Source organism: Nothoprocta perdicaria, unplaced genomic scaffold (genome assembly GCF_003342845.1).
Source record: "Nothoprocta perdicaria isolate Ctin4 unplaced genomic scaffold, notPer1 scaffold_65, whole genome shotgun sequence".
In the NCBI taxonomy this organism is placed as follows: Eukaryota; Metazoa; Chordata; class Aves; order Tinamiformes; family Tinamidae; genus Nothoprocta; species Nothoprocta perdicaria.
In genome coordinates, this window is record NW_020455921.1 from 52,321 (window position 1) to 124,409 (window position 72,089).

Below are 72,089 nucleotides of genomic sequence, written 5' to 3' on the forward strand. Positions count from 1 at the left end.
CCTGCCCTGCATTTCCAAGACTTTCCGTTATAAAAGTCTCGGTTCCTCTCCAGGCCTCATCAAATAGTAAAGTATTTTAGAGATACTGTTCCTAACTGTTTAAAATATTTATTATTTATTTTAGATATCTTTAGAAATACAGTGCATTGTATTGGGCATAGATGGCAGGGCTTCAGATGCAGGGAGCTGACAGGGTGATCTGTGTGGAAGGAGGCCATGAAATGCCCTGTGCCAGTCACAGACAGTTCCAGATGGCTCTGGAGCAGATGGAAATAGCACACCATGTGCCAACGCTTCAATCAATCAGAGGAACACATAGTGCTGCTACTTGAACATTAAAGAAATGGCAATAGCCACAAGGGACAGGAAACAAAGGAGGTGATGCAGGAGGGGACATTGAGGATATATGTTAGAGTAGACACAGGAGAAAATATAAATGGGATCATGTAAGAAATAAAGGAGAGAATGTGAGTAGAAAGGACAATTGCTGGGGACATGGCTGGAGGTGTATTTTTGGAAAGGAGACCCTCCATACTGGAGGAGATTACCCCTCTGAGGACCTCAGCCCATGGGGTACCCATGCTGAGCCAGGAGCTTCCTTGAGAGGCTGCAGGGTGGGAGGGAAAACATGCTGGAATGGAGGAGAAATAAAAGAAATTGACAGTGTAGAAAAAGAGTACGAAGAAAAGAGCAACAGAAAGAAACTCCTAGGCACTGACCCATGGCTTCMGCAAAGGAACTGGTGCCCGAGTGCAACATGCAGCAAAAGCAAGAGTGGAGACACAGAGGCGAGGAGGACAGGTATTGGGCTGAAGCTGAGCCTGAGGAAGAGAATATGTTTAATTGTTAACTACTACTTTTATTTTTCTTGATACCCCATCAATAATTAAAAGTTTATGTTAATTGACAATTAAATTAGGTGAAATTGCCCAAGTTGAGACTGTTTTGCCTGTGCAGATACCTGCTGCACACTCATAATCTTTCAGCAGATTGCTGAGAGTGGAGGCTACATATAGCAGCCTACGACATTACAATGTATGAATAGGTCTGGCGTACTGGGTCCACGCTGGAAGCCTGAACTGGGTAGAGAGGGCRAAACAGTCCATCACACCTACCAGAAGTGTCTTTGACGGATCTGAGCATCAAGCCATTCATGGGTTTTGTTTGAGGAGATACCCAGTTGTTCCACTCCAGAACAGACCTCAGGAAAAAATCCAGCCGTCATGCTGTGTTGATGGTCAGGGAAACAGGGCCCTGAAGTGAAACAACGAGTAATCCAAGCTGACGGCCTACTGACCTGCTGACCCTTAGATAAAGAGCTCATTGTTGATGCTGTTAACACAGGGAAAAGAGTGATCCAAAGCTTCTTAAGTATTTCCAGTAAATGGATGGTCTGTCAGTGTGCAAGAAGTTTTGATTGACGTCTCTCMGTCAGTAAAGAGAAAAGACTGCGCCAGCCAAGTGTCACTTGTATTCCTGTCATAGGACACTTAAGGCATAGTTTGCCAATTTGTCTTTGCTGTATTTTGTTCAATGCTCCATTAAGTGTTAAGTATGAGAAATAATATAATGCTGTTTATTCTTCTGGGGACAAACAGAGTCAGGGAACTGAGGAGTTTGCTTGTGATGAGGGTTCACAGCCATCTGGAATGGCTGAGTTTTTAAGCATGGTAAAAACAGTAAAAGATAAAGAAGAAGAAACTCTTTCCACACATTGTTTCTCATATAAAAAATCTCTCTAATTAGAACCCACCATGCTACTTTCTTTCTGAAAACTTTGTGATAGATTTCAGAAATGCAGAGATGGCTTTTGCTGAAGCTCTAGGGTCTCATCAATAGAGCTGGAGAACTTTTGGCACGGTCTCCTGAGTCAGCATTCAGATCTGTAACTGCTCTTTCATGTATAGATGTCAGAGCCTTTAGAGAAAAACAGGCAAAACACTCTGAGGTGCTAGTGACAGTCCTGCTTAGACTGGGTTCCTGCCAGCACTGAATCCCAAACCCACACTTARTATAAAACAATGAGGATTGTAGCCCTGGAAGGAAGAGAGAAAAAGTGCTACTGTAAAAATGTGGTGCCTTACTGGTCATGTATGACAGTCAGACTGTTGCTAGGAGTGAGAAACTGCTATTATGTAATAGACATTTACACCTAATATTATCATTGAATTTCCCATGTAGGCTGTGTTCTTTTCAGTGGAGAGTGCTCAGTTTCTCATTTTTCTTGTACTCAATAAATCATAAATATTGATTCAGAGGAAGGTAAAATGCTTGATAGCTGTTTCTCTTCTACATTTGGAATAAAGCATGAGCACGGTTATATCTCATAAGATAAAGGACAAGTTCATTGTCTGCAACAAAAGAAGGATGTGAAAAGTGCTAAGAAAGCCCAAATAATGTAAATTAAAGAGGATGTATAGCAATTTTTCTCAGCGCACTAAGGGCTAAGCAACTGGAAGAATGCAGCATTACAAAAGATGGAGGGATTATTACTGCAATCCCATTAAGGAAAAGTAGGACTTAAAAAAGAAAAAGGAAACACTGAAACGATTTTTTTTCTGTCTTTCTTTCTTTTCCTTTTTAACTAAAATTACAGCGTGATTGATAAACTCTCCATTGAGTAGGCATTGATTTAATGCCACACTATATCTTGCTATATATAAAGCTTTGCATTATACCTGGTGTGATGTTTTGCTCATATCTCTATGCGACATCTCCTCAGGTGGATTTCCACTTCTTTTTTTTTTTTTTTTTTTTTTTGAGGAAAAGTATAGTGAAGACTAAAAATAGCTTTTACAATAACTTCCTGTTCTACTTGTGAAATGAGAGGAAGAGTTATGGGGGAGGTGTGCCGTTTATCACAGAAGATTACTCAGCTGATCAGTGTCTTTGTCCATGACAAAAGTCTACTTGCACTTACGTCTATTTGAATCTCACACCTCAATTGACCAAACATACCTTTTGTTTACATATCAATAGCACTGGAATCTTGCTTCAGCATTATTTTATCCATTTGATCAGCACCTGCTATATCATCTAAGTATAACTATAGCTAGGTCTGATTCAGTTCCTCCTGTGTATTTAGCTATCAGAGAGAACTGAAAAATTTTCAGAATAAACTTGTGGTACTGTAGTTTAGGATTAAAAACACATTTAGAAACCACTTTTTTTTTTTKWAAAATAGTGACTAAATCCTACGTTTCTCAAATGTCTGAGGAGTGATTTGATTAAAACATACCCTTCAATGTCTCTAATATTCTGTGTAGATAAAGACATGTAAAGATGTGCTGATATAGCCTCCAGATCTATTCCTGGAAGAACATAACTCCATATACATTTTTTTCTTAAGAGCAGAGAAAAATATGTGAGGAAAAATTGACAGTGTATTCACAAAGGGAACAGCAGGTTCTTAAATTAAACTAGGTGATTAGCTTTCAGCTTAGCAGATCAAAAATCTCCTATGAGGTACCATTAAAACCCTCTACAGCACCAGTTAATATAGTGCCATCTGATCAAATGAGGTACAAGAAAGGAACATAACAAAAATTGGATCTGGTAACTAGTCTGCCCTGGACCGCTTCTCACTGTTATAAAAATACAAGCTTTATCCCTCTACTTTTCTGATATTGCTATGGTGCAGTACAAGAATGGACTGGACAAAGAAGAAATGCTTTGTTCTGTTCCTGTCTTCCACAAAGCATACTGTTTTGTTAAGGAGGAAACACCRTATGTGAATACGCCATCTCTCATTTGATGCCTGTCCAATTTTCTTATTCACTGCAGTTAAAGAGSTCCTGTATCTGCAGTATATCTTTTCTGAATGGGTTTCAGTTAACTGTGTTTGTAAATACTAGATTGACCAAATCTAGCTGTCAGTATGAGCTAATAATTGCTGCATAATTCAGAATATTAACTATAGTTASCATGGCAAAAGATGTGAAGGTGAAGAATGCACACTAGTTACAGAAATGATCAGCTGGAATGATTAGATAAAACACATTTGTGAAAACTTGGGMACTTCTACCCCTGACTTTAAGAGATGGAAATCTAACTCATGACAGCATTTACAACTAAGTTGGAGGAAAAGCAAACTAAAATTTCCATCTCATATTACCCTTACCAGCATGATAACACTCTAGTAACTGCTTCAGGCCTATTCTTCTCTGCTTTCTTCCATGTTAAACATTGGCAATAACTTCCAATATAAGCAGATTGCTGCCACATCCAATTAACCAGAAGAAATAACCAGTCAGCCAGTACGGCTTGTATTATACSAAGGTGCTTCTACCTTAACGTGTTATAAACTTGCATCATCTCCCAAACAACTCTGATCACTGATGCATGCAAAACCATGCATCAACTAAGACATTTAAACTATATACATATTTAGGCTGGATAAACAGCATTGCTCTGAATGTTGCTTATCCTACTCTCAGACACCATGAATAATAACTGAAGAGAACACACCATCATTCTTTCAACTGCTATAATAAGAGACATTCTGAGGTATTATACTGAAATATTGTTGTGCCATGCTGTTTTCAACTTAGTATGTTATTACTGTTGTCCTCACAGCCAGAGTCAGATGAGAAAGTAAATGATTTATCATAGACTGATACTACTACTACTTTGTAGCAGTGACCTCCACTCCCTGGGTCTTGGAGTGGCTGTTGTGAATAYTGAGACTGTCCCAGGACTGGGCATAAACTCTGAGGTTGAAATATCAGCAGACTATCTATGAGGTGCTTAAGAGACAATTCTACTTTGTAGGCTTATGCTGAATCTGGTTATTAGGTCTGGATATCTCAAGAACAATAAATCAGGTAATTAAATCAATAAACATTATGCTAACTTTTGGGGGTAATATATAAAATAACAAGAAAAATAAGAAATCTGAAYACTTCATGTTGAATCTTTGTTGTGACTGATTTGATCACAAATTTGTGTGTAACTCAGAGAGAAGATGCTGCTCCATTTTCTCATATTGAGTCCTTTACATAACCTATATGTTAAAAGCAACCTAAACAGAGAAAGGAGACATATTTCTTTATGTTACCAGATCAACATTTATCTCTCATTATAAAATATGAGTTTAATTTTCCTGTGCCACGTGCTTTGGGTGGGTCGGACTAGATGACCTCTAGAGGTCCCTTCCAAACTCAATCATTCTGTGATTCTGTAATTTTAATGGAGGTATCACTTTTATGAGGAAGTTATTAGAACCACAGTTCTTGTAGTGTACTTTATGCCATAAATTTGGTATAACTTAAATGAGTTTAAAAGAACCATTGTTATTGAGCAGCAATAGAAGAGGTACAATGCAGGTTCAGCAAACTGAAGGATTGGGAAAAGGTGACACCTTAAAGGAAAGGCCACTTCTTTCAGTCAGTCACTAATCACCAGGAAACACCCTGAACCAAAGTTATTAATATAATCATCAAACTTTAAAAGACATGGAAATTAATTCAACGTTCAGGCAAGTAGATCTTGCATCTGGAACTTCTTAAGGAATAGATTCATGATCTCAAATAAAGAAACTGACATTTTTTCTTTTTCTAACACAATGCTCAATACTGCTAGATGGAGCAGACTGAATAAAAGTTGATGTTTAAAGCACCTTAGATCAAATATTTTCATCATTTGGGAAAGTTAAAAGATATATTTGTTTAAAGGATGCAAAGCATTTAACTAAAAATAAATTATCAGTTGATCCAGAGATAATTCATGATACTCTCCTTGTTAGTTCTGAGATTTCTTTTTGAAATACTTGGAAAATGAGGATCAATAAACATAGAAGGAGCAATTTAGCAAATATTAGTCATTATTTAATTAACACACTAGCTAAAAACTAACAAAGATAATATGGAGGGTCATAGAAATTCAGAGTAMATAATCAGATAACATGCAAGCAGAAAATTTCATTTCCAACAAATAGTTACATATATTAAAGGCCAGTTGAAGCTGATGGCAATTTTTAGAAGGATATTGGATAAATATGGTAAATATCAATATCCTTGTTGATTACTGATTCAGAAAAGGCTTTGCATATGCTGAAAAATTCCGTGGCATGATAATGTAAAGATTAAAACTATGAGGAGGAACAGACATTTTAAAAGGAAAAGCAAAGGCAGTAACTTAAAGGAGTAACATTAGAAGTCGTGAATGACATAATGAAAAGCAAAAGTTTGATTATGACTTATCCTTCAGATTACTGTGAGGACAAAAAAATATMCATATTGAAAGAGAACATACATAAAACAGTGCAATATACCATTTTATATGGTGAATAATTAATCTGAGCAGTTCATTGTCACAGGATACTATTGAAGGAAGTACCTTAGTAAATGCTAGAAGAGAACAATATGCACAGCCTGCCTGGCCTGAGATGACAACATGATAAGCATTACCAATCCTCATGCTTCAGGGTATCAAGTCAGGGCTCGCTGGGTCTCTGGAAAAGTTTTTTTCTCTGTGGCCTAATACACAAGAGAGCAGAAGAATGAGCTACTGCCGAAGGCCAGATGTTACAGCAGAAGAACTACTTCTTTGTAATAGAATCACGGCTTTCGTCTCTCTTTTTACAAATCTAGAGAAAATCACAGATGTTTACTGTGAACTGTTGTATTAAAATGTCTACATGTATTACATGCCTGCTTAGTCCTTGTATGATACATATTCCTATGAATCACTGCAAAGACAGGAGTATTTTTAGCAATATTTTTTTCAGTCAGTTGAACAATTGAATAACACTGAGGATGCTGCATCAAAACCAATTTATCTATGTATCAGAAGCTAAACTAAATTTGTATCTCTTAATCCAAAACTAGAAAAAAAAAATTAAAAATGATTATAGCTTAATAGTTAAAAAGATGATGTTTTGGTCATTCTAAATCACCTTCTCAGCTCTCAGTCAGGACTCTTGTGTCAATTCAGACAAGCTCTGAATTGACAAGCTCAGACAAGTCATTTCTTCCGCCATCACCTCATATCAAATAAATCTAATTGTATAGCTATATCATAGCTAGGGACATTTATCTGAGTGAAATTGCCCTAGAGATATGTCACCTGGTATCCTAGATGCAGTTTGACATACCTGCCTAAGTTCATAGTGGCATCTGGGTAGGCTGTTCCCAGAAGTTCTCCATTTTTTTCTTCTGTCTCTTCCTCAGGTCATCTACAAACACTTCTCACAGATCACTGGGCAGTCACAAGGTGCTGTTTTCACATTGCCCAAAGCTGCACCACTGACACCTGCTGAGCTCAAGTCATTAGCTGCATTTCTGCACTGTCTTTCCCATCAACAGCCAGTGCGTCTCTGTAATAGTTAGAGATATTTTGTAAAAGTGCTGCATGCTTTTACTTGCATGCTTGAAGCTAAGGTGTTCTGTGATGCATCAGTTCCCAACCATAAAAAAGGAGAATTGAAATAATAATCTGTTTTGCTGCTTGGCAAATTTGATTATGTCGTACGGTCATGGCCTTTGAATCCATGAAGTTTATTTATATTCTTAAAGAGAACTCTTTGGCTATCACCTTTGCAGAAGCCAGATGATGCTGAAGTGGTGCTCAGCCTAGGCAGCTGAGGGAGGCTCACATGCCTTTCCACTACAGCTGGAAGCCAGCTTATTTCTATCTGCCCAGGCTTGCTGAAGGGTGAAGGTCAGAATGAGGACTGCTTGCAAGAGATAATAATAGTAAGTGCTCCCTGCAACAGTACCATGAGGAACAGACCTGTGCAGAAAGTGCAAGTACAGGAACACTGCAGGTGATTTCTGTGGTGACCCCGTGCTTGCAGCTGCAGAGCAGTGTGATATTCTCCCTGAGCAATGCCACTTCCTTGTGTCCTGCATTAGGCCCAGAGGCAAGATCTCTCTTAGAACAGAGGAAAACAAAAACAAAATGAACTGAAGACAATCAGGCATAAGAACTGCTTCCTGTTTGTGATGACCGCTGTGATTCAAGGAATTATGGTTTTTTATTTCAAGGTTCCTCTTTTTACTTCTATCAAGATAAACTAAAGAATCCTCTTGATAAAATGTCTTTAAATGCAAAGGTTTGAAGATAAGGTACCACTTAAGTCTTCATTCAGACCTACTGGGWATGAAAAATTTGAGTAGAAATTAACAGGATCATTAGCATTATCCTAACCTCTGCTGATATAGAAATTTTCCTTTTTTTAAGGAAGTAGAATCTATTAAAGTCCATAGAAGGTTGGTGGGATTTAGAATAAATATCATATTTGTGATAATCAGATCCATAAACACACCTTTTTAATCATAACAGCAAAAATGGCATAACTCTCAATACAGTCTAGTGAACTTAACAGAAGTCACAGGTGCCCTACACTGTTTTCTCAGACAGAGACCAAGTGTGAGTATTAGTTTTGAAGTTTTGGTTTTCCACCACTTGATGCAAACTGCTGTGTTGACAGCCATAGATACACACATTTTCTCTTTGGCCACAACAAAGAAGACATGAGAGAGGAACTCCAGCCCAATSTCCCTGTTTAACATGTTTCATCTGAATAGTGCTGCTATTGGAGAGAAGTAGTTCAGATTTTCATAAATCATCCTCTCAGATGCTAAGAGAGCCAGCAATGTTGCTGGTGTTATAAAGTGGACCACAGAACAGATTCCCTCATAAATTTAATGTAGCTGACAAACAGTAATGCCCTTCAAGTCTTCCCCCAGCTGTTTCCCCTATCAGATTCAGATGACCAACATAGTAATGAAAGTCTCCATATCCTATTAGCAGCTCTCAGGCCATGCATAGTTCATTGAAGAAATGTCTACTCTGAGCTGAGATGGATGGCTTACTCTGTAATGAAAATAAAGTGAGAAGCAAGATGTGTGAGATGGACCTGTTTTTATTTTATCCTTATGCAAGGGGGGTTGTGTTTAAAGGAAAAAAAAAAAAGAAAAAAAAGGTCAGGGGGATGTTGGTAAGTATCTGGTACCTTTGTTTCATTTAATAAAGGAAAGAGATACGATAACACATTCATAATTCTAGCACCAGCTTTGACATAATAGGACAAAACGGTGCCTGAGGATTCCTGTGTACCAAGCAGATGGGCCATCCATTATTTTCCTTCAGGTCAGGGGTCATCCTAAAACAAGAGTCAGCAATCATTTTGCAGGGTATAACAAAACCATTTTTTTGCCCATTCCTTAATCCCAGAAAGCACTACTGTCCTCTACTTTTGTCCACATACATTATCATTTTTGTCTATTATCTGCATCCCCAGAGACCTAATAGTCTTTTCTTCAGTGTGGCTTGATCTGGAGCAGCTGTAAGCTTTGCTGCAGGCAGTGTCTGACAACCGCTTGCCTCTTGGTCAGTGTCAGTTCCCTGGGGGAGGGCAGGCATTCACTTCATTATTAGAAGCGTGGAAAAAATCCTATATTCATTTAGATCCAGAATAAATATGCAATATTTGGAACAAAGGACCCATGTTCCAGTCCAGCTGGCAGTGCTTTCACTATTGCCGTTCTTCAAGGCCAGCTCCTGCTTAACGCATGCATTAAGGTCATTTATTTAAAAATAATGGAATGTGCCACTAAAGCCCCTTTTCCCTCTGTCAGTCTAAATTTCACCTTCCAGCATCTCTCATTGATCCTGGGGCTCTAAGAGCTTGTGTGAAACAGTACTTTTGTAAAAATAAAGATTGTTCAATTACAGTACCCCAGAGAAGAGAGAAATAGCAGAGAGCAAGCCTAGTGTTCAAAAAATAAAATAGGCCTGAGTCTTATTTTGTCCCCTAACATTGTGCTTTTACTCAGGTGAATGTGAATTTTGTCTATAAATTACCTCCTCCGTTACTGTGATAAAAATAAATGTCAATAAAAAGCTTTAATGTTAGGTTACTATAGGACATCCTAGTACTTTACATGATTATCCACGACAATAAGGTGCCCTTGAAAGCTGTTCCCATGCTTTTGCTGCAGTTGTCCAGCATGGCTGTTTACGTTCTCTTCTACTCGAGATACACAAGAAATAGGATCTGAACCAGATGGCTACTCTTTGTTTTGAGAAGGAGCTAACCCTGAAAAGGTGCAGCATTGCACAGATTTAAGATGATGTTAATGGACATGATCATTTACTTCAACAAGACAAGGAACTGTAATACATAGCTGTCATTTAAGTCAGATTTGTGTTTTTGGGGGGCTCCAAAGTGAAAGAGCATATGGGGCACCTTCCATCCAAAAAAACTCACAGAAAGGTTTAACAAGTTTACAGTGAAATGCATTTCAAGGGCTTGTGAATGATTTCAATGTGAAGCAATCGTAGCATCCAAAATCTATGTATGAATTACGAGTTATCATGACCAGAGGGTGGTCATCCTTCCAATCTTACCTTAGGTTGCTTTATCCTTATAATAACTTAGGTGGAGATATAACCACATCTGTGACATTTTTATGGCTGTTTACCATTAAGCTGACTTGTGAATCTGCCCTCTGTAGCCGAGTAGCTTTTTAGAGAGACTTTGCTCTCCAGGATCCAGGATCTCAGCTGATCCTGCTGTGGGAAGGTAGTAAGTACTACTATTTGCAATGGGATTGTTTTGGTAACAAAAGAAATAATTTGGGAAGACAAATAGAAATATTTACTGRCATCATCTTCAAAATTTGTACCTTTAAAGAGGGGGGCTGCAGATATCATGGGCCTCATATAAAGAATACATTTCCCCTACTATCAAATTCACAAAATAACACTGTGATAAATAGGATCAACTGTAAAGATAATGTAAAAAGACAGTAAAAGACAGAACTTTTTTATTAATGTTTTCTATTTATTTTTATTCAGATGTGTTTCCTATTTATTAACTGTTCTTATTATGTAGATTTTCTCTTTTAACTATTTCATTATAAGTCATTTTGCTTAAATTTGCTTGGAAATGTCTCTCATTAACACAAAATAAAATCATTAGAATCTCTGTTTCTAGCTAATTGTGACACCATTGGCCTTGACTAGAAATTTTTATGAGACAAGTTTGGAGTGATGGTATAAGCCATTTTTAGTGCCCTAAAAAATAAAAAGGAAACTATCCCGTTATCTGTCATAACATGTGTCATAACTGTCAAAAAGTTAGTAAAGGTTACTCAAACTTTTTATTATTTGACTGACATCAGCTAATCTTAGTGATGACAACAGAAATGTTATTAGAGTATTGTGGGAGCTGTCTTTAAAAAATAGCTGCTCAGAGCTTTCTCAGAACTGCATCCACAGTTGCCAGAAATTAAACATATTTTGTAATTTATCTCATTTTTCCTTGTGGAATTTTGTAGGCTGGGCTGATTCCAAATCACAAACAGGCAATGTATTCCATCCAGAGAACAACAAATTGCCAATCACTGAACACCACTGACCTGTTAGCAAATTCTAACAGAAGTTCTTAAGTGAAAATTTCAAAGATGCCTCATTTTTGAAATTTTCCTGAGGAAACAAATACTCATTACTCTTCACTGAAATTTGATTGCTAAGTATGTACACTGTATTTCTAGAGGTGATCAGGCAGAAAAAAAAAACACAACTACTTTATCGAATTTTAGAAGTCCCTAAAAAAAAAAAAAAGTAAATTCTTTTTGACCACTTTTCAAGTCATGCAGTCTAAATACTTCAATAGACTTCATTATCGTACTTGGTGGCTTTCAAAAAAAAAGGCTTTTCTGCTACTTGGAAGTTGTTAACTTTTTAACTTTTTTTTTTTTTTTTTTTAATATACAATCAAATATTCCCAAGCTTCTGTTATATCTATTATCAGTTTTATCATTTGGAATGTCCTGCATAACAAAGGACAATAGGAAATATATCACTTCTTTTAAGCCTTTCCCTCTTATCACCCTGTGCTGTGTAGTCAGAAGTAGGAGCTATAGCGAGATCCAAACTCTCCTGAAGAAATTTCACAGACAGATACTCCAAGCTGTAAGGAGTGGATAACTATTTAGGAGAGACTGAGACCAGGCTTGCCAGCGCTTCATCATTTACAGCTGTTTTCCCTCAATGCACATACTTCACTCTAATTACTGTTAATAGGAGTCGGTTGTGCAGTCTGAGAAGGTCTGGAATAGTTGCTGTTCATTCAGCATAGATGAGGTTGTTTGTGACTACCTAAAACCCTGCTATTCTGTATGCCTAGCACTGAACACTAATTGGGATGCCACCTTGACAATATTGAAAGGTCATAGGGGCGGGTATTTTTTTCTTTCTTTTGTACAGTCCATATGAAGGTCAAGAAGAATTGCAGCTGCTTCATTCTGGGAAACACAAGAGTGGCTTCCTTCCATCTTCCTGCTTCTACTCTTCCTTTCAGCTTCCACTTTCAACAGCATGACATCCAAAAATAGGAGGGGAAAGGTGGAAAGGAAACCTTTCAGTGGCTTTAGCTTTTATGCCTACAGGTGAAGTAAGTCTTTCCCTAGACAGCTCCAGCCCTGAGCATAGGTGGCCTTATTCAAGGGGCTTTTCTTTTTTGCCAAATTGATTTTCAGAATTCAGACACAAAATTGAACTACAGCAATTCAGTAAGCGTATATCAGCAGCRCTCTAATGACCATTGAGAAGGACTCCTGCAGCAAATTTAGCTAAGCTGAATTACCTCACTACTGAGGCAGGTAAGAGCCTGTACGCAGACCATTTGTATGTCCTGCAGCTGAGAGGCAGTAAATTGTTATGCCACCGTAAGACAATCATATGTCTAAATCCTAATTTAAAGCAGCATTTAAATCTTGATTGGATATTTGTTTCAATCTTACCTTGGCTTTTTTTTTTTCATTTTATCTTGAATGCCTTCTATATCAGCTTAGCCTTTCTCTACAAAAACCCTTGATACATGGAACAAAAGTTGCTTATACAAACCTTAGCTCTGGTTTACCTAAAGTAATGCACAGCCTTGCCTGAAATTGTATCAGCAACTTGCTCAAAAAGATGAAATGAAACAATGTGACTGTGCTTAACTTGGAAATAGAGGATCACTCTGTTAAYGCAAAACTATGAAGAACGCCAAATCATCTTTTTCCAGCCAAACGGAATTGCTCCTATGCAATACATTGTCAGTATTGTATAGGAGCCCTCAAGAATAAGAACACACATATACAACACATCTATCTACCTTTSTTATTCTTAATGCAAGAGAACAATTCTCAAGAGATTTGTTTATTCTCATTTTATTCCTTATATTTTTTTCCCTCAGACTACTTTTCTCATAATTCCAATGGAAGAAAGTTTTTCTGTCATCTGTCCTATTTCTTTTTGATAAAAAGTTGCTTACTCTTAATGCCATGACTGATTTCTTAAAGAAAAAGTAGAAACAAATTTTGCTAAAAAGTGAGAAGAAATAGTAAAGACATCATATTATGATTGGTTCCTCTGTAAATTGTTAGCTTTCCTATTACATGAAATACTCCAAGTTCATTTCCCCAAAATGCCCCTCTTTAGAATAAATAGCCAGAGTAGTAAAGCACCCCAAGCATTATGGAGCATATGGCCAAACAGAACCAACTTATTTCTTCACTCTTCATAGCTCTTCACCACATACTTGCCTAAACTCCAAAGCAAAGTCAATCATCACCCAGGAACACCTAGACTATCTTCACCTCTATGCAGAGCCTTCTAAAGAGAGAGCCCCTATCTCACCTCCCAGTCCAAGGATTACTCTAAGGGTGACTCTAAGGGATTACAGAATCCCCGCTGAGCACAATACTCCATGCCCATGGGCTTCCCTGGTTATAGCTGGAATCATCTTTTTAATTTGGCCAGAGATAGAAGGTTATATGTGAGTTGGGAAACTCAAAAGTACCAGGGTACAAGTTCAGGCAATGGCCATGAGTATCTGCCTGTTTTGACCACCACAGAAAACAGTTTTGTTAAGAGGATGGGGCCAGACTATTGACAGTGGTGGCCAGTGACAGGACAATGGGCAACAGCCACAAACTGAAGCATATGAAGTTCCACCTATATTTGAGGGAAAACATGTTCACTGTGAGGGTGACAGAGCACTGACACAAGTTACTCTGACAGACTTGGAGTGTCCTTCTCTGGAAATACTCAAAAGTTGTTTAGACGAGATCCTGTACAGCATGGAGGTGAGCCTCCTTGCACAGTGCAGTTGAACTAAATGATCTTTAAAAGTCCCTTCACCATAATCATTCTGTGACAGCTTCCTCCATGCCTTTCTATATCTCTAGTCCATTAAAATTAACAATGAAATACTGAGAGAGTTTGCAAGGTGACATAGATCTTTTTTTCCATATGTATGTATGGATGAAGATTCTCTGGAGTTTTCTTGTTTTGGGGATGGAAGAATGAAGGACAGCTACACAGATGGGCACCAGAATACAGGCCCTGGCCCTGTCTGGTTTAATCTGGGTTTTGTCTAGAGRCAGGAATGGGAAAATACAGTGGACACAGCACTCTCCAGTTAGCTGTGTACAAGAGGAAATAAGAGATTATTTATTCTTCCTCCTCCTCACACACCTTTGAGCAYCCTAAATCTAAACTCCTGTAACATATCCCAGAGATCCTACTGTCATTTGTGCTTTTGTGCTGATTCCAGCAGTTTAGAGGGATCCACCTGCTGACAGCCCTAGAYTGTCTTCATTTTTTCAGGAAGACTTAAAACATAGAGTTTTGCCAGGGCCAACATTATCAAAGAAGATTGCTACGGTATCTTATATGAAAGAAAATGCAGAAGTGTTGAAATGTGGAAATTATTATAAGAAAGTCCACATGAAAACAAAAGCCCCATTTATAAGAATGGTACATATTTTCAGATGTTATTATAGTAGATATTTCCAGGTCCTGAGTTCAATGGTACTATTCAAAGCTACCAATGGATTTCAATGGCTCAATCTAATAATAAGGATCCCAATACTGAAAATGAGCAGAAAGAATCACTGATGTGATTCTTATGCCAATGATACAGGAAAAAATAGTAATCACATCATGTGCTTTATTATAATCAAGTGATTGGTGCTTTTTGGCCAGAATCTATTGGAAATCATCTCCTCCTATTTCATGTCCTTTCAAAGAGATAAAACTTTATGATTCAGGCTATACTATCTGGAAAAGAAACAAATACACACTGTGTATGCAGTTTCAACATCCATGTACTCTCCCTGAAGCAGGCATCTGGTACGAGAAACGCTCTAGAGAAAACAGCAAAAGGATATGGGGAAATGGCATTATTCTGTAACCTTTATTGTAGTATCCTATCAAATACAGAGTAGTCAGAGAGCTAGTRGAAGAGTATTGTATTTTTAAAGACATATTGTTTTTAGTAAATTCTGTTTGCCCTTAGTAAAACAAAATGCTTTTCACCTAAAATGCACAAATCTCATGAGTGGACTGGCCTAATTTTAACTCCTCACTATTTTCATGCTGATAAGATGGACATGAATGGGTTTCTTTCAATTTCATGATAATAGAAGATGATATCAAGATGATAGGATAACTYAGGTGCCTGTACAGGTTGGGCAGTTATATACATACTCACAGATGTGTCTCTCACTGTACACCAAATAAGCTACACAAATGCTGTTCCTGAAATGCTAACTTTGCTCCTATTTCTTCTCTACAATCACTCAGTTTAGAACAGAAATTATTTTATTTTCTCTCCAAAAGATAGAAACCAGAGCTTCCAGTCTGTACTGCTTCCAATAGTTGGCCTAAGGGCTTTTTTTTTTGGAGCTTGTCAGCACATTTGTGTTAGAAAATGCCTTTTGTGTAAACATATACCGATTCTCTTCTGCTTTATCATAAAGGGATAAAATCGTACTAGTGTGGAGTTTACTGCATCCATCAGCCCATATTTAATGGCTAGTGAAGAAAATAGTAACTTTCTACTACCAGCAAATCTTCTTCAGTATGAATTCTTTGTCTGAATTTAATCTGTGGGCAGAGAAACATTTGCATGCCCCCAGACCCAGATGACCCTAGACATCATGTTCCAGCCCCAGTTCAGCCCCTTCATCTTTTCTGGGCCTTGATTTTCATGCCAATCTAAACTGCCTAAGTACATGTTCTGGAAGAGGTTAGAGGCATAGGTCCATCRAGAACCCTGATGTGGTCATTTTGCACAGTACAGGTTCACTACCTCATCCAAGTGGTGCACTCATCATCACTCAGTCTAGACATAATCTTTACAATCAGTTCATCTAGAAAGTAGGGATCCACCTGCCATTTTGTGGTCAAGGATTCTATGATTCTATGATTCTATGATATATTCATATGACCATATTTTTAAAGTTATTTACCTTAGAAAAAACTTAAATTTCAATCACACTCAGAAGAAGTAGTCTCTTAAGACATGCTGAAGAGAGATTCAGGCAACAGAAAAGTTTCACTTGTCTTCTGATTTCATGGTCTGGCTTTCACCACAATCCACCTCAGCATAAGAAACTTCTGCCTCTTCCATTGTCACCAGCTGTCAATCCCCCAAGTGCTGCAGGCTAATCTACCTGCTCAAAGTTCCTTCTCACCAACTGGATGTATAAAACACCACTGGGAAAAGTGATGCTTTCATGCTACTGAAACCAGAAAACCAGAAGTAAAGCAAGGCACAGCTGCTGCCATCAGAAGCCCCAGACTGAACTCCAGAGTGAGAACTCATCTTAGCCAAAGGCTGAGCAGAAGCAGAAGCAAAAAAAGTGAATTGCTCAAGGGAGAGCAAAAGTTTGAACATGAGGCAAATGAAGCATGAAAAAAGAAGCAGTGAACCAAACAATTATTCACCACTACAAGAAAATCCATTAAAGAAAAACAAAGCCATCTAYAATGGTGCAGCTGAGGGAGGTAGAGATGAAAGAATGGAAAACAATCCCCTCTGAAAAGCTATCTTGAAATTCCTGGATTGAGAAAGAAAAGTAGAAGGAGGGAGGGGGAAGAAAAGGGATGGGGGAGAGAAACATATCAAAATGCAAACTAGCAATCTTCATTAGTGGCCCTGTTCCAAAACACGCAAGGAAAAGACTAAACAAGACTTACTGCCAGCCTGGGCATGCTGCCATCTCATCACGCGTGAGAAAAGAAGAGCATTTCAGATGACTGCGATGGGATATCAAAAGATCATGGAGCTTGCAAAGTAGGTGGTGAAAAAAGGTTTTGTCTTTTAATCACATTCAAGATACCATACTTTCATCAACTTTGTGTAGTTTCACTGACAATAAATATAACTGAGGTGGGTGTTTGCTGTGATGTCCTGTCTACTGCCAGTTAAAAATTTTAACATGCTTAATCTGTAAAGAGACTTTTTTCAACAAAGAAGCTGCYGCTTACATCATGGCAGAACATCTAGTTTTCCAGAACTCATTGAGCACCATTATTAACACGTTAAACTTTACAAGCAACTTTTTCAATATGGTACTTATATATGAAAAGGCGTTTGGGGCAATCCACTCTCTATTTCACATACTACTAATCAGGATACAAAAGATAGGGAAATATATGTGACACCAGTGACACCAATTTCTGAACCCATTTACTGACTGTTTAAAATTTTACTTTCTAACCAGGAGAGATGGGATAGTGAGAAGCAGCAACATGGGCTACTGGATGAGGATCCTGCATGTTTATCCTTATTGAAGAGCAGTGTTGGAGACTTAACAGAGTGGTTTGCAGCAGTGAAGAAAAAAGTTTCTAAACTTTTGGAAAGTTTCTAAACTTTTGGAAATATCATTCTGCAGAAATAGCTTCAGACTAGTCTATGTACAAGTATTAAAAGTATAGCAGCTATCAGCTTCTATGAAAGCTAACCTAAGATTAACACATATGAAAGCAAAGTCTATATTCAGAGTGAGGTTCTGGTTAAAAAATCATTTAAAGACAGATTTGAAGAAAGGACTTCATGACCTCACTACAAGCAGAGGTAATATAACTTATCTCAAACATATTCAGATCCAACTAAGGAAGCCAGAGCTCTCACCAGAGACAGAGCTTCCTATGACATGCATATACTTTTAACTTCTGATTTAACTTCTACTATCAGTATTTCAACAATATCAGACAGCTTTTTTTCTCTTGTCTTCTCTTTAGATGTCATACATGCTGCTTCTATTCAGGATGCTTTTTCAACAAGTTCTAGCCTACCTTTTCTCTTCATCAGTAGAAAGTGGGAAAATTTATAAAGTTTGGGAATAGCTGGTGGTGCCTGAAAGGTTTCAGCTTGGCCATTCTGAGCAAAGTTGCTGTATTCAAGCTATTGTCAGAGCTTTCTTAATGGGGATAGTTAGTACAGCACATTAGACTCTACCTTAAAACTTATCCTGTGCAATCAGGATAGATGCTTACAGRCACCAGATAGATACTGCTTCTTTATTAATTCTTTTCAGTGATATTTATCTTGTAGGTAAAAAATGTATATATTCACCTTCTTCTGTTTCCAAGGACACTTAAGGGTATAGGTCATGAGGAATGGTAGAAAYCCAGACTACATACTAAATGTTCTTCCTTCTTATATCCTCCATACTAAAAAAAATGTTGGCCAAAGTCTGATAATTATTGCTTGTTTTCATAGATCAGGAATTAGCAGTGCCCTATAGCTAATAGTAATTGCAGAACTTAGCCTACCAGGTGAATATGCATAGTTAGTTATATATAGCGTACTGCAGATGAGTCTGTCTTCACTCGGCTGCACAGATATAGCCTCTGATGTGGCAAGAGTGCAGCACAGTTCCCATGGCCCTCTGCTAAACCTCTGCTTGACCAGTACTGCTAAGGGACCTGTGTATATCCTTGTTAGCACCTCATCAATCCAGAGCTGGACACAGAGGTACCAGTGCTGACACCTGCAGTGCTGCGCCAGCATATCCAGCAAGTGGAGCGCGAAAGGGGAGACTGTAGAAAGGACACAGAGTTGCTTTGCGGGTCGACAAAGCACAAGGGGCRTTGAGCTGAACTCTTTTGAAAGGAGCTAGTTGTAATAGATTGAAAGCTGGTCAGTCCAGAATGAAGAACAGGCAGTGCTTCTATACTCAGATCATATCATCTTGGCAATGGGGCTTGCAAATCATCCTTCTCTTCAAGAAAAAAAGAAAAAAAGAAAAAAAAAAAGGAAAAAAAAAAAAAAAGAAAAATTATATTAGCCAAGATATGTACTTCCCCTCAGTCTTACATGTCTCCAGAACGAAACTGCTCATCCATCTCGTCCTCCCCAAAACACAGTCCTCTTCCATTTCAGTCAAGCAGAGCAAAATTTCCAGAGTGCTCCTACRGAGCACTGCTGCAGTAGAGACAGGCTTAACACAGCTCCTTTGGTACCSTGCTCTGCCCAGAGATCACAAAACAGGTATGGGGAGAGATGCATTTAACCCTTGAATATCCTCAGCTGTGGCCTTCTATTTGTTCGACTGTGTTTAAGGACTGAACTTTCCCTTCTGTGCCTCCCAGAATCAATAGGTTTTATACGGCTTCTGTTTCAATAAACTGCACAGATTGTCAGYATCTAAAATCCACTCCTGCTACATTAGTTGAAATATCCCTTAGGACTGAAAGAGATCCTACTTTCATACATAAATGAGAGGAAACTGTTTATCTGTAAACAGTTATCTGTATGTATCTTATGTTATCGTAAGTCAAGACAAAGTCAGTTAACCCAATTAACCAATGGGTGCAAAAAGAAAGAACAAAAAAAATTGAAACAAACCTGAAATAAATTTGAGTGGAATTGAACCAAAACTTCATGCTCTTTGTCCACATTCTTCATGTTCTTCATGCTAGGACCACTACCTTCACACTCAAGGACAAATAACCAACATAAATTTCATCAGTAAATAGAGTTAACCTGTCACTAAAATTGTCATAGAGTAAATATTGTCATAGAGTAAAAAATAATGTATATTTACTTTTCTGGACCCTTAAGCAAGCATATAAGGGTGAATTTCCTTCTGTCATATCTTTAGGAAAGGCTCTGGGATAACAGAACATTGACTATTCTGTTGTCTCCGTAATAAATTAAGCATTGTGCAAATTTGGCTTGTTTCAAATGATTTGATCTTATGCTTTAGTTGATGGTATTTGCTGTGCCTGGCTCTTTTTTTAGGCTCCTTTATTTACCTTTTTATAATTAAAGGAGCCTAAAACAAAATTGAGCGTGCGTCATGTTGGGACTTAGTTTGGAGGTGAGCCAGCCCATCCGTCCTTCCTGGTAGTTGCAGACAATCACAGCTGCAGTTTGCGTTCACACCTCACACTTGGCATTCCTGTAGGACCACAAAACTGGGAGTTAGCAGCACTTGGGTTTGACACATGAAACCATGCCAAAACTGAGGCAGGAAAAACTATTTTTTTCGAACATGACCTTAATGCATATCTGTAATTCAAAGGACTTAAAATTAAAATCTTCCATTTAGATGACTTTTATTCCRAAGTAATTTTTGTTTTGTTCTGGAATTCAATGTCCTTAATAATTGAGTTTAGCTACACACCTCACAAAAACACAGTCACATTTTTAATCCCTTCTTGCTGTCTTTCTCATCAAAAAGCCTGCTACTAGAAACTCCAATAGGTTCTCAAACTGGCATTTTATAGAGATACTTCGATACCAAGCCAGTCATTGTTTCAATGGAATTCTGATTCATGAATTATCTTTTAGAAAATGGTATTTCTGCAGTTAGACCTTGCGTTGATTTCTATTTGTCTGCATTGATTCATGACAGCATTATTGCCAACAGTAACTTGTAGTGAACTATGAGCCTCATAGCTACATGAATCTATCTAAACAGAATTCTACTTTTTATCCTGAAAATGCTTTTACCCTGAACGTTCTTATCCTAAATAAAACCTAAAATCACTAACAAAAATGTTAATACTCTTTTCTTCCTCAGAACCATTGGATAGATACATTACAGGGTCTTAAAACTGAAATGGAAGGTAGAGCTGGTTAAGAAACCGGTCTATCATTCARGAAATATCTTGGGATTTCTAATCTGATGGATAGTTTTGAATTTTCCATCCTATTTGCAGGCAAGCATACTGCCTCCCACTCACATTCATCAGTGACTCTTTGGAAGTTCATCCTTCAACTCTGCTTGATATCATAATACCATTAGTGTTAATGACCTCTCCAGAAAACTTGCACTGTTGCTACCTTACTSTGAGATGTCCAAAGATACTGGGGCTACTATCTCAGAGTTCTACATTCACTTGCATTTATATTTTAACTATTCACTTCTCATCACACTCTTTGGTGTCAAGAACACATTATCAATTTTTTAAAGATCTCTGCTTCTCAGGTGCCTATCACTGCATGTCTTGTAAAACTGGCAGCTGTGTGTACATGTGGCCAGACTTAGCAGCTGCTTTTATAGGATAAGCTGTGATATATATTCTGTATCTGAAATCAGATAAAAGCCCAAATTTATCAAACATTCGGTTTTAAAGAAAGCCTGTAATGCAGTTTACAGCAGATGTATTTCTTTATTAATGGTTTCATGAGCATGCTCTCAGCTCAAAATTCTCTGGATTTGGGATTACAATTCATTTGCTCACTCCAAAAGAAACACTGATTCATTTTGTATTGTGTCTGCTATATATAATACTATGTTACTACACGATACTGCTACTGCCTGCAGCTCTCCAGATGTCATGGAATGRGAGCTGCTGAAAATCTAACTAAACCCGTCTGTCTCGTGCCTGTCACCCTGGAGCCCTGCACTCATGTAAGACTCTTTCACAAGACTCTTTCTTATCTGAAAGTTAGATCTAGAAGCAAATGGGCAAATTTCAGTGCTTCTCTCTGGCAAAGATGCAGTAGAAGTCACAGATTGCCCAAGTCTCTAAGAATTGTCAGGATTTACTATCTACAATGCTATTCGAGGGAACAACTCTAAATATTTGGTCCCCAAAATTCTGAACCTAAGTGGAAAGAAGAAGGCAAGCTAGTCATAAAATTAGYAGATGGTAAGGGAAGACAATTACGAGTATTGTCACAAATAGTGTTTGTAACTTAGCAGCTGCCACAGCATTATCGAACACTTATTGTAGAGCACATGGAGGGATAGTGACCACTCTGGAGAGGAACAACCAGCTCCCTACAGGTCATATCCAGTGCTTTCTATATCCTCAAGCTGTAGAAACAYCTTGCACTATTTTGTTTCCTCTTCCTTATCATCCTTGGCTGTTTCAGATGGGCCTTTGCTATTCCAGGATTTATCTTTTGGCAGAATTCAACAGTGTTGTCCGATAAATGCTCAGCTGGCAAAGGCACAGTGCAGGGAGAGAGGTCAAAGGTGTTAGGGTTWTGGGATAAGAACTCAGTGTTACTTTCAAGCATATCAAAAAAATAGAAGAGAAAACCAGTATGTGTAAATGGGGAAAAGAAAAGTGAAGAGAGAGGAATAATTCCCCAGCCTCTGTTTGAACATGATGAACACAGGAGAACAGAGCTGAAATATAAAGCCTAAAAGAATTACTATCTAGAGTTCTGTCAAGATTGTTCCCTTAGGCTTTTCCTTGGTCCATCTCTCTATAGCTSTCAAATTGGCATCGACAAAGGAAGGTACAAAACACTTGAAGACATATTTTGCTATCTATACTATTCCTTTCTTAGCTACACAGTAGAAGCGAGATTTCATAACTCAATAGGAATTAGATTATTAGATTTCCAGTCYTCTTTCTTTTTGTTGTTTTGATTTGCTTTTTTCCCTTTAATTTGCAATTTATCACTTCTTGATAAAGCTACAGGTGGCATTTTCAAAAGTCCTCAATAGCCTAATTATTCTCCTGTTTAAGATAAAGATCCGTGCTGAAATAACAAGTTGCATAAAGCCTCATGTATTAGGCTTTAAGACACAGCCTACTTAGGATTAAGACAAAGCCTGGCATAAAGAGTAGGCTGCCTTGTCTATGCTTCAGTGACAACCTTTTTCTAACAAATTTGACACTGGCTCCAGTCAGACATAGGCCCAATCTTTTAGGGTATGGTTAACCCAGTGCTACACGCTAGATCCACCACATCATGGTCTAAACATGTTTAAATSGAGGCATTTCAGAAAAATCAGGGATATTATTCTGAGGGCTGCAGGAGGCGACAAGAATCCTGAGGACCAGTCATGAAATAGAAACTGCAACAGGTGGGAGAACTTACGGCATAGTAACTTAAATACAGTCATTTGCTAAATTCCAGTGTTTCCATGGATGAAATGCTGATCACTGCTGTCCCAGCAAGTCTTTTKGCCTACAGCTAAGGTTGCGTATAGGTACCTAGGATTCTGTGGGTCAGTCTGGACACATCATGGACTTTGCTGGGCTTACCCAGCCTTTTTCTCTCCCTCAAGATAGAAAAGAAAGAAGAATCCTGTTTTGCATCTTGGTCTCAGTCTAGTATGGAGCTGCATCTGGATTTAGGACCTTGGAAGCTCCTATGGCACTTCTGTTTTGGAAACAATGTGGTTGGCAAATACCCACTTGCAACAGGAGCACTCTGTGTCTGTGGGTAGTATCACTTGATACTTACAGGTATGTCCTGCAGGTAGGAAGGAATAACCCCAGACACCGGTACAGGCTGGGGACTGACCTYCTGGAGAGCAGCTCTGTCAAGAGGGACCTGGGCATCATGGTGGACGACAAGTTGACCATGAGGCAGCAGTCTGCCATCRTGGCCAAGAAGGCCAACAAGATCCTGGGGTGCATTAAGAAGAGAGTCTCCAGCAAGTCGAGGCAGTTGATAGTTCCCCTACACACAGCCCTGGTGAGGCCACATCTGCTATACTGGGTACAGTTCTGGGTTCCCCAGTACACGAGACATGTGGTGCTGCTGGAGAGAGTCCAGCRCAGGGCTATGAGGATGATTAGGGGCCTGGAACATCTGACTTATGAGCAAATGCTAAGAGAGCTGGGCCTGTTCAGCCTGAAGAAGAGAAGGCTGAGGGGAGACCTGATCAGTGTGTATAAATATCTCCCTCAGGGGAGGGAGTGAGGAGGATGGGGCCGGCCTCTTTTCAGTGGTGGCCAATGATAGGACTAGCGGAAACGGCCACAAACTGAAGCACCAAAAATTCCACAGGAACTTAACAAAAAAAATCTCTTAACAGTGAGGGTGGCAGAGCACTGGAACAGGCTGCCCAGAAAGATTGTGGAGTCTCCTCTGGAAATCTTTAAAACCTGCTTGGACGCAGCCCTGTGSCACGTGCCCTGTGTGTGCAGGGGAGTTGGACTAGATGACCTCTAGAGGTCCTTTCCAACCTTAAGGATTCTACGATGATTCTCTGATTCTATGGTAAGCTTTTATGCTTACAAAGCTACATGACTCACAAAACACACCTCGTTCAAAGTCAAGAGTATAGCCAAAATGGCAATCCCGTGGCTAGTGGGAGTACAAATCCCTGAGCATAAAATCAGTGAGAGGTTAAATTGGATTACTACAGGAGAACATTGCATTTTCATTCACATCTGTTTTCCTTTGTTACTAAGTGTTGGTGTTACATTTTTTGTTGGCATGAAGTTTTAGAGTGAAACCAGAGTTTGGTAGCACAGCCTTACTCTGACCACAATGACCTGTCCGTAGGCACTGATATGCACATGCAAGGGCAAGCAAAAATCCTCACTTCCAGGCATGGACACTAAGATACATTTGAAAAAACACTGGATTTGAGACTGAGTTCCTTGCTTAACAACTGTGAATGGCAGGGCTGGTTTGTGTGATTCAGACATGACTAATCTTGAGGAGGAATGTGAACACGTCCTTTGCATCTCAGCCCTCCATGCAGAGCTCTTCAAGGGAGTAAATGAAACTGAAGTGTCTGGCTGTTGCCTGTACAGTTAGAGAGGAATATGTAATATGCAACRTAATTACCTGAAAATGTAACATTTTGTCTAAAAACATCCAAAAATCCCTAATAGATCACAGTTCCAACTATTCTTCTGTTACCATAATTCCTCAGTCAGGGCTGAATCTTTTTTAATTCAGAGCTTAGGAAACATTTACAAAGATAGAATTCATTCTTTCCTTAAGAGACTACCTGGGATGTCCAAGATCTCCTTCTGCTTATGATACAGAGAGAGTTTATCATCTGATCCCAAAGGTTGTAGAGGAAAAGCCATTTATAAAAGATGCTCACATATGTGACTGATAGCTTTCTCAGATTTCCCTGCATAAATTTCCCAATTTCCCTGCATAAATACGACACATTGCCAATCTGATGGAAGTTAATTAAAAGAGGGGATTCTTTCACCTTCTGATTTCTAAAAAAATGACACTGATGCTTTTGATGATATCATTCTTACTATTTAGCCTTATAGACCTGCCCCTTCTGGTGTAGGGGAAAAGAAAAAAAAAAAAAGGAAACTAATAACAAAAAATCTCTTCTTTAGCCTAGCTTCCTGGGGCAATGAAGGTTATGAATCCATGTTATCTGTCTGTCCTTTGCCCAGATAAGGATTGTTGAAAACTCCAACTAATTTCAAGCAAATTTGCAAAAAAAAAAAAAAAAGCTAGATGTCTCAAAAATATTTGTGTTCACACAAGCTTTGTTTAAACTAATGGCTGAGTGAAAGAGAGGCAGGCTGCGGTGCAAAGCTGTGATGCTAACTGCCAAGAGCTCATTCAAAAGAGAGATATATAAATGGGGAAAGATTTGATGAAAGACTGTCTAAGACCCTTGTTTACAGGAATGTTTCCATCATCTGAGAAGACTGGAAGTCAATTATTAGAAATATTGCGACTGTTCATGACTAGTCCTGATAYAGGGCTTGATACTGATATTCTAAAGAAGAAAACAGAATAAGATGGCAAGCCCAAAAGGCCCAGTTTGGGCAGGGCTTTTCAGTGCTCTATACACGGGCTTGAATGCACGCTGAAGAAAGCTCCCCACAACATAATTGGAGCCTGCTGTGAGCAAAGGCACCAGATCTCCCACATGAGATTCCTTGGGCTACCCACAGCTCAGGCTCTGCATTGCATCTCCCAGCTACGAAGATYGCATGCGGAGGGAACAGCATGGCTTTGGTCTTCCTGCCATACATTGGAACAGATATTATAGTCAGCAGTAAGCTCTTACCCTGGGACTATCACCTTAGAGAAAGACTCACCCTGGGGTGAGGCTGGGGTCTCTGAGAAGCCAATGGCAGGTTGTCCATCGAGGTTATAATGGYTGTCCTATTGCAAAGATGCAATGGGGTCACACTTACCCCACCCATTCTCTATTCTGGGTGAATGTCAGCAATGAGGGAGTGGGAAAGTCCACCAGGGAAGCTGGGGAAAGCCCTAGGTAATGTCATAAAGAGTCACGGACCACCTACTGAAGAGTGTAACTCATGCGAAGCACTAGTTTTTTTTCCTCCTCCCCATTTTTGCCTCAAGCATGATGAATCAGCAAGGCCTTCCTGACCTAGTTGAAATGAGGCAGGGAAAGTGACCTTGGATGTGCTGATAGCGGCAGGAAGAATAATCATCAGCAACATAGCTCAAAGGCATCCAGATCCTACTATGTGACTCAAATACAGAAATCAGACAGACTTAAACTGTACAGTTTTAAAAGTGTATTTAGGTACTTTGTTCCCTTTCATGGCTTTTCACTGCTTTTTGTTCTTTCCATTCTTTTAAGCGCTTGCGCTATTGAGTCATCCTTATGTTTTCACACTGGGAGTTTCTAATATAGTTGTGTTGCATACTGTTCACACTCCAGATTGACTTTTCTCCCCCTAGCAACAGATGCTGTGATTTTATTCACACTTTCTGACCTTGGATGAATGCGTAGTACATCTGTTCAAAACCATATTTTACAGAGGCCCAGATCATGATACTTTCCACATGCTGTGCAATCCTTTGAGTTTGAAAAGCAGAACCTTGTACAACAAAGAGAAATAGGTATCTATCTCCTCTTTAAGACCTGAAGTACAATGAATATCTCTCAGTTGTCCAGCACCTACCAAGTAATTTTTCTGCTGCTAAACATCTTAATTCAGAGGGTGACAAACAGATTCAGCAAAATACCTGAGTACTGTGGACCTAGTGCTTCAGTGCCTAAAGCTTATGTGCCTACCTTAGCAGCAGAATACACAGGGCTGAATTACCTAGCTGACCCAAAGTCCTTAAAAATGAATCAGGGAGAGTTTTGTGTTAACTCGCCTAACTCATACCCTAGTCACAGCAACACTTACAAAGTAATAATAAGGCTTCCAAACTAACACTGATAGGAATACTCAGATCTGGTCTTGCAGGTGACAGAGAGAGCAATCACTACTGAAAATCCTTTTTACTGAAACAGTGTAGTAGATACTGGGTTACCAAGACACAGGGACATCTGGAGTCAAAACTTTCTCCTTTGTCTGTAGATATCTGGTGTTTCTTCTCTCATTAACAAATGTTATAATCACCAGGCTATAATGCATACTTGGGAATGTTTTCAGTTGAAGCTCTTCTAGTGTGAGCAGCATAAATAAATAGTTTTGTGCTGGTACTGGAGCCAGTGGAAATATTAYACAGACCAGAGGTCAAAGCACTCAGTAGGGAAGAAGAACTAGATGTGCAGCCAAGCTCCARTAAATACTTAAATGTTGTGCACAAAATACAAGCGTCACCAGTAAGAAAGTAGAAAGTAGCACTTTCTGGGCAGATTACACCCGGGCTATTTGATAGGGTACCTAGAGGACTTCCACAAATGTGGGGTGACTTGCACAAATGTTGCAGTCTGCTCAGATATAGATAGGATTTGAGCTGCTGGTTCTCCACCCTTCAGGCACTTCAGACTAAGCAGCAAGCCACTTACTGACTGCTGCGAGAGCTGGATTCTGTTGTCTTTATGCAGAGTTACCTACCCTGCAGCAATCAAAGGCTAGTCACGGTGTCACCATCTATCTTAATTTTTCCTACAAGTCAACCTGGAGATAAACTGCCAGGTTCCAAAAACTGTTTCCCAAGGAATCTAGACAATTGCTAGAAAACTTAGTGTGACACATAAGCTACTGCCTATTTTCTATTGTCAGCCAAAGTTTCACTAGCACTTACAAAAATAATAGTATTACCAATAATAGCAATTTGACCTAGTCTAATCAATTTCTCATTCAGAGAAATGAGTCATATAATCAATATCAAGTCTTTACAAGTGGACATAGTAAWTTCCAGGAAGATATGAAGTGCAATTCACTGGTACTCATTAGCAGCATGTACCACTGCAATGAAAATTTCAGTAATTTCTACTATAAAATGCAAAATTTCCAGTGACTCAGTGATCACAGTGACCAGCAGAATATATGAAAAAAATGACAAGATTAATGTGGGTAAAAACATGATATGGAAAAATTTACAACGACTGTTTTCATCACTGGCAAGATGCCCACATGATATGTTACTATAMATCTTAAAATGTGCAATTTCTCCTTCTTGGGATAGCTATAGCAAAAAAAAGTTAGCAAGAACATCACTGTCCATCCTGGAAAAATCAATAGGAAAAGGTTATGTGTTTATTAAACTGAAGACAATTTTAAAAGAGTGTTGACTGAAGATAGCTTTTTAAGTGTTCTTTGTGGACAGAKGCAACCTTGTGATATGGGGACCACTAATTAGTCCCTCTAATCTACAAATTAGAGGAAGAGATCAAATGAAACAACACCCTCCGCTTGGGAATATGCCCAAGGCAACTGTTACCATTTTCATTAAAGGCCACATAAATTTTGGAGCAGCACAATAAAATATTGCTATTCTCATTATGTAATTGAGGTCCAAGAGAACTCAGTCTAATATGGCCTGTGTGAGGAGTTTGTCCAGTCAGCAGTTCAATGTATCCTGGAAAGCAGGTCTTGGACATAAGCCTGAGCTGAGAGGAGGTTTGGTAACTTAAGTGTTATTTAGAACTCTTGGAAGTAATCTTTCTCCTCCACAGGAAAAGTGGAGAGGAGATGATGCAGACAGTGTGTCAGTAGAAGAGGTAGCTGCTCTTCTCTCATGTGACAAAGTACGTTCAGTAAGTGGGTTTGTTGCCTGCAGAGCTAGCACCATACATGTGTCCTAACCATGACACATGGATGGGAGCTTCATGGTTGAGCAGCAAGAAACAGCTGTGGATCCTTCCGGCAGTTACAGCAAGAYGGCCAGTAGACTCAGCTAAGGGATGCTTTGCCTAGCACCTGGAGAACCAACATCACTGCTGCAGTGCCTTCAGACCACATTGGATCTGCCCATCACATTTGGAAGCAACAAGGAGGAAACCTAGTTATCATTGTAAGATGTTCCTTCACAGAAGCCTTGTAACAGTTCAAGGAGACAGACAGGGACATGGGAGACTCCCAGGGTTTTCACAAAACACTATAAGCCTAGTAGGTATGAATGGGGGGGTAGAAGAAAAAGAGAGTACTCAGTGGAATCATCACAGTTTGTTCCCTTTTTTGAAGTTTTGTACTTAGCATTTGAACAGGCCAAGAATTTTTACTTGTGAAGGCCAGCACTTACACAGGTAAATATATATGAACAGCTCAGAAAAATTTTAGAGGAACATACCTCATATGGGGACTGTATTAGATGCCCTTCGCTATCTCTTCGCATGAAGCTCTGTGCTACATCAGTCATCCTGGATGGTGACCATGACTTGTTACATAAATCTCTATATCTCTGGCATATCTTTTTTTGTTTTGTTTTGTTTTCTAGTTCTCAGATGTTTGCAGCCTGCCAGGTTGATCTTTAAATGACTTTAACTGTCTCAAATGTTGAGTAATGTAGAGTTCTCTCTCACTTGGCTTTTCCTCCTCCTTGGATTTAAGCTGCTCAAGATCCCAAAATTAATTCCAGGAACTATTTTTCTCCTGAGATATAGAATGATGTCCTCCTACAGCAGAGAACAGGGTTTTTTTTTCCAGAAAGCATCAGTAGTCTATTCTTCACTTGTCTCACACTTACTCTCCTGACATCTACCAAGCCCTTGCTAAGAAGATACAGTTTTTGATTAATTATGTTCCAGAGGGTCTTATTGTATAGAGAACTGCTTTTATTATCCTAATATTTTCTTCACTGATGGCAGAAAGAGTTCCACCCTAGGATCTCCCTTACCTTGCTAGGACCCAGAAAATGTTGTGCATCTCATGGACTGTGAACCAGGGGGACAGTTCAGGTACCTACTTTGTGTTTCAAGCTCATGGAGAGCTCAGACTCTCAGGGACAAGAGGTTAATTGGAACAGATGCTATTGCAGAAATTGCTTGATGCCCAGAGATTACATCTTCCCCTCCCTAAGCCTCTCTGTGGTACTGGACTGCATGATCTTTCTTGTTTTTCTCACACTGGGTTTCTTTTCATCTTTTGAATCACTCCAGACAATGGCAATCTTTACAAATAAGACAAGCCCTCCTCTTTATATCAGACATTCCTCCCTCTAGGGATACAAGCAAGCTGGGCTGAAGCAAGAAGTAATTAAGGCCCGTTTTAAAAGCTGTGTGTTTCCCCTTGTATAGCCTTAACAAAAGTTGTGTCTTTCTTATACTTTATAGTGGTGTATTTGTGTTCTGCTTTTTCTTTAACCTCTTCCTTTGAAAAATACTTGCACAACTTCAAAGGTATCTCAAATACACCAAAGCATCCCCAAAATGGCTGATGTAAAAACTTTTTGACTTCAGACCAGTCTGTCCCTCTCAGAATAGAAAAAAAAAAAAAAAAAAAAAAAAAAAGGTGGTTTCTCCATCTTTGGAAATTTGCGTTTTGCTGGTTTGAAAAGATGCAGCAGAAGCACCTCTGAGACGCACAGAATTCTGTCCCAGAACTGATTCTGTTAGTGGGAATGAACAAAAAAATGCTAATGGCTCCCCCTCCTCCCAATGAATCATGTCCCAAAGCTCATTATTATGAAGAATAGATAGAGAGGTAAGAGATGGAAACTAAATCTGAAATCATAAACTCATTAACAGACATCTATGACCATCTCCCAAATGGCCATGAATGTGGGCCATCAGGTATTTCTGAATAACTGTTAAGGTCTGAGGAGTACCACAGGGAAGACAAACATTTCTTCATTGAAAACTCCTCCTCAGCAATTTCATAGTGAAGGCTGAAGTTGTACAAAGGCATAGGCGCAAGCAAAGGAATAGAGCTGGGAAATATCCGTGCTCTGCCCCTCCTAGGAAAAGGCTTCAGTGTTGACCAAGCMATCCATTACTGGCTGTAAGGTGCTATTGCTACAGTGAACATTTTCTGCAAYCTCTTACTTCTGCCTCCAAGTCATAGATCACATTGACTGTGAACAATCAAAGCACTCATCAACTGAGCTTCAGGTTTAAATGTGGCTAGAAAGMTAAAAGGAAGCTACATTCTGCATGCAACTGGAGATATTTCCTCTGTCATTTGTCATATATTTCCACTCAGCATGTAAATATACCATGTCACCACCTCTTCCAGCCTTTCCAAAGGGGAAAGTCTTCCTGGTATATCACTTCATGATTGATCTTCAAGCAGCTCTGAGAATTAGTGGGAGGTTTTTTACACTCTTTCTTACAGGGTCTGAGATCTGTATGCATCCAAGACATATCCCTCAAATGCCTTTTACTGGGACAGAGGTTTTTTTTTTTTTTTTGGTAAAACCAAAATTATTCTCTGAACTTCAATGACAGAAAGAATCAGACTCACAGAAGCTGTTTTATCTTGTGACTTGACTTTCATGTTTTATTGGAAATCTCTTGGATTTGGAGAAATCCCGAGGTTGCTGGAAATTTTGGATCCTTTGTTCCAAAGATCATTTGCAGGCATCACTTTAATCCATTTGAAGTTATTTACCCAGGTGTAGAATCTAGGTATAGGTAATAATAAGAGTCTAGTTAGGAGCCAAAAATATATAAAAATAATAATCAAATATCATCAATAATCATACATTATATATAATCAATAATAAAAATCCTAAGTATTTAGAAAAAAAATTATAAAGTCAGAATTCCTGAATCTGTAAAGTGAGAATTCCTGACATTAGGAAGAAGTTCCATTTTGAAACAACTAATATAAGTTTGAAAATCTGGCAAGAATATAATACATCYTGTCAGGTGTTTTATAAACCAGATATGCTCATAAGGCTATTTCATTGMAAATCATCTGTTCTAATTGAATGGGAAAAGGAAAACTGGATCCAATACATCCACTTTATATGAAAGGAACCTGGTTTCCCCTTTATTGATCATCAGGATTTCTCCATCAACTTCATAATTTACTTATGTGCCACCCAAGTGCATGCATCTTTGCACAACAGAAAAAAACACAGCCTCATAAAGAGGTGAGACTATGCCACATAGATGACTTTAGATCATGAAACCTAGATTCTGGTATCATTTAAAAGCAGACTACTACAGTAGCTTTATGTCTGAGAAATACGTATGTAGCAACAGGACCAGAAAGAAGAAAAAAATGTGAATCCTCAGATACAAAAATATGTATGTCCATAAGCATGCATGTCTTCAGCACATATATTTACATATCCATGGTGGAGATGAGACCTCAGGATCTASTGGCATCCAACATCAGGAAGATGCCTGGGTAAAAGTCAACAGTGAAAGTCATAGGCATTGCTGCCAAAACCAGCAGTGCTCAAGGTCTGCTTTTACTGTGCCGCTGCCAAGAAAAAAAGTCAGTCCAAGACTGGCAAAGTCAGTGAGAATTTGGATGGACAGAGGAAAGAAAAGCAATAACCGAGTTGCTACAAATTCTTGTCCACATTCCTGGGAAATCTCTTGGAAGATAAGTGAACTACAAAACTAGCATCTGCTGCATCAAAGAGAAGAACTATTACAGAAAGTAACGTGCTGGAGTGTGGGCACTAGTACATGAGTGTTATGCCATTTACTTCTTATAAGAGGTTTTATTGTGTAAAATAGCAGCTGAGAAAGAGGTTTCCTATAATTGTTAAAAGTGAAAGTCTGAGAGGATTTTAAACTCAGTCAAGCAAACATTCAAACTACAGACATTTTTTAGTTAAAATAAACTATATTGGCAAAAGATATTTTAAGTTTATAGTCATTCAAAAGTTCCAAAAGCTTTAAATGAGGTAAAAGAAAATATATTTTGGGCAAAATGCAAGAATTAGAACTCAGTGAAGGCTATGTGATGCTTGCTTTAGAGACTAAGAAAAAAAGAGAGAAAAAAGAAAACAGGAGAGGTCATCTATTCCAAATCTAATGTCCCAGGGCAGGAGGCAGTATGAATTATTTTTTACAAGGCTCCCTATTATAGACATTCTCTCTAAGAACAGACTCTTCCACCATGCCACCAGCCTTACCTCTATAAAGCTTTTCCTAATGTTTAAGTGATGATTTTCCTGTTATGGTTTAAGCATATTACTCATCCTACTCATCATAGATATGGAGATCARAATATTCTCACCATCACTAGAGTCTTTAATGTACTTGAAGACTGCTCTCATTAGCCTCTTAGCCCTTTCTTTCTTAAGGGAGCAACCCTAGCACTTTCAATCTTTCCCATAGGCCATGAGCTCTTATTACAAAGCAAGCTTTGGAGGCCCCTGAGAACATGTAACCTTATAAAGGGGCCAACAGAGAGCAGTGCTCTCATTCTGCAAACTAGAGCTCAAGATCTCAGGCTCATGCACCCTGGCCCATGGAAGGTCATGTAGCCATACAGACTTCCTAACCAAATAAAGCTAAATGCAGACATCAGGGATTTATTTGTTTGCACTTGTATCTTTGTATAAGTGAAAGAGACAGTAAGAGGGAAGTTGGATAAAAGCAATAAAAGGAGGCTAAGAAAGCAGCAAGAAAGTCGTAGGGAGAACAAGAAAAAAAGTCTTGTAGAATTATTCCCAAGAAAGTCTCAGAAGGGACTATTTTAGATAAAGTGTTGAGTGGAAAAAGGCTTGGAAAAGATAGCTAAAAAACTGTCTTCTGCAGTTTGACGTTGCCTGTCTACTGGCAAATAGGACTTCAAAATAGGACCTTATTTTCATAGCAAGATTATATTGTAGAAATAGCAAAAACCATCCTCAGCTGCATCTCTGGTAGAAATRGCTCAAAAGAGTGTGCAGTTCAGCTAATTGTTTAGGTTGAGGGAAAATAAAAGTTGTAACTTTTCTAAGCTAACATTTTTAATAAAACATGATTTGCTTTTTATTCCATTCCAATTCTAACTAAAGATTTGAAACATTCCTGTTTCCCCATTCCAGGTTGCTCAACAGGAGATTGCATTCCCATAATGTAAAGTAATGTGAGAGATTTACCCTTCCTTGATACTAACAAAATTATGAGGTAGTATTTTTTTGGTGTAATGTGTGGTGGCATCTCCCTCTGGTAATGTGATTTATTATACCCACTTTACATTTTGCAAAAGTGATTCATGTGGCCAAGTAGCCTTAATGAAAAGTGATGCCTGGAGCAATGTTTTCCCAGAATAAAGAGCATAAAAAACCCCTGCTGCCCTTTACCCATCTATGGTGATGCATGAGACACAGTTTCTCCGACACCCAGTGAAGCACATCCTTATGTAAATTGTACAAAGATTYAGTGTTTTTCAGGTGTCAATTAATACTCGCTATTCATTCTTTCACATGCAGAATAGAAGTCTGAAGACAGAGAGCCTTSATAGGAAGTTATAAGTGATGCCAACATTTATTTATATATTCTTACGCAAGACAGGCCAAAAACATTGCCATGATGTAAACTGTTGGATGAAACAGGGTTTTGGCTGGTGTCTGCAAGCTTTTGCTTAAAGGCCTTGAAAAGGGAATATTTTTCTTAATACAAGAAGAAGTTTTCTGTACAGAAGAACAGATGTTTCTTCATTCCATATATTTTCATTTTTAAAAATATTGTAATCAACCAGATTTGTATCGAACTCCAATGCAAATTTACTTGCTGAATGAGGGATTAAACCATGGAGCGCTCATCCCACTCCTACACCTGACCTGATGATGCTGTGGGTCCAGGCTACCCTGGAATTCAAAAATTTCATAAATYCAAACTGGAATTTATCCATCCCTGCTAAGCTGCCCACTGATGYACAAAATCAATTTCCTTCAATTTAAACTGGAATTTCTGCTATCTACCTATATGAAACAYGAGTGAAACAGTCTGCATTTTAGTTAACTGTGAGAGTGTTAGAGGTGAACATGACATTCCTTACAGTATTAGGTATCATTGTGACTATCTAATAAAGCAGCGTGACGCAGAGAGCTGGCAATTCCAGCAGAATTAAAACAAGTGTAAGTTTCTTGTTTTAAAGAAAGATTTTCTGACTTCAAAGTTAATTTTCTCTTCCCATCACGGGAAATCTCTCCACTGCAATCTGACTTACTAAACATTATACCTGTTTGCTAATTATGTATTTAATAAATTGCCATGAAAAACAAAAGAAAAATATCTTCTTTTTCCCTATTATATTATCCCCTGCAATTATAATATCTTTCCTAATCTCTTTTTCCCCGGGACCATGCTGACCCATTTATTACTGGCAATTAAATGAGCTCTGAAATCCCATTGTTAAAGTGTGCAAGATCTGTCAGGTGTTTTAACATCCGTTTCTACAAGTTCCTGCTCTTTTCTAAGACAAGGGAAGTTGACATCTCCAACACAAAATCTAAGTCTAAGATTCTCTGATGGCAGGTACTAAGTCTTCCTATCTCTGATTAAAACAAGAAATATGCAGTTGGATTTTTTGCATTTCCTCAGGGGATTTGTGCCAAGTAAAACAAAACTTGTGCTGGTGTGTGATGCACATGGTGAAGCATTCTATCTCCAGGTGAAATATGAAGATAAGTCTCATTTTACAACAGTAAAGAATTTGTAAGCTGTAAAAAGGAGGGAAAATCCTTTAATATACACTGAGGATCATCTCTGGAATTTTCTTTGATGTGAACTAGCGTCTGCTTCTGAATTCCTCCAAAGTAACGGGATCCTGGTTGGTGCATTTTCTCTGCAGTCATGTGATACAAGTAAGTTCAAGCTTTCTTCATAGACAATATTTTAGTAAGAAATGTTGCCAGTCCTTGCTTACATAACTGTTCTGAGTTTTGTTCACATTTTGCCTTAAAAAAAAAACTTTGCAAAGGGTATTCTACACCCAAATTGTACAATTACAATAATGTGCTGCTTACTGTCGGTTATGGGTATAGTAATATATTCCCTTCTCAAAGAAAGATCCCTTTATTAATATACATGTGGACATTCTTCCTTCTTAGATTTAAAAGCAAATGTAGTAGTGGAGAAGTTTTTCCTGCATGAACATAAACATGAGGCAAGATTTCTTTGCTGAAAACCTCCATGCTGAAAGACAAGCATATATGCACAATTTTTGTGTCCCTGAACTAAGGTGAAAGTCTGTGGTCCCATCTTCACAATCCTTTACCACTGCATCAGTGTACCCATTCTATAGTATAATGTGAGGTTGATTTGAAATGATTTGTATGTTTTAGCATTTGTGCAGAACTGTCAAAGTAGATTTTTGTCTACATAAAATCACCAATTGCATATTCGATTACATTTACTTTCCATTGCAAGATGGTAGGCTTTCCTGAGCTTCTGGGTTTCCAGTCAGAATTCCCATCTTCCCATCTRAGAGGTAACAGAGTAGGTTTATTCTGATCATAAAGTGAATATACACAGGATAATTTCTGCTGTGTAGAGACTTTATTCATCTTATGGGAAAGATAATGCATATATACTAGCATATATACTAGTAGATGAAAGCAGTGCAGTATCTAAAGATATATATTCCCAGGAGGCAATTTATCTGAAGGACCATTTTTCTGGTGTTCATTCATTTGTATGGAGGTGGTATTCCCAGACTGAAAATGAAGCAAATGAAGGGGCTTCCCTGGTGCAAAGTGATGGATGATGATTTTGTTGCTACTGTCAAGAGATGCATTAGACTAGGTTTCTCATTCTGAAGACACTAGATGAAAAGGGATTAATTTCATGACCGTTGGGAGACTGAATTTCCATTCTTAATTATAAAATGATGCCCTATTATAATTTTCTCTGAGGTACCTTAATGATTGAAGCTGAGTTACTTGACTCAGGGACACAAAGAGGTTTCAGACGGCCCAAAGGCAAAACTTGAGGCAGATGATTTACATAGCTGAATGTGCTATCCTGTGAAAAACCAAGGTCCTTTCAACCTAGGCAGACTGCCACACCAGCTTTCCTCTCCCTGCTTGGCCTGGTAAAAATGGATTTTTAAGAAATAGATGTTGGGAATTTGAAAATGTTTATCATCATCATGATCCAAAAATATAAAACATTTAAGAAATAAACAGAATAAAACTTTCCAGGTCTTATTTCTGATGTGTGACCCCATGCTGTTTCCAAGACTTGCATGTGTATTTACATGAAAAACTGTATATATAGCATCATTGATTTCTTTACCCTAGAGAATTAGTTTGCATTATTAATCTGCCCTTTCCTCAGGCCTTTGCTCAGAAAAGAGGTGATGTCAATGTCAAAGTTTTCTGAAATCATGCAAGACACAAATTCACCGACTAAATACAGTGTCATTTCAGAGACACTACGTTATCCTGTATGGCATCCAGTCGCACCACCAGCAGATCTGCCTTAGGGACTGTGCCAGTCCTGCCAGGACTCTGTGAGGATTTAAAATGCCATGAGTCACACAAGTGTGAACATAACTGAGCCCATTCCTCACAAATACAATGTCAGTACTCAGGCAATGATGGTGGTAAAAGGCCAATAAGGTAATCCCTGTTGGAAAGCTCAGCGCCAAGTCAGTGCCATTTCATAACACTACATTTGCACCACCAAAAATACGCTCAGCCTGTGTGACCCCTCACAAAGTGCAGCTGGCAAGATTTACAGCTAGAATTGCTGAGTCTGCCTTGAAGGACAGCAGACAGTATTTTGCTGTTTTGCGGCTGTTTTTTTTTTGGTAGTTTTTTGGTTTATAATGTCTGTAATAGGGTTACCTGAATGGTAACTGACCACAGTGTTGATTTTAGGAGAAGTAAATTATGGTAATTTATCACACTGAGTTTCTCGCTAATGTAACATGATGTGAGGCAAGGATYACCTGATATAAACTGATGCTAAAGCCTGGATTTTCATGAAACTAATGGATATGGCCACATTTCCCTGAGAGCCAGTGATGGATGAGGCTTGGTTTCCCTGATGTTCTCTGATGCATGATGCTACTTTTCTTTATAAACTAATCCATGTCAAGGAGTATCCTTGACTCCATTTAATATATGAGACAAGGTTTTTCCTCTTCGGACATAAAGGGAATTCAGAGAGACACTGTTTTTTGCTGTTCAGTGATAAGTGGATGCTGTATTTCACTCTGCTCAGAGAAATTCATTTTCTCAGGCACTGCTGCATATTAAAGAGTTCCAATCTTTTTCTACTACAGTAAAACCTGGCTACATGCGTAGACAGACAAAAGTAAAAACGAGGCTGTGCTACCATTTACATCTGTTAACACCAGCTCACAGGCAGTATCTTTTGTCAAGCAGACCATTCTCATGCAGGCCTAAATAGATGGAAAGGTCTTTTCATTAATAATTTTAGAATACATTAGCATTTTTTTTTACTATCAAGTAATAAGATCATAGATTTCTTTTTAGGTTAGAAGGAGATAATCCTAACTTTATTTAGTAGTTATTCTCTGCAGCCCTCAGCCTTATCTGTAATTTGCTGACAATATATCTCTGTCATTCAGGATGTTTTACATTATCAAATAAATTCTGATTCTGCTTATATCACAGGAAAAAATGTATTTTGCAATACTAATTTTGGACAAAAATCAAGCTAATGGCAATAAGATGCATTATTTTTCATGTCTCAGACTTAAAATCACTTATTGAAAATAAAGTTCCTTTGTTCAACTTCTGTTACGAAATTGAGGCCCAAAACTTCTTTGAGCATCAGAGAAATCCAGTTTCATATATTGTTTTCCGTGCCTAGAGAAAGGCAAAGCATTTTATATCTATAAAGGCATTACAGTTTCCTCCCAACTGCTGTGACCTTTGCTCTTTAGGTCTGCCTACCTAAAGAATGGAATTTTTATAGGAGAGCTGAGGGAAAATCAAAATGAGTAAAGCTAAGCAGTAGAAAAACATTTCTGTGTCCAGGTAATAGTCTTGCCATTGTTAGGATTTATTATCCTAAAAAAATCAAGAGTCTTTGAGCCTTTGAGACACCTTTTGGGGCTATTATTCCTASCCCCCTCTGACATAAAAGGACCAGGTCTCACTGCTATCTGACTTGTTCATACMTACTGCAAACTTTCAGGCATGTAGCTGTGGAGTCCTTGGTCTCACAGGGCTTCCCCTCATAGAATGCTTAAGGTTGGAAGGGACCTCAGAGGCCATCTAGTCCAACCCCCCTGCTCACGCAGGGTCACCCAGAGCACGTGGCACAGGGCTGCGTCCAAACRGGTTTTAAAGATCTCCAAAGAAGGAGACTCCACAACCTCTCTGGGCAGCCTGTGCTAGGGCTCTGTCACCCTCACTGTCAAAAAGTATTTTCTCAAGTTCCTGTGGAACTTTTGGTGCGTCAGCTTGCGGCCGTTTCCGCTAGTCCTATTGCTGTCCACCACTGAAAAGAGGCCGGCCCCCTCCTCCTCACTGCCTCCCTTGAGGTATTTATAGACACTGATCAGGTCCCGCCTCAGCCTTCTTTTCCAGGCTGAACAGGCCCAGCTCCCTCAGCCTTTGCTCATAGGGCAGATGTTCCAGGCCCCTGATCATCCTCGTAGCCCTCATATGATGATTACTGAATATACATATCTTCACATTTGTGCAGCTCCAGTGGATGTTTCCAGATGACCAATATGTTAAAAAAAAATAGACAGAGTCACTCCCTTCACAATAGTTCATAAGAATCCTTTGAGTTCAAAAAGGCTGCACAACTTAGGTATCCATATCCATTTTGCAGTTACCTCAGCCTTACAAAATTATCTGTCCTTTTGAATGTTGGCAACTTCTGTTCCCAGGGACTCATTTGTGGATGGTGTCTATACAGTCCAGTGCAGAAGCGTGCAACGTTATCTAAGCTTTAGACAAGTTAGTTGTATAGTAGCAAGCAATTTAGCCAGGTAGGTATTGCACCTTTAAGTAACAGTGCTGAGAGTTAGGGTGCATAGGCTAAGATGGAAGGTGCTGCTAAAATATCTCTACTGCTTCAAGGCCCATGTTGGTATCTCTTTACCATGCTGCATCATACCATACTGGAGGAGCAGCTTATATCAAGTTTCTCAAGGTGCTTCTGTGCCTTTGCACAGAATTGCTGTTGGGTATATATGCCTTTTCCCATACTTTGCCTGGAAGACCACTGATAACATCATCCATGCCAAGTTGCCAGTTGTATGATTATGACTATTGAGAAGAAATCTGATTTCACTTGGATCCTTACCTGTTCTTCAGAAAATCCCAGCCTCATATATACTATGTGATGGAAAACAGCTGAATCTCCCACTTTATCTTGGAAAAATGCAGGCTTGTGCTTGTGCTTCCATTTGCAGTATAAATATGGAATGTTAGACAAATCTAACCTCCTATTTCTATGCATCCAGAATCCTGCCTATTTCTCTATGTATCCAGAAAAGGATCCACATGATTTTAATCAAAGCAGTCAGTCAATGTCAGTTCTCTTCAGCCAGGAAATCCTTCTTTGCTCATTACTGGCATTATATCACCTCAGCTTATACGTGTTACTTTTACACTGTGAAACACTACGGTGGTGCATTCATTTTGTGACTCAGTAATCTCAAACTCACACTACTCTGCTATGTACAAAAGATCTCTTACCTAGACAGTCCTGCCTCAGAAGGACAGGAAACAAGCTCCATGCCTGTCTCTGCCTACCACACCTTACACCTCACTTTGCCTTGCGTATTTAGCATTTACTGTCGTCTATTCTGGAAAGAATCCAAGTTTCAGCATTGTTCTTGGGAGAAACAGGCCTTATCACCATACATAAGGCAAATTCAGCTTCCTGATGAATTTAAAACAAGATATCCAGACATAAAATGATTCATGAAACCGACCTTTCCTGGAATAAACAGCTCCATGAAGGAGGTTTTTACTGATCAAGTCTGATGAATGATGTTCTGTTTTTTGTACTTACCATGATCTGCAAGAGCTGAAATCATGAAAGGATGAGTCCATCAGGCTAGGCTTCTTCACAGACATTGATAAATGAGATTTCTTCTACATTATATGAATTGCAGAGTAAGCTTTATTGCTGCAAAATAATGCAATTTCTTTTTTCCTTTTTTATCTCTCCCATATAAAGAGCACATACTAGGCCACCAAAGCAGCCGAATGCTGATATTTCCTATTTCTATGCACAGAATGCATGATAATGCATGATGACAGGCAGCTGTGCACTTAATAGTGCATATATCTAATACTATCTTGAGAATGAGTGAGCAGCAGGCAAAAACACGACACGCAGGAGGCTTGCACTGGAGGCAGCTATGCAGGCAGGTTGCGGGCAGCAGGACTGCCCGGCTCATTTGACTGGATATGCTGACCTCTGGTGGTACTTCACCAAGACAGGATTTTTTCCCTGCTCGCTAATTTTCTTTTAGTCTTGCCCCATAGTATTGCAACAGTGCTGTTTTTTCACAAATCTGTCTGACTCTTCAGTTGTCACATATAGTGGCATATTTCCTTGACTGAGGTAAGAGACAAGTATTTGGTCCACAATGAGAAGAAAGGGTGAAGCCAAGTTTCTATTTTTGAGGTGCTCTGARATGCAGAAACACATCCTCAGGTTCAAGTCTTTGCTATTCTTTATTATTCTGGTCCCCTAACACAGCCTGAGAGCTAGCAATCTTCTTGCTCTCCCTTCCCTAAAGAGCCGTTAACCCACATGTGCTGCAATACCTTGAGGCAGTGAAGCAGGGCTTGAGCTCTGCTGTGAGCCACTTTTACATGTCCATTCCTATTCAAAGATTTTATTCTACTTTTAATGTTGAGAGTTATGCTTGCTGTAAAATGATTTTGTCAACAGCTGTGGTGTCACATTCTTTGGGCTTTTCCATTTACCCTGATATAGGCCTCTCTATTGTTAATAGCTTACAATTGAAGAGATTTACTGTTTAATCTGGCTTTTTCATTCATGCAATGTTTGAATGTTCAAAAGAATAAAAATCAACCCTTGCTGATGGGTCTTATCTCGTAAAATGTTTCAAAGTTCTGCATAGATACAGTCAGAATATCAGGCATTTTCCATGGACAATTTTCTGTCATATTCCTGTCATTTTACCTCCACATAGGTAAGGAATTTCCCTTTATCAATTGGAAAATAACTCCTGAAGCCTCCCTAGGAATTCCGTATGTACAATGCTGGAACAAGGTCTGAGTAAGAACTGCAGATGAAATGCCTCGTACATTTCTCATCACATTATCACGTGAGACAGGCTGCAGGGAGATGTTTACACCCAAAATCAAAGCTGGAATCATCATTTGAATGGTGACCAACTGTTTCATCACCAGGCATAAGTCTGTATTTTGCCTACATCTCTGCAGTTGCCTCAGAAAATCAAATTCATATCCTTCCTTAACCTGAGAAATTGAAACCCACATCTCAGTCCAGTGAAGCCCAGTGTAAAGTTTACAGACAAATCTTGGGTCTCAGCACCTTTTCTGCTGAAGTTGTTTAGCCACAAAAAGGAGAATTTAAAATTCATGCAAAACAAAACAGTACAGAGCAGTCCAGTGGTTACTCATTAGATAACGCCTATTTTGTAATGAATTTAGTGCTTTAGGATTTGACCTCTAATTAACATCATTGTCCTTTGCTACTACCTTTGAGTGCTCCACTTTATTTTTGGTTATTCTCTTTGGGCCTTTCTTCACAAGGAAATGAGGAGTGTTATTAGTATGTATTAACTTCTCCAAAGAAAGAACAGACCTTATTTTTTCTCTCTATGGTCATCAATGACAGAGTAAAAGTGCAATTACAACCCAATACCAATAGTTATCAAATAGCATTTGTATAATGATCTGTTCCTAAATTAAAATCTTTTTTTTCTTTTTGCCTATACAACTGCTCTTTCATTTCAGTTTCTCAGGAAGAGTGATCCTTACCCGCATGCTTTGCGTTAAGTGGTCATCCCTTCATTCATTTGTCATGTGAGTAAGGAGAAGGCTGAGTCAATTAATCAAAGGCTTGCAGAGCAGCACTGAGAACGTAATGGTTGGTTAAACTTTGCTTTCAGTGTACAATTCAGCCTTAGAAATTCTAAACTAGGCTTCTTTTCTTTGCCTTTTTTATCAAAATCTAATCTTGAGTCTGAAAAACCGTTCTTTTTGTTTTCGTTCTCTTTAGGTGTTTCCCTTATTCTGGATCAACTGAAGATCTGCAATAAAAGCCATGTCTGAAAGCTCAGGTTTGAGGTTTGCCTGTTAAAACATGACACTACTACAAGCTTCTGGTTTTATACTTGTAAGTTAGCTCAAGGATGAGGAAAGGGCAAGGAAGAAGAACACTTCATGAAGGGTTAATTAATGGTTATGTAAATAGTCAGTCCTTGTCACAGTTRTGCACTAGTGTTTTATTGCAACTGTTCGGTGCTTAGTGTAGCAGAATCCATCTCTGGAAACAGTTACAAACTAGCTCCTTCTTCCCAAGTTTCTAGTTAGAGGCTTTACTATATCTCGAAAAATTTCACCTGCAATGAATAACTTAAAGTGAGGAAGAGAGAGTGTTGAATGTCTGAGGACATTGCTGACATATGAGATGATGCGAAACAAAAATTAGCCCTTCTTGAGTCTACAGCTAAAGAAATAGAATTTCTGAGGAGAGCTGAGGTGGTGAACATCTTCAAAAAAAAGTGAGAGAAGTTCCTTCAATTCCTATGCTAAGTTTAATGCCTGAGGACCAGAAATCCAACCAGAAAAAAAAAAAAAAAAAAAAAAAAAAAGACCAGGTAGCAACCAAGAGGAACATTGCAAGCAAAAGTCTCTTTCCCAGAACCATCTCCAAATGGCTGAATCTGTTCTATTTTTATAAAGATTTAATTTCTCAGAATCTCTTGAACTTAATCTTTCCCATATTGTGTACTTGATCTGAAACAATAGCAGTTTTCGTTAAAAATAGAAAGCTCAAAATTTCCTCATGGTCTGTATAAGGGGGTTACTTAAGCTGCCACTGTGGCAAATGCAAAAACTCATGTTTTCAAAATGCATTTCAAGAATAGCTTGAATCTACTTTAAAAAATATGTCTACTTAGTTTAATGGTATTGGCTAGTGATTTTATCCTGTATAGTTCTCATGGCCTATATACTACACATACCTCAATATACTTGGTACAGATCTCAAAGGGGACAAGGACTGATCACACTGTCAGGGTCTGCAGTTGAGTGTAAATATTATTTCTGTGTTTTCAGCTGGGCCAAGCTTATATTTATCTGGTAGTGTTCATCAACAAGTCATAATACTCAGTAAAAGGAAGAATGGTCTTTACACTCATTTGCTTTCTGGAATTAGAGAGGAAATGATTTTTTATGGCTCAGTAAAGACARTAATAATTACTGACAGGTTTATAACAATTTATGGAGATGTTTGTTGGTTGCGGATTGTCAAGTGTTGGACCACAAGCAAATGGAGTGAATCAGAATAATCATTCTTGCATTGTTTCTCAGACATGTGAAAACAGAGAAAATGACAAGGTGACTGTTGTGTGGGGAACAAAGAAGTGCCATAAAATCACCAGTTCGGAAAACATTCAAAGGAGTGAGTATCAATCTATCCTGCTGCCTGAAGACTGGATCAAGCACTCCTGACAATCTGTTGGATCTCTTTGTAAAGAGACAGTGACACATACTCCAAAACTAAGAGGTCTGTTACCACTGTAAAGGTTTTTCTAAAGTAAGCTAAAGCTCTTGCAGTATTCTCTGCACCTCTGAGATAAAGAATGGATTATTGTCTTCTTTGCAGTACCAATATTTTACTTATTCAAAATTGTAATAATGTCCTGTATCCTCTTTCCCATACCTTAACATCTTCACTGATTTAGGCTAATCAGCCTTATTTCACTTTACCTGCCATATTTCATGAACTTCTAGCCATTCTTGTTGCTTTTTTTCTGGATTTTCTCCAATTAGTCTGAATTTCTCCTGGAGGGCAATACCTGAAACYGGACACTCATTTATAAGGTCTGGTGTCCTACACTCAAGAAAATGAGATGGGCTTCATGTCTTTATATCTTTTGTTAATGAAAAATCCTTGTCATTTTTGTTCCTTGTATTTTATGTGTGTGTGTGGTCCTAATAAACACTCTGAATATTTGTTCCAGTATGTTTCAGGAAATTACAATGATGGGWCTTTAATTAGAAGATGCTTCATTTTTTTTTCTTATTTTTCTTCTTTTAATATGTACTCCAGTGTTACAGCATCATAGTCATCCTTCATAAACTCTCAGTCGGTCACACTCAATGAGTCAGTTCTGTGGGTACTCCAGCATGCAACTCATTGGGGCCATCTGGTTTGAAGACATTCAGTTTTCTAACTTCTAATCAGCCTGCTCTAGCACTTTTCAAAGTTATCTGTATACAACATCATGACAGAAAATTATGTATAAGTATTCTCCAGATTCCATCATATGATTGCAATGCACATTTTCAGACAGATTTCCTCAGCTGCCAGAGAGTTTCAGAAGAACTAGAGATAGTTTTGTCAGCTCTGAAAGCGAAGAGATGTTGATACATGTTCCAACAAGAAGGTTATCTCTACATCCAGCATATGAAATCATTATAATATATTTTCAAGTTACTATGAGTTATTCTGTATATGCTAGGTGAAGTTTTCTCAGATGCTGTTCATAAAGATGGTGAAGATATGGGTGCTACTTTCAGGGCCTGAATGTTCTCCCAATGTGCCAGCAATTTTTACAGTGTAGCCTTAAAATTGGATGAGTCTGRTCATGCACTTGCAGATGCTTATGACAGAAGTTTTAATTGTATGACAAGTTGCAACAAAGATCCAACTTTTTTTTCTTTTGCTTATAAATGCATTTCTTAACTTCAAAAAAAAAACAACACAGAGTTGAGACTTGTTAGTGGTCCACTCTTTGTCTAGAAATCATAATTATTTGCATTTGACTAACCCTAATTATAGAATTAGGCTAAATATAGATTACCTTTGAGATCATATTGCCCTCAATAACTAAGAATTTAGACCTGCATCTTTTTATCCCTTCACTTATACAGTACAAGGAAATAGTTTCATCCTTAAAGTCTGTGAACAATTTGGACATACTGAAGTTAATAAAAAGCTTTTGATGCAGACAGGATTAATGCCTAATAGTGGAGCTAAACCAACATGAGAAGAGCAAGTCATTGGTTTCTCTCTTATATTGATAATGTTACAGCATTTAGTGCAACARGGCTGGGATTAGACACTCTGAATCACAGCATTAGTCACTTGGGTTATTTACAGAATGTCAAAAGGAACTACTCATCCCATTAGGAAGATGTGTTTGTTCTTTCAGTCTTTCTTTTTTCAACTGTACTACTAGGACAGTCTCATCTTGTTTCTCTTCACACTTCTTTCTCTTCGCTGCTTCACACCCTGTTTTTTCTTTTGGGCTTTAACTGTTTGAAATTTACATGTGGAAGTGTTCATGCAGAAAACCAAATAAAAGTGTTCATAATTTCATCCAAGCAGAAGAAATGTGTATGACGGGACTAAGGAGAAACATGAAAAAATGATCAAATCGTGGTGGCTGCCATAAAAGTGATTTATCTTCCCAGCTAATGGCCTGTGCTCGAAAGGGCAAAGGCCAGGCCACCTGAGTGACTCCCACTTATGTATTCATATATTCCAGGTACATATTTATATATACCATTTTTCTCAGTGGCCACCTGAGTTTCCCAAAGCAGTTGGCAGTGGTGAAATGCAGTAGAGAGCTTGCCACTGAGCTCTGCATGCATCAAAGGTGGAGTTTATTCCTGATCCCAATGAAACCTGAGGAAGGCTAACCTTAAATGCCTCAAATACCAGTTCAGAGTTCAGGCACCATCTGGAAACAATGAACTGGTAGAGGCYGAGGTGCTGATGCACCAAATTAACACAGCACCCAGGTGCTGACATGTTACTTCCAGCTCTTGATCAGCTTTGCTTTTTCTAACACAGCTTTTTGGAAGGAGGACATTGCTGTCTTTGGGGCTGGGTCTTTTGCACTGACACGTTCTTCGTGGTTAGATCTGGCTCAGAAGTGAACAAAATGCAAAACACTGGAACCAAAAAAAAATACACACAACAATCTTTACAACTCAAGATGCCTATTTCTTTGCTCATTTCTAATCACCATTTCAGTAACACTGCTATAAATACTTTTTTTGTTGTTGTTGTTGTTGTTGTTGTTGTTGTTTCCTCCAATATATTCCTCTAAAAACTTTTGATTTCTAGGATTTATCCACAGTTTTCTGAGTTTACCCTATGCATTTTCATGTATAGTTTGAACTACTCTTGCCAGTTTTCTGAGTTTACACTATGCATTTTCATCTCATAGTTATTCCCTATGTTTCCTTCACATATAACGTTTTCTCTTTATTTTTACTTTCCATTTGTTCATTGTATCATATTTACTTTTTATTTCTCTCGCTCTTTTTTTCTCGTGTTTCGTGTCTATCTTCTCTTCTTCCTTTCCATCTACATCTTTCCATCTTTCTATTTACATTTCTSTTTTAAGGCTCACTTGCTATAGCCCTCCTCATGTAATCCCTGGACACACTCTCTAACCTCCATCTCAATCTGCTTTCTTTTTCTACTTATAACCTTTTGTTCATTTGCTGGGTTTTCCCTTCCAAGGCACTTTTCTCCCCCTTCTCACATCCAGATGTTTCTCCCTCTCTATCTCCAGCTGTGTGAATAAATGACTTTTTTGTTTGTTTCAAGGAAGCTCAGTCAATCCTGAATAAAAGTAGATATATTTATTCTGGAAATCAGAACTGTGTAAATAAGCATTCTGAGTACATGTTTCACATGGCACAAACTGAAAAACTGATGTCTTTGATCATTCAAAAACATTTAAAAAATTAAATTAAATTGATTTTTTCAATGAAATGTTGGAATGATTAAGAAATAAGCATTTCAGTTTCGGGGAGGTGGAGGTATGGGAAATGACTTTCCATTTTGAGTGAGCAGGAGAGAAGGGAGTAGTTCCAATCAAAATAATTCAGGCCGGTCCCCTAAAATATTCATAATATGTTAGTGTTGACCTAAACTAACGATTAGCCAAATAATTTCAACATCTCTGGTTTCATTTTTTTTTCTTGTCCTAATTCCATCACTTTTTCTCTGCAGTCCCTATTTTTCCTGTCCTATATGGTGAGGTGCAAAGAATATAGAGGAATGGAGCATCAAGGTGCACCCACTGGCTCATTTTTCAACATCATTACCTTAAAAACAGTCTCTTAGCCAACTGCTGTTTTCTTGGGTATCCTAATCCTTGACTTCCTAGGAAAACAATTGAAACATATCCCCGTTAGCTTAAAAATGTAGTGTTGGATCTCATCATAAGCATGGAATTTTCTTGCTGTTGGCAGCTGTTTCTTCAAAAGGAGTGAARGCTTTTGTTGCAAATGTTCCTTTACACTTAAATACACAGAGGTAAAGCACTGGTCTCAGATGAGGAATGCACAGGGAGTAACAGCTGCTAGAAACAACCAGCCTGTCCTCTCAGACACACAACATAATATCAACTGATTTGATGGGAGTTACATCTGTACCCGGAAGAAGAGACTGCCCCAAATATGGGCTGGAGTGGTGTGATTTTCTGTCCRTTATACCTAGACCACAATTGGCAAAAAGATTTTGTAGGAGAGGAGGAGGGAAGTGGGAAGAAGAGGAAACTACCAATGAGAAGATATTCTTAGCTCATAAATCCCGGTGCACTGAAACACAGATTAGACCTTGCATTCTTTTTAACCAGCTCCTGCCTAGAATTCACTCGATCTCGAAATTTGCTGAACTGTTCAGCTCATGTCTACCCCGAAGTAATGAATTGGCAGGTCTATTTCTTACAATGATTAATGAAGCTTTTCAGAGGCGACCCATTATTTGATCCAAAGTTAAAACAGCGGTTCATCATTAATCACTAAAGGACACAGGCTCACAGATTCATAATTCTCAGCAAGCTCATTTCATTAGGAGTCCCTCTCCTCCTTTTGTTAAGCCAGGGMTTCCCGACTTCCCCATCCCACACATGTTCCCCCCTCATGTTCCCTTTCCTGATTCTCCTAATAAGAAGTCACACACACCCTTTGGAATGTTTTTCAGACACCAATGCTTTCCACATCCACAACATCTTCTTTCAGATTTGAAAATCCCTGTTCCCATTGAAAAAAAGAAAATAAGGCTCAGATTATCAAATATGAGCCAACATTGGCACCCAGTGGCTGAACAGATTAATCACAGATACATATTCCCTGGAGCCCCCCTTCCTGTTCTTCAAAGTCAGCTTTTCCTCTCAGGTGTATACGATGCTCTAACATAGCTTTCCAGAATTAGGACATCTAGCCATGGCTGTGAACTCGTTATACTGAGAGCGGGAAAACACATTTYGTGTCTGGTTCTCCTCTCTGTTAGGGTCATCAGAAGTTGCTCACAGAAGTCAACAACAGCTGGGACAAAGGAGCAGGTGGTGAGGAGCCCCACACTGACTCCAGGGAGGCCGGGACATCCGTATGGCATAGTCTGGCACCCTACAGACATATCAGCTCTGCTCCTGCAGGTATAGCCTTGTCAGCAAAGAGGCTAAACCTAATTTCATAGCTTCTGCCCCCCATGGAGAGCTCTAAGACATTCATAATGGTGTGACTGGTGGCCATTGGAAAAGTCATATGGATCCTTTTGTCTCTAAATTACCTTCTTCCACTTGTCAATGACTTGTCCTGGAGGAAGAAATGACAGAAAAGCTGCCTGGCATCTGGGGTGTAAACGCAGGAGCAAACACAGGCCTCTAACTGTTGCAGATGATGCTGGGAAGCTACTGATCCTGCCTCATGGGCATGCACCAAAAGGATGTTGTGACAGCCCCCAAAATATATGAAGAGTATTTAATTCTTGGTTCTACCTGGCTTGCAAGCAGCAGAGATATCAGCAAATTTCAAGTATTACCGAAATGTGTTTCAGAATCAGAAAGTGAAGGGCAGAAAGAAGCTTCCTAACCATCTTGCAGGAAAAAAAAAATACACTGAGCTACGAGGGAGCTAAAACACTTCCTTAGCAAATATAGTAGTAGTTCACTGAATCAATGTAATAATCTTAACACATAGTATAAAAGTGTTTTAACGCATACAATATATATAGTCAATATTTAATAGGTCAATAGAATAATATGGTAAGGTGATTTGTACATCAGTACATGAAATTAAAAGATAAAGTTCAAATAAATCACTTTTGTCTTATGGAAATGAACAATTTGGCCTGATCCCATCAGCGGAACAGCTGTGGAATACTGCATTTAAGCCTTTTAGCCTGAACTAACTTGTCCAATGATTGAACTGAAAATGTTCAATCAGCTTTAACCATAATATCTCTAATCAAATGTATAAATTAAGGAGTAAAGTGTCTTTTGTTCAAGGCTACACAGTAAATTCTTTGAAAAATTGTGAATTGCTCTCATTGCAGAACAGTGTCCCTTCCATGACTTGTTATGGCCATATCTATACAAGTAAAGTATGAATTAATAAGAAGCCATGTTCAGATTTTCAAACATTGTTTCAGAGACAAGTAGTCCATTTGAGAATCCATCTTTTATTTTCATTCCTCCTCTGTTGCATTTACCTCCCATTACTAGTGCTATGGATATAGAAGAGAACAAGATGTCAGTGCGTTCCACCAGAAATACAGGTGCTATGTGGGTATGAAATCTCTGTTTAAAAACAGACATTCATTTGTCTATGAAATTAAACACATCCATACATGAGAAGGAAAGAAAGTATACTTCAATAATAACACTGAAAGCAAGACAGTACAAAAAAAATACAAATACATAATTTTGGAGAGCATATTACAATAAAAATTTCAAATCTTACATGAAGAAAAGCCTAACATGAAGAAAAGCCTACTTTTTTCTTCCATCCTCAGAAATCTGCTTCCTAATAAGTACTTTCCATATCATAGTCRAGGCTGTGAGTTAGGATGTGTAACACCATGAACACTGAAACTCACTTCTGCAAGATGCTTCATGGTCACATGCAGTAGAGCTGCTGAGTTGCTGAGACAGTGATCAATTTTAGAAACAAAACAACTAGCAGAAGAGAAAACAACATCCCTTCTGCCCACTGGTGACCTTGTGGCTTTATTGGAGATTTTATTGGAGCTGGGGGCTGGTAGGAGGTTGACCTCCAAGAACACTGACACAGTGTCCCACCAAACCTAAGGTCCTCTCCCCCTTTACGCTTGGGAGAGCTGGACAGGAATCTCAGGAATGCTCTGGTTATGACCACTCAGCAGGGCGGTGTTTTCTGTGAATAACCTTCTGCTTGACTGGTACGTCGTCCCAGGACAGCAAAGTCAACGCTGAAAGTTTGGGTGCAAGTGATTACATGCAACCCGACATCAGATGATGGACTGCAGCCAGTGTTTAGACAGGAGGTACTGTGTGTGTTTAAGCCTGCCTACGGGTATGCACAGGAAGGTTACTGCTCTGCACAAGGGCCCTGGAACACCAAAGCTTTGCCTTTGAACCACCAGAAAGGCTGCCACCTTGCTGGGTGCGCAGCCCTCGCCTTTTTAGGCTGCTTTTGCCTCTACACTGCTTCAGTCCTTGCCTTGGCTCAGCCTTTCAGCAGCACCACGTTACTGCCAGGCACGGTGCTAACAGGGCAATATTGGCAGCTGCTCGCTGGGAAATCGGCACTCCCAAACACATAAAGTTCTCAAACTCGCCCTTTTTTATTGCTGGTGATTTGGCACAGCGCTTGCGTAGCTGCTGCAGGCTGACACATTAGCCGTGTTGGAAAGACACAGCTCCACACTTAGACACACTGCCTGTGTCTAGGTTTGAGAAAGCTTTTTTTTTCCTTTGTTTTTTTCCTTTATGATCTGCTCCAAAAACATACTGGAGTCAGCTAGAGTCAGTAGAGATTTTTCTTTCCCCTCCGCCTACCACCTTCTCCTTGCAGGCTTTGCTCGTGGACTGGTGGTGAATACTCATCGGGAATGTTCTCTGTAAATAGCTTCTTGGTTCTGCCTGTCTCCTCTGCGCAGCCAGGAATGCAGAATTCACGATGGCTGAAAATGCAGCTGCCACTTCTGCACTCAAAGCAGAGTCTCTCCGCTGGGCTGCAGCACATTTCAATCTCGTCCCTTGGCATTAGCACAATATAATGAAGCAAAATCAGATGTGATCCAAAGACTACCTGTACAGCTGCCACCCACCCCTGTCCCACCCCATGTTATGGAGGTATTGGCCCAGCTTTAGTCCCGTTCTCAGCTGGATCTGCCATGCAGGACACCCTGGCCCTGTGTCGCAGACCCAGCCCTGCTTGCCGGGGGGTCTGTGCTCTCAGGAGATTTGCTCTTGGGCAGATTCTCCAAGGTGAAAGGCCTCTCCAAGCAGCACAGCTCTCCTCTGGCACACAGCCCTGCTGCATGTAATTTGGGCTCCTGCTGCAGGACCCTACACGTACACAAAGAAGTTCGGAGATGCTCAGGAATTAAGCAAGAATCAGTGCTTAGGCCCTTGACCTAGTCCTGTAAAACAGAGCACATGGTCCAGGTTTGAGTTGTCCTGCTTCTCAAGTGAGACAGCCCTGCAAAAGGCATCAGGAAGCCAGCCTGCAGAGAGCAAATCAAGGCTCTTTGTTTTAATAAGCCCTGGGAGAGGCAGAGGGAGCAGCTCTCCCTTCTTGTGAGGGTTTCCTTCCTTTAGGTGGCAGTATGTGTTTGCAGCTCTCTGCAGCCCACGCTGCGCTCCCAGACCTGCCGCGGAGCATCCTCCGCCTGCGCTCAACCTGCGCCGGGTTAATTTTCCAGAAAATCCTGCACAAGCAATTAAAATGTTAATGTTGTGAGGGAAATGCCTCCGATGAAGTAAACTCATTCGAGAGTCAGTTGCGCTCGGTGGAAGGGGAACAGTCTATTGATTTTGAACAAGGTCGTATCTCATCAGACTTGCCACCTGGATTATTTTTGTTTGCACTGATCAGCCAGCGAGTCCTTGATTTCACAGAGTTTGAAACCACCTTAATGAAGCAGAAATTTAGGGGTGGAGAGGCTGGTTTCTCTACCAAGGTTTTTCTTTATTTCTGAACTGTGCTCCCTCACCTGTTTATCTCTGACCACCTGCTCACCTCTGTGCTCGTTAACATTATTTCATTAAAGCAGCAATAACTGGTGCAGAGCTCTCAGTCCTGGGATCTGCCAACCAAGTTCACACCTCATGCTGGGCTTCATGCTGCAGCCATGCAGTGCTGCCTCCTCGCAGGAGGGTGGGGACATCTCAAAGTGGGATCCTGTTAAAGACCCGCAGATTCACCTTGCTAGAGCTTCCAAAAGGTATTTGTGTGGACATAAGGTAGTTTTACACTATACCTATAACTGAAGCCTATAATGGAAGGAAAGTTTCCACTTTCTTTATGGCAATTGCTGCTGATGGTTTGGGCTGCCTTGCACATGGACTTGCTAACCCCATTAAACTAAGGTATGCTCAGTGAGAGGTTGCTGGTTTTTCATTATGAGGAAAAGACACCTGGGACAGTGAAGCAGAAACACCTAAAGCCTGATTTCATTTGCAGATTCCTCCTGGTCTCCTTGTGTTCCTTCCTCCCCAAAACACAGCTCCTAGCAGTGCTCTCTTTGCTTGGTCACACTGGAGTATAGAGGTAAGGAAAAGAGAAAAAGTAGATATGATTTTTTTTTTTTACCACGTCTAAAATAGGTTATGCTGTTTCCAGTGATACAGTCTCTGAGTGCTTAAGCCAAATGCTAGGGTATTTGCATGCTTAATTCACAAGTCTAATTGCCATAATTGCACATGCTCATTAGGCAATTTTGTGTGCAAATGCTGAGTTAGGCATATAACTAGACATAGTTTTTGCAGTGTGGTTTGGTTCAGCAATCATCAAAAATTTGTGGACAAATTAGACATACAATTGTGTGCACATTTTATATGCTACGGTTCTGATCATACGCTGAGAAGCTGGGCAGGCCTTGGCACTGTGTAGACTGCTGTTTAAATGAACAGGCAGAAAGGACTGCCCTTCTGAATCCAACTGTAGGATCAAGTCATTGAGAGAAAATCAGACCTAAGCTGTCCATCACATTACCCAGGGATTCACACTCTCCTTGAAGACTTAGCTGGGATATTGGGAAGCAAAAAAAAAAAAAAAAAAGTAAAGTTCATTGGAGAAAAAAAAAATAACCAACAGCAACAATCGTGAAGCTCTAATTTTATAATGTGATCACTGAGGAACGAGTAAATACAGAGCCTCCCTGTCAGCCGGGAGACAAAGCCAGCCTGTCTCTCCATGTATTCCCATACAAGACACAACAGTGAGTAACCTAAGTAGCTCAGTGTTAGCAATAAAGGATACTAGCACAGCTTTAAACCAGCACAGCTGATTCGAGTTAGAGCCTGCCTGTGGAAGCATAACTACAGAAAGGCCAACTTTTATTGTCTAGGGTTTGCAATTTCTATTTACACTGAAGATATACGTTCTTTAAATAATAATAATAATAAAAAAAATCCTTCCCCCCCCCCCAAAAAAAAAACAGTAAGAATTCAAGCACAGAAAGATTGACGTATAGTTTGTTTAATCCTTCAATTTTACCCTTCCCAAGCCAGGCTGCAAACTCTCTTGCTTTGAATTTATGACAAGCAGTACTAAAGGGACTGTCTATAGATTTAACATTGACATTTCCTTTGTGCATTAATCCTTTGAATCTCATTTACTGTACATCTCTGCTGAATGACATAAAAATTATGATTTTTTATTACTGAGTACATTGTAATGAGGTACATTTTCACYGCCATTCAGGAAAATCCTGAATGAGACTCAAAAGTTGCTTTACCACCAAAACTTGTGCCTGAATAGTGAAACCACCAGCACTTTCCCATCATGARGCTCTACCACAACCAGCAATGCAGCCTGGCACTTGCAATTTTGAAGGGAAAAACACCATGATAGTCTTTGTACAGTCTACAGATTTGCATCAACTTCCCTGAGTTTTAAGAGGACTAAAAAATKTAAATTTACATACTATAAGAATACATGTTTCTTAGATATATGTATGTGTAGATATGGATGTAGATGGATACAGATATAGATACATACATATCTATAAGTTGTGATGTTCTCTCCCTTAGGATGCAGTTTCATGAGATCAGGGCACTGGTGAAAACACCAAGGTRAGGTGTTTGGCCTGCAGCATTCCTGCCCTCCCAATCTCAGAGTCCTTCCCATAAGAAAGGATATTTTTAACCCAGTGAATCTAAGATCTTTGCACTTTTTTTCTCACCATAGTCAGCTCACAAAGCTATGAAATATTACCCACACTTTGAGTACAATAATAATTTGGGGGATGATACAGTGTTTGGGCTCACAAAAATATCAGTAGCTTTAGCTTCCATCAGGATKGTAACAGTTTACCAATAAATGAGAGGACAAATACTTCTGGCATCACTTTGGGAGAGGGTAGGGAAGGAAGATGGAGGTAAGAAAAAAAGAAGGGGACACCACCTTTAAAAGTTTAAAGCAGCTATGTGGAAAAATACATACAAAACCTTCTAAGCAAATGTAGAAGGAAGGAGAGAAGGGGAGAGCAAAGAAGGAGTGAGGGAAGGAGAGAGAGAGATAGAAGGAAGGAGGGAGGGAAGAAGGCAGAGGAGGAAAGGAGGGATRTATGTCTGCAAAGTGTTACATATGCCTGCAGTGCTAGTAAATGTTGAAATTAAACTTACGTGCTTTATTAATATCAAATAATACATTCTCAGTTAAAAAGCCCAAACTATACAGAACATCCAGAAGTTGATACAGAACATATCGTAACTGATAAAATGCAGTAAATAAATGTGAGCAGGAAAAAAATAAAACATCAAGGGCCTGAAAACTCAAAGGCGAAATTCCCCATCCTGCTTTATAACACGCACAACAGACTAAGCCTAGGAAATATTCCTTAGGCTATGAAATTACACAAAGGATTGGAGTGCCCCATTTTTCTATTTAATTTAGAGAAAGTAGCCAGAGCCATTGAAAAGAGGGAATTGACCTCCTTGGGTCTCCCTCTTTCCCAGATGTGTTTCTGGTCAATCAAGCTCGTGCGTTGTTCCTGGAAGAATGACCGGAGCCATAAAGCTTTCTGGGCTCTACCCTGAAACCTATTGCTTGTATCTCCATTACTCCACTGCATGTCAGGCCCCTCTGCACACTTCATCAATGGCAAAGGGTCAGAAGTCTCCCAAACTTAGATACTGGCATGTATCCTCCCATAAATTAGAGCAGGAAATTTCAGAATCCATACTTCTGAGTGATAGTGAAGGCCATTTCCTTCTTTTTGCTTTGTTTTTCAAGGAATTACATTCAGAGGTGTTTTTTATTCTTGTTTTTTTATTGTTTTTTGTTTTTTTTTTTCTTGAGAATCATAGATAAGGAGCATTTAGTGTGAATGGATCCCAAGAGCTTCTTCCCACAAGACACCCCATCAAGCAGTACCCTTGTGGGACATGTGTAGCCAGAGCAGCAAAACCTCCCTGACCTGAAGGCACCTTCTCGATTCTTGCTCTTTTCAGCAGCAGCCACAGGGAATAGCAGAGATGTGTTTGGGAGCAAAGGAAAACCACATGGCTGAGCGCTGCCCCCAGACCCGCAGGGACGTAGCCAAGCTGAGCAAAGCCGCTGCAGCAGGAGCATCTTCCAGTGCCCAGCACGCATTAGGCTCCAAATGACTTCAGGCTCTAGGCCCCATATAAATTATCTTCATTTCTTAAGATATTTATGCTCTCACTTTTGCTCTCCCCTATCTTCTACCCTCCCAGGGAAGACCAGCTCCCCTGTGACTGTGAARCAGCCCGATAAGGGGAAAAAATCCCTCCCTCCGAACCCGCTGGGATTCCTGAGCGAAACAAGTGYACTCCGGAGGCAAAGGCATCCATCAGGGAAGCAATTACAGGGGAAGAAACCCTGCGAGGGCGCAGCGTAGCGCCTGGCCTCACAAAGTGTGGCGCGCTCGAGAGCGCCGCGCACCTTCCCGCTCAACCTCAGGAACTAAAAGCGCTCAGCGCCCCACAGGAGCTGCTGAGCATCCTGAGAACTCAAACCTATGTGCTTTAATTCGGCATTTTCCAATGGTGCGATACAAATTTCCCTTTTTTTTTCCTTTTTTTTTTTTTGTGAGTTCCTGCATGCGGTTAGAGTCTAGGCTACTCTGAGATCCCTTTACACCTAATTAAGATAAACCACGACAAAATATACAAAGATGCATAATTTACCCACTCTTTGACTGCTTTAAGTGTATCTCCACAGGGAACTGCACCCATTTAACTAAAATCAAGTTAGAAATCAATTTAGTTACATTAGTGCATTTTCAGTATAGAATAGCCCTTAATTTGAATGAGAATAAAGACCCACTATGGACCAATTGATTCTGTTAGGTGAAGGAAAAGCTTTTATTCTCAGTGCAAATACAAACTAAATTAGATTATTCTGATTCAAAATGYTATGTGATATTATATATGGGATGCTACATACAGGAAATAGTAGGGCCTGTGGATATGTGCGTGTCTTTTTTCACACAGTCCTGAATACATTCCTTCCTCCTGTTATTTAAGACATGCCTGTGCTGAGCTACCTCAGCTACCATGTCTTAAAAAACCCTAAAAGAAGTAATTCCACTTTCAGGAACAGAGCAGCCTCATTTTCTGTGGCAGAATATGTTAATCACAGAAAGGTCTTTCCAATTTAARGTGTAAGCTCAGGAGGAACGGGAGAAGAAAAAGCCTGCCCTGCAAAAGTRTGTACAGGGGAAATGGTGTTCCCTGCTCCCCAGGGAGGGGAGGAAATCAGGCTGATCAGGATGAGAAACGCTCACTCAGCCAGTCACGTGTGTCTGCCTGGAGCAAGGACAGGGGACCCTYGCTTAATTTTGCTTGGGAAGAGAGGCAGAAATCCTGTTTGCATCCAGTAGGATCTGGCAAGGTAAGGGGGGGGGCACACCTGGAAGAGCTCGTGCAGAAAAATATTTAAAGGTATCCTTGGATTCCTTGGTTGCTCACATTCCACACAAACACACACACACACACACACACACCAGGGCGCACTGATGCAGACAGGGATGGATGGATGCTCGGAGGAGAAGGCTGGCCTGGGGGCTCTAGTGGCTCTGCCCTGGGCCCTCCCCACCTCACACCCTGGCTCCACTGATAGAGCGCCCTGAGGGAAGGGCTAGTTTGAGCATTTTCATTCAACTCTATTTCCTGTCCACATCTTCAGGAGAGAGAGGGAGGGAGAGACTGAGCAAGGGAATGGAAACATGGGAGGTGCTCCGGTGCACATGGCTTGTTTATCTAGCTTATTTAATTTTCACTACTGCTGTTGCTTAGATTGCTCATGATCACATGCTAATCTTGCCCCCACCATTCAGCTCCTGACCTTCAAGCAGTCCTAGGAGCAATGCTCTAAAAGATACATGAAGTATGACTCTAGGTGGCACTTCAGGCTACATAAAAGTGACCCTGTCTATCAAGTCACATCACATTTAAATCATAARTTTAATCAGGTAATCCTTAAGCAATCAAGATGGTCGGCAAAGGACCATTAGCACTGCATAGCCTCTGAAGCAATTCCCAGCCTACCTTTTCTGTGTACCCAGGTCTGTGTATAGTTCAGTTCCACTTCACTGGCAAGAATTGAGTGAAATCTCACTAAAGAAAGTGAAATTACTCACTGGAATAACACAAGTGAGAAAGAGGCCCACAGAACTCTTGMAAGAGTGAGAGTGTGGCTCCTAAAAAGAAGCAAGAAGCCTAAATATGTGTGTGAGCCTAAAATACTACAGCAATGTGTACTATAGAAAAACCCATAGGAAAATCTGCAAACTGCTGCATCACTCTAAAACATGTGCACGGGGTGCATGTTTTGGTTCAGTTCAAAGTATTTTATTGTCATTTTATGCTGGCTTCATCAGTACAGAACTAACATTACCTTTCTCTTCTCTCTAAGTCCCAGTTTGGCAGTGCATGGCTCATCAGTGGGTGCCTTGCCTTGGACATGTGCTTGCTTGACTATTTACTCAGAATGAAGCAACAGAGCAGCAGTAAAATGCATTCTCAGTGCTCTTTTGAGCTGGGGCCCAAACACAGATGTATTTCTCAGTGGACATCTGAAAGCACTGCTCTAAACTACAATTTATCTAGCAGCAAAGCTGCCATAGGAAGACCCTGCCATTTCTCACCCACAGCTATTTGTTACTCTCTCTCCTCTCTCCCATTTATCACTTCCTAAGTGTGCTGATCTTTAAACTAAATTAGTCAAATAGCCAGCATTAACAACAACAAAAAAATCCACCGATCCATTTTAGACCACAGAAATAGCTGCTTTCACACAACTAGGGGGGAGGGAGAGAGTAAACAGCACTAGGGAAAGCATGAGAGGGAATGATCTGGGAAGGACAAGAACCTCTTCAAACAGCTTTACTGCTTGAGAAATTTTAATGACAGCCAGCAGGCATCTCTCTGCTATAAAAGTGGGTAAAAAAACTTGTCTACTTCTTGTTAGCTCCTCATCACTGGATCCACTCAGATCCGCGYGCAGCCCAGCAGCCTCAGGGCTGTCTGCAGGAAGGCAGGGGATGCAGTGCATGCAGGAGAGGCAGGTCCCCCGCTGCCCGGGGTGCYCTCTTCCCCCGCAGCACATCTGCAACCCCTCAACCACAGACACCTTCCCCTTGCTGCCTTTCCCATGCGCCTCCGTTCTGCCTCTCGCGTGAGGCCCGCAGGAGAGTTCACGCTCTCTGGCCCCGTCACCCCTGGGCTGCTCTGGAAAGCAGCAAAGTGGTGCCAGCTGCTCCGGGAGGCTGCGGCACCTTCCTCCCCTCTCCCACCAGGCCCAATGGGCCAGGCTCGCTCCCCACWGGCTGCCGAGCGGCATCCGTCACTCGGCAGCTGCGGGGGACTGAGGAGCCTTGTGAAGTCTGGAGAGCAAAAACAATAAAGAAGATGAATCCTGGCCAACTTGTTGAGGATTTATAAAAAGAGCTCGAGTTTTGAGAAACACTATTTTTTCTGTCACAGCGAAACTTGCAGGCTCTGTTTACAGATTCGTTCCCATAGCAAACTTCTCTCTATTCTCTCCTAGGAAAAAGTAACCTAATTCACCAAAACTCACATTGCCAGGCATAGGCTAGACATTCCCACAGAGAGAGAGGTACAAATGTATAGGGTGGAGATGAAAAGAAATAAAAACAATGCTCATGATTTTTTGATCTTCTCTTTCTTCTTTACTCCAGCTTGCTGCAATTACAGTAGAAGTCAAATGCTCATGGAGCTGGGCAAAGTGAGTTCACCCTTCAGCGATGAGGATAATCAGTCAGTCCTGCCCTCCCCACCTCAGCCTCTCTGTTGCAACAGGATCGAAACATTTCACCATTATTTTAGTATTTATTACCTTCAGTTTATTACCCTCATTATCTGCCCTCAGTTTATCCCTGGGGATAGAGCAAGGGAGTTTATTTATCCATTGAGCAAAGCCATGGACAAATTTCATGGTAGCCTCTAAAGGCATTTGGTTCCYTTCTTCCCATCAAGGCCCTGGAATTTGATTATCTAAATAATATTGCTGTGGTAGTTCTAACTGTCCCTTCCGTCCCCTAGCAGGTATGCCTTCTGGCACCTTCTCACAGGGCAGCCCCATGGTCCCATGCCTGGGTTTCTTCCCAAGGAGACCAAGAGTCTGCTGGATGTGGTGTCTCTGGTGACCCTCCAACACACAGTCTGAGGAGAGAGACAGTGGGACACTCATTGTGGATGTGGGTTGCGGGACAGGTGCCATGGGGTCTGCAGGTTACCGTTAGCACTCTAACTGCTCCAGTCAGGGGTAGTTTGCCTTTGGCAAAGTGTAGATCAGCCACTGCATGGTGTCAGATGGGCAGCAGCATGTTGGCATCCCATCCATGAAGCAACCTGGTGCTGCACCATGCATCCAAAATGGAGAGCTGTGACCCATTGTTCCTGTGAAAGTGGAGAGAAACACAAACTGTGCCAAATATTTATGAAATAGCAKGTACCAAACTGGATCATACTTGGCTGCTCTGGACTAGTGCAATATTTTGCTATGAACTCCTGAAGCGATTCATACACAGGTTTTTGGTGACCACAGAACAGCTACTATTTTAAATCTCTTATTGCTCAGGTCTTTTCTTTGAACATAAGTGATAAACTCAAACACCATTTTTTCATGTTTGCTCTTATATATGTGGAAGATATAACCTAAAATTCAGGGGGTTTTACTCTCCAGGCTAGCTCTGGATGGACATGTTGTAATAAGGAACACAATAAATGTCAGTTTGTCTTAGAAGACCCTCAGCAGTGGTTTAGGTTCACCATCCACAAACAGTATTATCTGCAGTGCCATAATCAGCCTGGAGGAGGAATGGGTTTCTGAGACCTTTGGCATTTCAAGTGAAGTAAAGTTATACAATTAAACGTCAGTTAGGAAATATCCATAACTTACCAACAGGGGAGAGCAGTTAAGAGCATTACCAGCTGTCAGCACCTGGGAAACTAAATTGAATGGCCAGAGTACTGAGATATGAAAAYGCAAGAGAAAAATCACATGTGCCTACTTTCTTTACTGCTGCAATGTCATAGGTCGTATGTCATGCTAACCTATAAGAAATAATAGGAACTTGGAGATAAAATATAGCTCCAAATGTGAACCAGGGCATGGCATAGAAGAAGTTAAGCAAGGACRAACAGATTAGTAGTGCTCTGAAATATAAAATCACTGCCTCAGACACCACTCTTTCTGCTCCTGCAACTTTAAAGCTAAACCAGCTGTTCTAAATAAAAGCATTATATTTTCAAATAAATCTATTTCCTGTAAATACAAATACTTCTTTATTTCTATTTCAATTAAATAAATATTMTTTAAATTAAAATAATATAAATGATTTAATTATTATGTAATTTTTGTTTAAAAAAATGAATAAGCAATATATGTAAAGGCAACATGTCAAGGAACCAGCTTGTAACACAAAGCTATYCTTGAAAAATCTTGAAAACTCTTACCAATTTATCACTTTTTTCCTGGCTATCACAGTTTATTTGGGTAACACACTGAAAACACACAAAAAATCACAAACCAACAGCAGCTAACATGCCTTGGTGGACTTCAAGCAAGAGGAGCTGTGACCTAGCAGATGTCTTAGCGCATACTCCCTGACATGAGCCATGAGCAGAAGCAGGAGGGTAAGATGCTGTCTGTGTCTGAGGAGGAAGAGGATKGAAGTGCTGAAATATCCCTTCAACTGAACGGCCATAAATGCCACCTCCCCCTCTGGGCAAAGAAGCTACTTGTATTTATTTCCCTCATGGCAGCAGGTGTGGGACAGCTGTTCCCATGYGTGTGAGTGCGATGCATCATCTCCATAGGGCCAGAGAGCCAGCACAAGATGCAGCAGTGCGGTGTCCTGCAGCAAGACAAGGACAATCAAGCACAGGGGCAGGTCTGGAGTGAGGTGGAGAGGGACTGGGAGCTGGGGTCAGGACTAGCACAGTGTGAATTAAGAGCCTGGCTAAGAGCAGGAAATGTTCACACTTTCCAGAAGGCTTTATGAACGGTGATAATGAAAGAGCGGCCCCCAGAGCATTCATGTCCCTGTTCTCTTCCCTAACACATCTATCTGAGCAGTGGCTGCTGTCACAGGCTATTCCCGCGAGCACACGGGTGGCCTGAAAGGAGCACTGTGACATGCTGGTGTACACCCACAGTGAACACTGACACCTTTAACATGGCTCTCTGCTGCTTCCAGCCACGCTGGCTGTGCAATCCAGTGCAGAGCTCTCAACCACTCCGTTGCCTCACGCCAAGGAGGCTGCGGCAGGGCGGCTCCAGCCACGTGCTAAGGGGGAACCTTCAAGGCAAGGCTGACGTGTCTCGGAGACTAGGGTTGCGAAAGCTTGCGTGCATTGGTCAACTCTTCGCTGCAGACAATGGTTGCGAGCAATCCTCCCCCAGCGTGCCACAGCGGGAAATGTTACAGCCTTGCGTAACGCCTGTAACATGTTAGTGTGGCACGGAAAAAGAGATCTCTGTGTGACAAGTCCTGTTTTGTAAACACACCACAGAGTGGTGGCGATGCTCAGCATTGCTCGGTAATCCCAGCAACATAATGGCAGCTTCCGTCAAGGACTGGGGAGGAAAGGGAGGGTAGCACAGGAAATACATTACTGCCACAAGAGGAAGGAAACAGAACAGAAGCCTAGGCCAGAATCTGGGTCCTTGCGGGACTCTTGGCCTCCTTCCACAGCAAGATATTAGAAACCAATATCAGGGGTGGAGCAGCAGTAACTGCTGTCGTGACTCATTCCCCTCTGAAAAGTAGCCACCCAGACAACTGGCACGATGCCTTGCTGTRTACTTGGCCTTGGAGAGCTCACCAAGTCACGTAAGCAGCTGGCAGGTTTCCTGCTGCCGAGCACCAGTGATTAACTAAAAATGCAAATAATTTAACATGGATACCTGAGAGCTATCTCAGATAAAGTAATCATTGTATAATAGAAATGGAAATGGAATCATATTGAAGTGACTTTCAATCCTGAAAAAGCCCATAGTTCTTCATGAGATAGTCAGGAAATGAACATCCAGATGGAAAAAGATTAGGAATTGCTCTTTGAGATGGTTAAAATCGCAGCTGACCTTATTATGTGGTATTCAAGCAGAGGGAGAGAGAAGTCCAAGACAGGGTAACATTCAGGCTTTCTTTTTCCCTCTGCTTATGCCRTAGTTGCCTATACATGATTCTGGTCATGTGCTGAGTTCTCACAGTACCCACACAATCACACTGTTGTGCTCTCTACCAGGGGACTAGGAAGCTGTTTATCACAGCATTCCATTTGTCACATTAATTTGAGATGATGATAATACCCAGTTGCAACTACCCTCTTTTACATCAGCAAATATTGCAGCAGTTCTTCTCCRTATGGAGAAATTGAGACTTAGAGGGGCAAAAAGACTTTCGGCCACCTAATGAGTCACTGATCTTTCAAGTTCTGGAAAATATTGAACATCACTGTCTATATTTGCTTAAAGATTTAATTTACCAGTATATCCCTCTGCAGTCCCTAAGTGAGCTCTATAACCTAACACAGACATCCAAACAACTAAGATTAAAAGTAGTCTTTCCCTTCATGGGCGTGAGTTCAGCATGGTTGCCCATGAAACCATGGGCACTTGTTTCATGCTTTTTGGTCATTCAAAAGCTTATGTGTTTTCAGCATTTAGGTGAAGCACATATAACACTATATTCAATCTGCATCTGTAAGGCTCCACAAATTCTCAGTGTCAGTGATACAGAAGCCTATTCACCAGTATGTTCTCCAAATGAGGAATTAGCAATTTGATCCCATTTGTTTGCATTTCTGTGCCTAACCTGTCTCAAGAAAATAGCTCTACCTGCACTAGTCTCTAAATACCAGTATGGGAGGTCTTTGATTTTTCAGTTGTGTTGGACTATATCCTTTTTATGTGTATCATCTTCTCTATTTTCTCCTGTCCTTCACCCACGACTGCTAGCCATGGACAACAGTATAGAGATGAATCTTGACACTGAGTGTTATACAGACTGATACTAGAAACAGARTTCCTTCAGCCTGGCTCCCCTCATATTTTGTTTGCTTCTTGAACCTTCTTCAAGACACTGCTAGAAGTATTAATAGCTTACTTATCTGCCTGCCTCTGTTCACTGAAAAAACAATGATGTGACTTAAGGCCCAGTATGTCTGAACTCTCATTCCCAGGTAAAATGATGATGATGATGATGATGATGATGATGATGATGATGATAATAACAACAACAACAACAACAATAACAATAATAATAGTAATAATAATATCCCAGAAAGTAAACAGGGAGTTTGGATTTGAAACTACCCAGGTGCTCAGATGAGTTGTTGCTTCATTTAAGACAGTCATTTGGGGGGCCACCTAGTAGTTCAGTGAACCCGCAGTCTAACCTGTACCAAAATCAAGCAAAGCTGCAATGGAAAGTCCTGTCCTACTTTGCTTCAAGCCCATGGGAGTACAACATATTCTCATTGCTCCATAGTATCACTTCCTTTTCCCTCAAGCTGTACAACTGTTCACTAGRCCCAGCTGGCATTTTTAGCTTGTTTATCACAGTTCCTGTGTTCACACAGCATATCAGCTCTTAGTGAGGGCTAAAGTCAGCCGCAACATTATTATTATTGTGGATTACTGTATTATTATTATTTCACTATGGATTTATTTTCTTGGTTCACAAACAAATGAGATTATGATCTATGACTGTTTCCATTTCAGTGTGTCTGCCTCTACACCGCAGAATGCCATCATCCACACCTCTGATCCCTGTGAGTCCTGTTAGTGCATCTTGTTGGCAGCAGAAGTATTCTTCCACTGTAGATTTGATCCAAAACTTCATACTCCACCATCTGTAGCTACACTGCTGGTGTCCAAGATGTAGTGGAGTGGTTGCTTTCTTTATCCGACAGCACTTGCCAATATCTATCTTAGGCACCTGAGTGCTGAGGCTATTTTTGCTTCTGCCAAGTCAGGTAACATGTCTTTTGTTGCAGGCACTTGGTAATGCGCAGTTTGTTGTACTTTGATGAAGTTGCTTGGGCTTATGCTAATGAAGGTTTTGTCTGCATTAGGGATGGCTCTTAGGCCCTATATCTGACTGGGCGATGGTGCGACTGCAGCACTTATGCCACTTCTTTCTATTCTCTTTATTGGCTGCTTTATATCCCTCTTGGTGCAGTGCTGAGGCAGGTGCCATCCTGGCTGAATCACTGTCTCTGTTTCAAGGTGAAATATGCCTGGAAGACATCCCAGTCCTTTGAAAATATCTTGATCACCTTTAGTAGTCTTACAGAAACACCACTGTGCACTGATTGTTCTGACTCTTCATAGGCTGTCCTTTCTGTTTTGCCCAAGCAGTTCTTGAAACTACTATTGCATCTGTCCTTATATGCAGATTTTTTTCTATTATTTTTTTCTACTTTTATTTTTCCGTGGGTATTTTTTCTTTCCTTTTTCAATTGTCTCATACAAATATCACTGTTTCCTCTTTTTTTTTCCCCCTCCTTCTACCCCAAAACTCAATCTAGTGGATAGACAGACTCTATCCACCTCTCTCAATATAAGCAACTATAATATAGTTGTGCAATATAAACTGTTGTGCACTTGCTTCCTGCATTGTCAGAGCTCCCCCAACTGCAGGGTGGGCTCTTCAGGTAGTCTCAGTGGGATTCTTGCTTCTTTACTGCATATTGCAAATTGCTTTTTTTGCTCATACTTTGTTAACAGTAGAGTTAGCCGTTGTCTTTGGGGGAAATCTCCTGGTATATGCTTGCCTTGAATCTTCAATTACACTTATGGACGAATTCTTTAGTTTTATTCAAAGGAGAGGAAAGATCAGAAACTTTTGAATTTTTCTAGATTTTACATGAATCTTTCTGATGTTCATCAATGCTATTGCTGCATGTCCATGACAGCTACTAAAGACTGTCAGACTGTTACTATTTCAGTCTGTTTTTTTCTCTCCTTTGTATTCTCATTTGCTCATTGAAAATGATAACTTCTTTATGATCCACAAATCATGCACTCGATAAACACATCTCCTTTCATACATATCCTCCCCAAAGTATCTTGGTTGTTATTCATGTCTTTCTTCCTCATTCACCCTTTTTTTGTGTGTACATAAATATGAACATAACCTACACCTGATTTACAGGTTACAGGAAGCCACAGACCACCTCTGAAACCATGTTAACCATTAAAAGGAGCAGCCTCCTGAGCAGGGCTGTGAAAAGAAAAAAATGGAAGAAAGATGGATTGTAGCCCACATCTCAGCTGAAGACTCAGCTCTTTTCCCAACATCTGTAAGGCTACTAGAAATTGTAGATAATTAAACTTGGGCCATTTTTTAATGTGCTTGCCAAAATCAGCAATAGGCCAAATGATGACATATATCTATGTTGATGAACTTGTCATCTAGTGCTGCTGACAAGCTTTTAGGCACCTGTACATTTTGCATATCTACTTTCCTACCTCTAAGATAGGAAGAACTGTTTACATTTTTCTATAAAAAGAGAATGTACTCTCTATATATATGTCAGGCAGTTAGCAAACATAGTAGTGTGCAGGCATCTGTAGAATAGACTATAATGATGAAAGAGCTAAACCAGAAGTCTTTTCCTTCAAATGTYTCATGCATAGCCAAGGCTGGAGGTTGCCAGAAGCCAAGGAAAAGAATCCCCTTCCCATAAAAAGTACAATCAAAGGATTCAAACCATTTGCATTTTATCAATAAGAAACACAAGAGAAACAGGCTCTGTTCCTGTGCTGCAAGTCTTGTCTCCTCCCTTTCCTAATGAGCTCCTAATAGCCCAGTTGAGCCTTTTTCCCACAGCTTAGTAGCAATCTACATCGGCTTTATAGCTCCTAGTAGCTGCTCTCCAGGCTCTACTGAACTTTACTGCATATGGTTTGAGTGCTGTGCCAAGAGTAAAACCATCCACTACAGATACAACCTGAGCACTGAACCCCAAAATCTAGGTTTCCCCTGGGAAGGTGGGCAACTGCTCCATCTGACTTGTAGGTCACCACATCCTTTATTGGATCTAGCCCTCAAGTTCCTGCAGATTCCCACTGCTATTCAGCAGACTACCTGAATACTTGTCAGCCATGTTCAGGCATATCTTGCTGAATTACGTCCTGTAATCACATAGCAAAGGATATAAGCCCAAATACATTTAGCAGTCTAGAAAGATTTTGCTTTAAAATGTGAAGATTTAGCTTTGCAAGAAGGTGCTTATTTCTGTCTCCATCTCTTTAAAAACTAGCCTCAGTTATGGCATTCAGACCAACACCTCGCACCTCTATGTGAGCATCAGTGGGACTACGGGGCACTCCAGTGCATTCGCAGTGTACCAGACTGTATTCTTCCTTGGTCTCAGCAGCTCAAGAGCGGACAAGACTTTTCGAGTGCATATAATGCTATACACGAGTGTGGATCTTTGGCAAGACTCAGAAGACCAAGTCAGAGACAAAAACCATTTAGGGCACTGTGCAAATATTGATCAGAGAAAACAGCCTAAAATCTAAAGAGAAAATAGGAAATATATACCATGTGACTGTTAAAAAGGAAAGATTTCAATAATATTTTTTCAGTTCCTTTCTCACACAATGTTTTGTAAGTTAAGGGTTTTAACCAAACTTTAATCAAAAGATGTATGAAGAGAAGGCGAACCAACAGAAAAGGCAAGAGATGGTACAAGGAATGTGCCTTTAACCTTCCAGTCAGAAGGTTCTTGTTCCTATCAGAGAACAAGATCAAACTAGTTCAATTCCAGAATATAAACCCTAGGCTAAAAATTAGTTCTAGTGGGCCTAGAAAGAGGGTAAGAGATTAAGTACATCCAATTACCATATTTGTAGTGATGCAGCTTTATTTTAGATGAAAAAAAGACAGGCAGTAGCCTAGGGCACAGTTACTTTAGAATTGAATCCATGCTCATGCTGGGATTCAGATTTTCAGGCGCACCTGCATGCACCTGCTTCTGTTTATTGCAAGAAGTTTGGATAGGAATTAGCCCTCACAGGTGACCAGTGCCTCACAGGCACCATTGCATTCCTTATGATCTGGAAATGTTGGTATCAGGATTCCTTTACTTTTATTAAACAGTTACAATATTTACATTGCTCTTTCATTCGCTATATATGCTACATTAGTTTTCTTCACCCGCTATGTTTAATAACTAATATTTTCCATAAAGTAGTATTAAATTCAGTTCCTTGCAATACTTTGGATTTATTTCTGGAACTGGTTCCTTGAACTCTGGTGAATCCTAGCTCATGTTTTGGGTCAACAAGGCAACCATGGTGGCTTTCAGAAGAACATATTTACAACGTTCTGTGAGTAAAAGATGAGCACAGATGAGATGCAGACATTTACAGTGACAAGCATGCAGAAAAGTCAAGTTTTCAGGATCAACTGTCATAATATTCCTTATTTTAAAAAAAATAAATGTTTTAAAAATTAAAATCTACTAATAAATTTTTCTTTCCCACTTTCAAGTAGGCTTATTACCACAGCTGCTTTCTTTAGAAGCTTAATATTTGACTGTACATTTCCAGAACAAGACTTCGGCCTTAGTTGTCCAGGCATCTGCACATGTGCATTGGTCCCAACCACCCTAGAAGTAATTACTCAGATGAAGGAAGCTATATTTAACTGCATATTTATGCAGTTTTTTCATTTAGCTTCTGGTAGTTAGGATAGCTGGACTTGCAGCTTCATATGTATAATCCTTAACTGTGATGTTCAGGTGAGAAGGAAGCTATTTTCTCCAAGTGAATACTTTTGATAAACATTCTGCTCCCCATCTCCTCATGAGAAAAGTATTTATGTTTCATAAAAGATATATATTTTTTCCTTTAAATCAGGTTAAGCTTTCCTTAATCAGGTTGAAGAGATCTTGGTCTTCTCTAATTGGTACATAGCATACATAAAAAAAATTCATGCATAGAAAAAGAAGGGAATATTGTATTTCTACCATTCTCATCTGTTGAAACATATTTGCCTGTACCCTTGCCCAATTTTGGATTTAGTTTCTAATCCCCTTAACGTGTTTTCCCAAATCCCGAGTAGTTTAAATTATTATTTAATATCTTCTTTGCCAGGATGATTTTCTGTCTGTGTCTGTGCTCTCTATGTACATTATATTATGTATGCACATATACATAATATTATTATTCCCTTAGAAGCAATTAAGCAGTATAATCCACCAAAGAGATATTTATAACAATTTGAACTACCTTGAACCAAGGAGTTTAGAGGATTAGAAATGAGATTTAAGCAGTTGCCAAAGGGATAAATTTTACACTTCTTTTGCATTGTAGCACAGTATGACTATAAACCAATGGAGACTCTGGAAGTGATGGAAGCAAAGAAGGAAATGAATCAAAAGTTGAGTCATGGCTAAAGACCAGAATAGTTTGTTTACTGAAACCATTTAATTTGTGCAGTTAGAGGACAGTGCATATAAACTGACTCCCTGGACCAGTTTGTCCAAATTCCTCACAGTGTTTCTACCTCCCTTCTTTGACGATGGTCAGTCAGCCTGTGTGCAATCCTGTATGGTCTCTAGGATGTAGAAGAAGCAGAGTACTGTTGCTTGTTTTTTTCTGTTACTTGAAGAGTAAACCAACACACCAGCATTGCCTCATATTTAAGGGCACATCCCATTATATGTTTATATCAATACATTTATGCTTTTCACTCACAGGCTCCTCAGCTGAAATTGTGTTTGGGTGATAGCTTCTTTCAAGTAAAACTCACCCAATGCATTTCCCTCTTACACAGTCCTTCCCTTTAGTCTATCTTATCAATGAAGTAAACTGTTACACTGCCCTTTTTTATGCATGCAACAGTTGGGATATTTCCCACCTCTCTCTCTCTCTGCAATGGAGCAGCCAACATAAAAAAGTAAAAAACAGAGAAAAATATATTGTTCACACATGGTGAGCTTAATGCACCTCCCACATAATTTCCTAGTAAATTCCTTCCATTATTCTCAGAAGATTCTTTCAAAATAATTTATTCACAAGTAATTTCTTATATACAAAAATGTATCAATCTTCCTGTCATACCGCAGGTGTCAGCTCATAATTACTCATTCTAGATGAGAGCAGCAGAGTTAGGGTAGGAAATGGAGATATCTAAAGAGAGTGGACTTTTCAAACCATCAGTCCCATAGGTTTGACTTTGCCCTGAAGCTTCAAGGTAGCAATCACAGCAGCCCTGTGGTGCTGTTGACCCATGGTACCCATGGGTCCCTCATCCATGGCAGATTCCAGTAAACCTATGAGCAGGGAAAACACACCTTCTTACCATCTGTGATCACCTTTGTTTTGCTTGCCTCCTTGCTGAAGAGATCTCCTTTCTGAATGTATATTTCCTTCCTTAGATAGGAATCTTTTCAAAAATATCTGTGTCTGGTGCTTGATAGAATGAAGGGAGAAACAGTAACATGAGAGTAGAGGTAGGAGGGTGGAGACCCAAATACACAGATGAACTTCATCATGCTTGTTGCATCCTGGAGCTCCGCACTCAGTGATGGGTGGCACAAGCTCTCTGTGGTGTCCAAATGCTGAGAGGAAATGCTCATTACCGTTTTTCCTCATGACTCTAGCTACTTTGATCAATAAAGAGACTCATTAAGGGGAATGACCTATTTGCCAAGCCTGTAAAAGTCCTAATTCATATGTGTGCTTGTTTTCTGTAAAGAATAAAAAAGGTTTCAAAATACTTTGGCAGTACCATGGCACAATGAACTGCCATGTTCATGTAACAGAAGGAGAAGCTATCGTATGGATATGGCAATGGATTTCATGTTGAGGTGCTCAAAAGGTTATTGTGTTTAATTGGGAGTGGGGACGGAAATGACAAAAATGATGATAAATAGCTTGCCATAGCCCATCTATAAATTTCACCTGCTGACATGGTTTAGTGGGCAGACGATAATACCACCCTTGGGAGGAAGAAGGAAACCAGCACTGGGACAGGAAGGGGTTAGGCAAGATTTAAGTGAGTGTACAGGAAGCAATAAAGGTTGTGGAGATTTAGCTAGGGTCTGGTGAGTGTTTGATTGAATCCTTGGTTAGGGAACAAACTTGACAACATTATCTGTTTTTGTTGTAGGAACAACTGTTCACTTGTCTGAATCCTGCCCTCAGCACTGATATATATCAGCCTTCAATTTACTCACACTTCCATTTGAATCACAGTATGAATCAAGCACATCCCCCCTGCTCCTATGCAGATGGTGTGCAGAGAAGACTATGTGCAGTTGTTTTAAGGATTTTTTTAAATTGAATTAGGCCTGATTTGTTCTTCCATTTCCTGCCTAGAGCTAGTTTTGCACAGGTGGTGCGTTGCAGGGCAGGGCGGGCAATTTGGGTGAAAACCTCGAAGCTGCCTGAACACGCCGCGTTCGCCGTTGCCAGGCTGAACCCAGGT

At 39.9% G+C, this 72,089-nt stretch overlaps 1 long non-coding RNA gene across 1 annotated transcript; it reads right to left on the reverse strand.

Moving 5' to 3' along the window:
- Nucleotides 1-31,544: 31,544 nt before the first annotated feature.
- Nucleotides 31,545-41,249, reverse strand: LOC112956563. Its single transcript, XR_003251070.1, has 2 exons — nucleotides 40,977-41,249; nucleotides 31,545-31,696 (listed from the first exon to the last, which is right to left on the reverse strand). It is a non-coding gene; the product is annotated as an uncharacterized LOC112956563 (long non-coding RNA).
- Between the last annotated feature and the right edge of the window lie 30,840 nt (nucleotides 41,250-72,089).